Source organism: Nestor notabilis, unplaced genomic scaffold (assembly GCF_000696875.1).
Source record: "Nestor notabilis isolate BGI_N333 unplaced genomic scaffold, ASM69687v1 scaffold17129, whole genome shotgun sequence".
NCBI classification, from domain to species: Eukaryota; Metazoa; Chordata; class Aves; order Psittaciformes; family Psittacidae; genus Nestor; species Nestor notabilis.
In genome coordinates, this window is record NW_009942553.1 from 1227 (window position 1) to 54009 (window position 52783).

The following is a 52783-nucleotide window of genomic DNA, read 5'->3' on the forward strand; positions in this document are numbered from 1 at the left end:
AATGTGTTAATCACACATAGTCATGGAAAAAATGGCTTTTTAATGTTGATCTGGATGCAAATTCCACGTCTTCTAGGGGCAAGGATTGCTTTAGGGGATTTCTGGTACAGTTGGAACCAGAGGATGTATAGGATTGGAGACTGCTTTTAAGGTAGAAGGAGTCATAGAAATGCTATATAAAAAATTGTGGATGTTTTTCAGCTCTCTGTAGAGTCCAAATTGAAATGAATGAATTGTAATGGCCTGTCTTGCTGGACTGTGTCGAACAGTCAGCTGGTTATGTAAAACAGTATATAAATTGCGATCCTCTTTAAGAGATTCTGGATTTGTGTTCTTGTTGGAAAAACTGATGCATACTTGGCCTGTCAGTTTACCTTCTTGCTTGCTATATGGTAGAAGCTGGAAAACCTACTCTGATGTGGTAGGGAGGACTTAAAATCTTGTCTTAATCAGCATGAAAAGAGAGGGGAAGCACATTTTATCCAGCAATAAAATTAGTGCATGCTGGTTCCTTTACAGTTAGAGCAAATACAAAAGGAGAATGTGCTAAATACAGTGCAGGAGGCTTAGGATGACAGAAGTCTGTCTTCTACCCTGGTATGTTAATTGTTCAAAGACATAAAATAGAAAAAAATTGTGAAAGGAAAACTGATCCTGCTTGTGGAGTAGAATAGCAATGGTAATTTATACTAGTTAATGCAGCAAACTACTTTGTTAAAACAAAGCTTGACCAAGAAGTGCCTGCCCTCTACCACTTTTCTGCAGAATCTGTGAGATTTGCTCTTTCCAAGTAGGTAGTAACTAATGGGCAGTTAATGCTGTAGTTTTAAGTGGAGTGTTAGATTTCCAAATGTTTTGTTGTTTTAGTAATGATTCAGTTTCAAATGAACAGTTCATAGAAAGTTAGCTATGCAAACTGATTTTGTATGGTGAAGACTGGCTTTTCTGAAAGCTATTGCACACTCCTTATCCCATATAAGAAGTTGCTTGACTTGCTTATAACTATTCCCATTAAAGTTGAACTTTATAAAATTGGGAGCTTGTCTTTCTATCTCGTGTTACTCGGAACCGGAGTAACCAAGGAAAGGTTCTCCAGAGGCAGGCTGTTCTGGGAAGGCAAAGACTGCTGCACAGGAATAACTTCAAACATTGCTTTAATAGGTCTTTTAATGAAATGGTAAAGAACCCAAAACTTACTTGATGGGATGAGTGCAACTTCTTTTTTTTTTTTTTTTTTTTATATTATGAATTTGGGTTCCTAGCCTGAATCAGAAGCAAGTGGAAATGTTTGTTAGAATCTCATGCTGTCCTTGTCCTGATTATTTTTGCCTTGATCAAGAGAACATCCTTTGATAGGGTTGTTGGTAGAGTTCATCTTGTGGTTGAATTACATGTGTAAAGTTTTTGCATGTGAGTAATAAGTTGGTGTGATTGAAGAGTTTACTTGTTTCTTTAAAAACTGGCAGAAGTGAAAGTGTGCTCCCTTTTCTGTTGGTGCGTAAAGCTTGGTGTGTAAAACTTAAAGCGGGTGAGCCAGAAGTCCAAGATGGCTTCTGTCAAGTAAGCTGTGAGGGCACTGAAGTAGCAGTGTCTTAAAGTTACTGCAAGTCAGAGCCATTCATCCTGCAGAAACTGTCAAAACTAAAACTTCCTTGAATTTGAGATTTCAATAGTGCTTAATCAAAGTGGCAGTCATCTACAACTTTGAGAGTTTGGCGGAGAGGCAAGTTAGCATTAAGTACTAAGTGTTGCTTTACCCCTGGCCTCAACCTTTTCTTACTTCACAATTAAACAAAACCAAAGAACATTTGCCTAGTAGTATTCCCAAATAAAGGTGGAGAAAATAGTGCTGCATGAATTGAGTAGTATTTTATATTTAATTATGCCTGCAGGAAATATGTATGTAACTTCAACTTATGTTTCAGGATTAACTATAACTTGTTGATTTTTTTTTTTTTTCTTTAAGTTCTTAGTTTAGAAAATGTGAGATAATTATGTGGTGTCTTCAGTTTTGCTTAGTTTACCTTCCTCATTATGTGGAAGAAGGCTCTTGCTTTTCTGAACTTGATGTTGCTTTTTGTTTTGTCTTAATCTGCCATAAAGCTTCGTTTATTCACTGATGAGTGGTCCGTGTGTGTTATAGTTGCCATCCCTAAAGTTCATTAACATATAACTCTATGCCATCATCTTTTAGCATCTTGGTACCTCCCCCAGCTCCCCTTCCAACAATTACTGTACTTATGTAAACTCTTATTTTGAAGATGGCAGCCTATTTTTCTGCTATAGCTTATTTATTAAGAAACCGCCACTATGTACTCCCTTGATTACTGTTCATTGACTTTGTGTTAGTGAAAACCTCTTTGTCAAATAATAAAGGGGGTGGGAAGGAGATGTGATATTCTAGCTGTACAAATAAGCAGGAAGTACATCTCTTGTTGTAGCTGCCATAGCGTCAGTAGAATCCATGCTATGATTAGGGAAATTATCTGAAGAAAAAATAACATACAAGAATTAGAGGAATTAATTATAGTTGCAACTTACTGAGCTTTTTAGTCTTCTGGCTGCTTCCCTGCTGATTAGTGTACCAGGTACATCTTGCATATTGCATTGAGAAGAATCACAGCACCAAGAAGAGGCACCAGTGGAAGCAGAGGCAAAAGGTAGTTCTATTTAGAGAGAGTTCTTTCTCTCAGACCTCAGATAGCCATAGTTCTCTCTTACGCTTACACTTAAAATTGAGGTTGTAGTGGAATGCTTGGGAAAATGTCTCAGTCTTTCTCTTAACTTTTCTGTTTCTGTTCTCATTAGAAGCAAAGTAACTGAATGATAACTGAATGGGTCAAACTAATTTTTAGAGAATAAGGTAAGTATTTGGACTCAGTATAAATTCCAGCTGTTTAGCTATCAGGGCATTTTTTTATTGACATAGAATGTCTCTAATAAAAACCTACTGGAACTGTTTCTTGTGGAATGAGTGTTTCACTTCTGCTTTTTTTTTTTTTTTTTATTTTCAGAAGAAATCTGTTCACTCAGAAGATCCATTTAATGATGAACAGCGTGAGCGGCATGAAGTAGAAATGCTAGCCAAGAAGTTTGAGGCAAAATATGTGAGTTATTTACCTGAATTAAACATACAAGTAGTTAATAGTGATAACTTATGATGCTGTAGAGATATTCACACTTTTCTTTTTCTGAATATGGTTGCTAATGTAGTGTCAAGTGACTTCTGTATACTTCAGAGCTGACTGTCTCATGATATTTCATTTAAGCAGCTTGAAGCTGCTACAAGCTTATTAGACAAGTCTGCTAAATAGATTTGTCTGTAGGATGTTATAGCTTCAGAAGCTATTCTTGGAAGGGCTTCCTATAGAAACACAACTGAGTAATAGATGCAGGTTGATATTCATGGTAAATACTGTGCTGGAGGAAAGAAATTTTATGGAATGCTGTTCTGCACTCTTGAACAGCTCTTCTGTTTGGGCAAGATACTGATGGATCGTGATGAATTTCTCACTAGTTTGGAATGCTTCCATAGGAAGTTATTGTTGAATAATAAGTCATTGCTTGATGAGTTTATCTTGTAGCTTCCAGCTGCCTAAAAATACTCTGCTGACTCCTGAAAGTGTATCATGAATGACTTGAACAACACTAGGTAGTAACATAAAGAGGCTTTCACTAGTAAATGAAGGTAGAAATCAGAAAATGTTGACTGAAACCACACCCAAACAGGTCTTTAAGAATTCCTATGGGTAGGGTTGGGTGATTAATTCTGAGTTGGCAATCAAAACTCATCATCATGTTTAGGCATGTTGATATTCTGGATTACTAATAGAGTACCTCAATAATAAAGAAGGGAAACAAGAGCAGTCATTTGTATCTTTTGCTGTTAATATACATATTAAAATCTTGCTTGTCTGATTTATTCAGATTTTTTTTTTTCCTGGCAAAGGCAGATTTCTCTGAGTGCCCAGTCTGTACATTCTGTAGAAGTAATTACTGTGATACGTAACAAAAGAAACCCTTAAACTGAAAGGAATTATTTTCAGCTTTTGGAGGGATTGGTGGAACCCAATATACCCAGTGAATTGAGAAGGCAGTTCCAGAATACTCTTTGTTTTTCATTTGAAAGATGAATTATTTTTTTGAACCTGAGAGAAAAATGTTTCAACTGTACTTTTCAGGGAGACTCATTTCCATAATACAAGTTAAAGATTTTATAATGTCCTGAAACAAGTTGCTTAACTACAGCAGATGAAAGTTAGTGTAGAGCATGTAAAGCAATATAAATAGGAGGGAGTGGTAGTGGAAGCAGTTTAATTTTACATATGCATTTATGCATATATCAAAGCTAAACATGTACATTTATGGACAAAATGTTGTTATGCTTAGGAAAACTAGATTTAAATGCTCAGTAGTCATGAAAAGGGGCAAATAGGTACTTCTAACTATTAGGAAGCAGTAGGTAACAAAACTATAATTTTATAACAGTTTAAGTTCATAGTGCACTTGTATCTTGATTACTATTTGCACTTCCGATTTCTTGCCTTTCTTTCATTCTCTGCCATACCTTATGCCCTTCAGCCCCACAAAATTCCTGGAAGGGGAATGTCTTCTACAGAAAGAACAACTTACCTTAGGGCCGCTAAGCATGGAGGGTGGCGAGTGATTAATAGTTCTTGTGTTAGATACTCCCTGTCCTTTTTCTCTTTGAATAAGAGAACCATCAATCTATTTACCGTCCATGCTCAGAGGAATTCCGTCTTTGTACACTGACCCAGTACAATTGCTCATGTTCTGACAGCATCCAGCCATCTTTTGATTCTTGTGAGACATTAGCACCTTAGCTTAAACTAGAAAAAATACCCATTCTCTTCTCTTTAATAGTGCTTTAGTGTAAAAATAATCACTAGTTGTATGAGAGAGAAGTAGAAGTTTTGGGGGGTTTTTGTTCTTGGGGGGTGGGGTGTTTCAGATTTGCAAGAATTTGCAAGAATTACTATATCCTCAAACTAATTAGGTATTGCTTATCTATATCAATTTTTAAATGGAGTAAGAAAATCATAGCACATGTGGCAGTACTTCTGAAAAATTTGATGCATGAACAACAGTTGTCTTTGAAGACTTTTTCCTTCTTTTCAGATAAGTTCCCGTACTCATAATCAAATCAGTACAGTATTGGATATATCTTGCAGCTACTAAGAAAGCCTATGAATAAACACGTTTTTATAAAGATGTATAAAGTTAATGTACTGTTTGTTTACTTGATTATTCAGAACTTTTTTTGCAAAAATACATGTTTTAAACACCAGCATAAAACTTTGTTCTGAACGTTTCCCATTTTCATTCTTTTGATGACTGTTCTTTAGACAAAATCAAACACTGGTGTAAAACCATTTTGTTGAATCTCAGACAATATTGTACGTAATGTAAGAATTTTTATTGGATCAAAATAAAGGTCCATCTAATGGATGGTAGGATAATCCTCAGACACTAGTGGCATCTCATAGTTGAAAGTATAACAGAGAAAGTGCTATTACATCAATTAACAGAGTAATTGATGTTACTTCACTCTGCCTGTCTTGGAATCTGTGGCTTAGTTTCACCCAAAGTCAAAGGCTGCATGTTGAACTAACTTACAGTTCTCTGCCATAAATTTGCCAGATCATTCTGAGTTCACTGAATTTGTGTTCTGTGGCACTGACTACAATGATGATTGCTGTATGAAAATGTACTTTGTATTTAAACCTGATGAGTTTGCTTGGTGCTCCATAGTTCCTGTATTGTAAGAAACAGTGAAATATTTCCTCTTCTTCCACGTACTGCATGTGATTCTGATGCTACCACTTAAATTCAGTCCTTTCATTCCCCAGCTGAAGTGTCTTTAACATTGTTATTGTACAGAAGCAGTGTTTTTTACCTTTAAACATCCTTGTTGGCTTACTGTTCCCTTTTTCTGTTCCAGTTTCTGTTTCTAAATTAAAGGATATTAATGGTAGGATGCCCTGATTTAACAGTGATATAATGATGACTTCTGATTTTCTTCTTTGTCCCTTTTTTTATAAGTCCCAATTCTTTTCTTTTTTTTGTCCACAGTTGATAATTGAGCAAATGTCAGAGAACTGTGTGTAACAACTCCAGTGCTTCCTGAGCAGTATAAGAAACTGGGAGCACACCATATTTATTTTTGTTTGGGTTGTACTTCCTTTGTGTCAATTACCTTCCTTTTATTGATACTGAATTCAATTGATGATTTATCATACTAAGTTGAGAGCAACTGCAAGGTCTTTCTGTGATTATTCAGTTGTCTTTTTTTATATTTATTATGCTCAGTAATTTTGACATCTTGTATTCCTCCAACTCTTACCCCTCTCTGTTGCTGCTAAAGATGAATGAATACACATCCCTTGGTGACTTGACTGATTACTTTCTTTGCCAAAATGAAATACTTATTCATACCCTTTCTTACTTAGCCTTAAACCAGAGGTTAATTTGAGACCTTCCCTCTTACCACGTGATAGTTCCTTGACTTTACAGATATTTGGACCTTTTTTAAAGTATTTGAAGTACTGCTTTCTTCTGCCCAAATTCTTTCCTGTTATGGAATGTATATTTCTTGTGCTTGCTGGTTCTGTTCTTTATAACTTCTATTGACTTGCCCAGTATAGAGATCAGGTTTACTGGTTTATAGACTGTTTTTGTCCTTGGAAGATTCCTCAAAAATTTGCTTTGTAGTTGCCACCTTCTAGTCCTGTTGGGCAGAGGTTGCTTAAACCTTAGGTTACGTGCCACAGTTAATTTATTGAAGTCATACTGAGTTTCTTGAAAAACTTGCATGAGTACTATTTGCAGCCTTAGGAGCTAGACACCTTGATTCACTCTGGTATCATGACTGCTTATGACAAGGTTGCAGGACAAGGTTGGAGGAACTGTTTTGAGAAGTGTGAAAAGCTTTAGTGGTAAAACGTCCCTGAACTGCTGCAGTCGATGATGTAGTTGTTCTGCTGTGGTCTTGCAACCTTAACATCTTGATCACGCGGACTTTCAAAATGCTTCCATAAAAATAAGCTGAACCAGGACTGAAGAAAATTCTCTAAGTATACATAAAATGTTTCAGATATTTTCATATGTCTGAATATAGGTTACTATTTTAATTCTGCTTTTCTTCATTCAGCTATTATGAGACTTCCTTTTTATTAGCTTTGTTGTATATCCACACTATGTTTTTATTAATAACAGGTAGTTAGAATATATTGAGAGCTTTTTAATGTTTTTTGTAATGCCCATACACTGAAATCATTGAATAGCTGTTGCAACACGATTTTAGGCTGGTGAGCAAGGATATTGATGGTTACTTGATCTTAACAAGAGATGTGGTATGGAGGTGGATTGCATTACGCATTAGTGGTATCAGTATAGTTTACGTAGCATTCTTCAGACAACCTGCTAGTGCTTCAGTTAGAATCATGAGAATTACATAAGCTTTTGCATGGGTTAAACAGAATTCTTACGTGCTCTGTTTATTTTCCTAAGACTTTTTTTCTTCTCTCATCCAAATTCTTTTCTGTGGTGTGTTTTAGGAACATGCAGACGTTCAGCTGTGACATGAGTGAGTGCAGGGGGATGATAGGAAGTTAGGAATACTTAGCTTGGAAATCTGTGGCTTGAAATAAAGCTTGGAAACCTGAATTAAAAATGGCACTTGGTTTTGATTCTCCCCTCCCACTCCTCCCAGGGCTCTTCTGTTTATTTGTTATACCTGAGAGATTCCTGTTTGCTTGCAAGAGCACATGCTTTGCTTAGTTACAAACTTGAATTCTTGCAAAATATTGTTAAAATGGAGGTGTTCAGATGCTTACACTTCTCATGAGACCAAGGATGAAGCCTTCTTCGAACAGTGTTTGCACGCACATAGTAACAAGCAGGTTATGATATTTGGATGTCACAACTGAAAAGACTCAGATTTTAAAGGTGTTTCACTGTAGAGTACGGGCAGAGAAGCTTCAGGAGCAGTCTTTTTGAATTCGTGGAAGAACACTGGGTAGCATTTTAGTAAAGGTGGTGCCCTTTGGAGAATTTTATGTTTTAAGACTTTTACACTGACAGTTCTAACAATATGTGTGCGTCAGAAAAGTAGGTCCTATATCCTAAGTAGATTGCTGTCTGTATAACTGTAAGTTTAGATTCCCTGAATGTTTCAGCTGGGTGTGAGTTTTTACTTGATTTAGCAAGAAAACTTTCACATGAGAAAAGTACTTACACATTAAGTTGAAGTTTATTGTCTCCTGGAGATGAGTGAGCCCACAGTCTGTGATGCAGCTTCTGGCTTTGGGTTACTCAAGTAACCGTTTCATGTCTAGTCCTATCAACAGAGGTGATGGCTCTTCCATTTCAGAGGATTTTATCTTAATACGTTTTTCTTCAGTTATGTTGTATGATTGCTGTAATTTCTTGAAAACTCATAGACAGCATATCTGCAAGTACCAGATCAGTATTGTTTGATTTTTGACCCAGGCTTCACTCTTCTGTAGGGAAGCAATTTATTTTGTGTGGGGAAACACTTTACTGAATGCTAGGCTATTAGTATTTTCCTTTGTAACAACTCTGTAATATCCTGAAAAACTTCACACTTTCTAAATTATCCTAGCCCTTCTATCACTAACAGTCCTATCACTATGTTTTAAAAACATAGATCAGTGAAACATCTCTAAATAGGAAATGTTAGGAAAATTTCAGTAATGCAGAAATCAGGTGGCTAGCGGATACCTTTCAGGGGTGATTCTGGTAAGGCACGTTTAGCAGAGCTCATTCCTGTGTGAAAGTTTTTCTTAGTCATATAGACAATCTTCGAGAAAGCAAAACTAATAATTCCCTGAATGACCCTCCCTCAAATGTCTTATGTTCTGTAGACTTCAGTATGTTGCTTCCCTGTTTCCCAGATGATCTAACTCTTGTTTTGTTTTCAGGGTGGAAAGCCCCACAAACATCGGAAGGATCGCCTGCAGGATCTAATTGATATAGGTTATGGTTATGATGAAACGGACCCCTTCATTGATAATTCTGAAGCAGTAAGTAAGCCTCATCAAAGCAGCAAGATGAAACAAGACAATGCTTTATTTTTATTAATAAAGGCATGGGAAAATTTGTGCCTGTGCATAACTGGTAGATCCAAAAGGCACACTATTTGGGAATCCAACGAATGATTGTATTTGTAGTCTCATTCAAATATCATTATACACTGCAAGAATAAAGAAAACTATTGCTAGGTTGCATAATTTTCCACCTTTAGAAATTAAATTATTTTTCTTTGTGCCCTTCATTTACCCTGGTCTGAAATTACACTGGCTCTGTATAGTTTCTTGTACAGCTATCTGGATTATTAGTAGATTGCTGGTGTTAGATTTCCTGCATTAGATCAGGAAGGTATTCTGCTTTTAAAACCCGGTGAGAACAGCATGGCTATTCTGAACATTCACTAAGTGTCTGAAAAATTTGAGATAAAACAACTTGGTTAAACAGCACAATATTACAGCTTGTTTTGTCTGAATATTTTTCAGAAATGAAAGTACATCTCGAGGTAAAAGAAAAAGATACTAGGTTCAGGCAGTATCAGGGATATCAGGAGGTTTAGAAGAGGGCATTTGAGGATATGTTAGGAGTAGTATAAGAAATAGTGAAAATGAGGAAGAAGCTTGGAAGAGAGAATGGATGATATAAAATCTTGGAGACCTCCTGTAATTCTCCTTTATTAGATATCAGGAAGAAGGTATACTGTTTAGCCAAGTAAGAATGAACAAAAACCCGTAGGAAAAAACATCTGACACTTTACCCAGCCTTCAGTTTCCTCCATTGCTTGCAGATATGAGTTACACTGGACAAAACAGCAGTGATCTGCTGCTCTGAAGAGGAGGAGGCTGAAAGAATGAATGGAAATGGAAAGATGATGAAAAGGAGTTGTGAGAAAATAGGAAGAAAAGCACAGAAGTGAAGTGCATTGCTTAGCATCCACTGTGTTGTGCCTCCATTTGAATGTGGTAGTAGATTTAGGAGATTATAAAACTTTAAAGAGCTTCTGTGAACACTGAGCTGTGAGGTATCTAGCATATAGATGTAGCAATGTATATTGCTTTTAAGAACTGTGTGAGGTGCACAGAACATGTGCTGCAGAACTCATAACTTCTTAGCAAAAGAAGTTAGTGGATAGCAGGCTGAGCTTGTCTCTGTGTTAGTTTTTGAAGTAGGTCTTGAAGGCATGTGAACAAGTTTCATGAAAAGTGAGTTTGCTGTAGATGCTTATTGTAGCTTGTATTAATTTGTCCTTTGTCTATATTAAAATTTTAGTTGAACTTGCCAATATTAAACTGTCCTATTGTTATCCCTCAACTACTGTTGTGCTGCTGGAACAGTATTGGGGCATAAGCCTTGGTATGTCCTTTCCAAAGGTCAGATTCTGATCTTCAGCTCAGTATGAACGAATGTTCTTCACTCCTGCTGAGAAACAACTTGAACCTATAGGCTTATTGGGTGTCTCACTGTTCTTAAGTTAACCATCCTCGGTTTTGAAATTTTATCATACAGGACCCAAGTTCTATCTTGGTTTTTCTGGATTTATTGTGACCTATCACATCTGATATGTGATTTGGATGATTTTCAGTAGTCAATAGTATAGGTCTCCATCAAAGAAGTATGTGTGTCTAGCAGGGTTGAACACTTGCTAGTGTAGTAGTACTTCTCATGCTGTGCCTCCTTCCAGTGCTGCTGCTGTTAGCAGCAGCAGCAGATCCATTAGATTTGCAGGAGCATTTACTTCTGATATCTTTTGCCAGACTCCTTGCAGGAACATACAAAAGGCAGTTGTTAGGGGACCAGATGGTTGCATCATGTGGTAGCTGTGGAAGCGACTCGGGAGAATGGTGTATTCTCTAAAGATTGCTCTCCTGAACAAATCATTATGCCTTGTGTCTGCATTACAAATACAGACTAGAGAGAGGCCATCTCTGTTTTGCTTTCATCCCCAATTCTATATAGAAAAGAAGGGAAAAAAAAAAATGCACCGTGTGCCAGCTGCAGTTTAAGTTGCTGGTGCGGAGCTTAAGGATCCTGTAATGTAGGAGTTAAGTTCAACAAAACCTCTCATTCCATCTCAGATGCAAATAGGAAGTGTTCAGAAGGATCTACGTGTCTGGCTTGCTCATCTTCTGTGTGGCCAGCTATTAAATCACAGTGTACCCTGAGAAATGTCAGAGCCAGGCCCAGCCTGGACTTGCTTCCTTTTGGAAGATACTCTTTCTTACACATAAAAAGCTATAATATCCTGGCCACAAACACTTGAAAAATGAGTGTGAGTGCCTCTTGAATTCCTCCAGGATTGGCGTCCTGTTGTCTCCCTCTGTATCCCAGAAAAAATAACTGAAAGCTTCTTTAGAATTTTAGACCTTTTTCTTGTCGCAGGTGTGAAAGAAATACTGAGCTCTTTGGCACTGAAATAGATGCATTCCATAGCTTTAGAGAGAGTTTCCTTCTAGAGCCAGATTTTGAAGTAATGCCATCAAGTATTAGTCAAGAAATCAAACCAGTGAAATTCTCAGCATGTTTTTAGTAGGCATTGTATTTGAGTTAAGAAATTCTGCTTGCTTTGGATCAATTTCCAATTAAGCTATTTTGTACACCTATCATGGATGCATGTATAACAAATAGCATATGTAACAGTGTTTGAAGTCCTCCAAGGATCCAGGAAGGCAATTGTTCTGCTTGTTTTCCTGAGGGCAGGGATCAGGGTCAAGTGCAGGGAATTTGTTAATGGCTTGATCCTCAGATGGGGCTGGAGTGCAGACAGGTGCAGGACATGGCTGTCTGGAATAAGGTTTTTGGAAAGTGCTGACAAAAGGGAGCTTTTCCTAAGCAAAGAGACTTTTCCTGACAGGCTCCTCAAAGGTCACTGGTACCTGCCCTGATGAAGTAGGGTAATTTTTGGGGTGCTTAGTAAGCTAGGTTGCCACTGTTTACATTGCCTTCTTGTGTAGATGCAAACTGTGCACAAGATTCTTAAAGATTTGCTTTCATTGTTTACTTCACAAAGAATCAGTACTTCCTACAGTGCAGTAAAGACGTTAGCAGCATGGCTGCATTAAGACCCTCAATGTCCTGGTGGCTACTGAACACAGAAAAGTAAAGGGCTCTTGAAGAGCAATTCAGTGGACACAGACATAATGCCAGCTAAATGAAAGGGTTTTGGGTGCATATTACCCTAAGTGACACTATCAGTTTCTACCTCCCATCTTCATGTGTCTCCTCTTAAGGCGTGTGTAGTTACAGGTTGCTGTTTGCTTTGGATGCATCTGATATATATGCTGCTCAGGTTTTTCACCTTGCTCTCCTCCTTGGAAAATTTTTAGCTGGTCCTTTTTGGAAGAAGTGGCTTTTTCTTTCTGATTGCAATTGCAGGCTAGTGGGAAGTCCATGCTTCAGTCTGTATCTGGAAATTTTTGGGTTGAGCGTTTGACTGCAGCCAGTGGGTTGTGAACTCTTCATTTGAAAAAAATGTGAATCAGGACCATCTTACTGTTGTTGCTAACATGTAGCAGTTAGTCTGATGGCAAGTCCTAATCTTAGTTTATCTTAAAGGACCTCTGTTAATACACAAAATGTTCATAACTGGCAAAGAAAGCTGTCCCTCATCAGTCTTTCCACTGCTTTGAGGTTGAAAATAGGTTTTACTATAGTGTAAACTGCCAGGAACTATGTTGTGTAATGATATTCCTGTAGATTCTGCTTCCCCTTTATTCTTCGTGCATGCACATGTATGCATATGCATGCATATCAGCCTGGTTTGGCTGGACTACTTGATCTTGCGATGACCTCAGAATATTTACTTAGTTGAATACCTTCCAGGCAATGTCAGCTTCATATAGGTAGAGGTTCCAGGGGAATACAGTGCTCTCTGAGCTTTCTGCTATGTAATAGAGAACAAGGATCTGAAGTAATAAACAAAAAAAAGAGGTGAAAAAGTATGCTGTTTTCTGTCACTCAGAGGCAGTAAGACTTGCGCATCCAAAACAAAGACCAGCTAGTGCCTTCACCCATGCATGCTGTAGCTCCACTTCCTCCCCATGCAGAGGAAGAAGCATCTACCTAGAAATCTGTAACCAGTGAAAGCTGTCTTTTGAAGCAGCGGTACCAGGTGGCCATGCTGACAGGAACTGAAGCAATATATGAACAGCAAGAGCAATGGAAAGCATGCACTTCAGTACTTCAAATGCTCAGGGCCATATGACAGTATTTAACCCAGTGTACTATATTGATGGTTCCACAGCAGCCTCCTAAACACTGGTGTAAGAATCCTGTGATGCTAGATAGAGAAAACTAGCCTGCCAATTGTTTCTCATACATGGAAATTTTCTCCAAAATAGGTACTTCACCTTAAAGGGAGCTTGGTTTATCTACAGCAGTGTTGTTGCTTGAGAAAGATGAAATGTCTCTTAAAATGAAAAACCCCACCAATGTTAGAGGCATATGCAGAAAAATGCTACATAGGATCCATTAAACATACTTTCATGTTTGATTGAGAGACAAATTTAACATTGCTGCATTTTTCATATGGAAAGAGCTCACATTGTAGACCTCTATCACGAAACTTAATCCATTCTGAATACATGGGAGTGCATTAAAGCTTTTTTGAGGTTCAGCTGATTAGCTGTTTTGTTGGCTCTGGATTTCTCTGGTTATATTAGTGGTCTGTCTTGTTCATTGTCACTTTGCCCAGTCTTGGAAATTATGTGGTTGGAGAGTAGTGCTCACTTAGCTGAGTGCACCTTGTCACCTTTAATGGTCTTGGATGCTTCCCAGGTGTCTTCAGGGTAGATCTGCCAGCTGGCACCTGACATGTCATATGTGTTTGAGTAAATATAAGGGCAAATTTCAATTAGGAGATTATTTCTTTGCTTTTTATCCCTCCTCACCCCAAGATAAATAAAGGTGTGAAATGGAGTACCAAACAAATAAACCAGATATCTGTTCTGCATTCAGTAGAACAATATGTTTAAACTATATACTTAGCAGTAGTCCCCTAATCAAGAGCCATCATCATGGTTAGACAGACAGAGGTAGTTGCATTTGCAGAACAAGTCTGATGTTGGCTAAAGCAACAGTAGTGTTCTCTTGCTCCTTCTGCAAAATATCTTTTTCTTTTTTTTGGAAGGAATAAGTAATTTCTTAAATAGTTTTTGGGGTTTTTTTGTTTTTTTTTTTTTTTAATAAGCCCATCTTCTGGTCTAGGTTTCAGTCAGGTAGTTTAGGACTGCTCATGTGTTTAGTAACATCAGTGAGACAGGTAGGAAACTGAAAACTCAGCTTCTGCATAGGAACTTGAAAAAACCTGAGGCTTACATCTAACTTTTATAGTTCCATTGTTTAAATTTATCTACATCAAGAATGTAGGAGTAAGAAATAATTAAGAAATAGTAATGATAATGGGTGTAGCAACTTCTTGCTTTTTTCCTGAATTTCAATTTTGAAGAGCACCAAATCACTTTTCAGTCATCTGAGCTAGTAGACAGGGAGATCATGGCCTAGGATCAACTATTCTTCACAACTAGATGAATTTATTTAAGCAGCGCAAGGACCTTGTTTATGTATTTTTTTGAAAACACTATTATCATTAATATAAATCAAAGGGGGGTTATAACATGCCAAAATAAGAGATCTTTGATAAGAGCAAGTGTCATATATACTAAGTCTGCTCATGTTAAATGAATGGAAAAGGAAAGCATAACTTTCTTCTTTTCTACAGAATCTTCTAGTAGTACTGTAACAGGAAACCTGGAGAGGTTAAGTAATACATGGCATATTTATTTGTCGTAAAATCCCTGAACTGTATTTTCAGTGTAGGTCAGATCTTAATGTTTGAACAAATTGAGTTGAAAAGGTAAAGGTGGTCACATGAGTGGTGATACATGTTATATCCTGAACTAAAATATTTTAAAGGCAGTAAGAGTGTCATCCTGTTGCAGTGAAGGTCACTTAAGCTAATCGCTTAGTGACTCTGTGACTGGTGGAAGGGTATAAAGGATGGTAGTGATGGTGAGAACAAAACAGGACAATATTATGTACTGGTACTTCTCTCAAGGTGCTCTTGTAGGCTGATGGATTGCAATATCCTGACTACTAAACTAGGATTCTCCTAGGAGATTATCCTATCCTAGTCTAGATTACCCTCAGCCAGGTAGTATATATCTTGACTTGATAGTCTGTTATACTTCTTCCTGTTGTGCCTTGCTGGCTGTCCTCTGCCCCAGGCTTTAAAAACAAACAAACACACCACAAAACAACTTGCCTATGCATTTTGGAAGAGGAACCTTCCTTACTAATGGGAAAACTCTTTCTGCTTGTTTTTTAATGTCATCTTGGGTTAGAAAAGCAATGTGTTGTTTCCCCTTAGCCTTGTTCAGGATTTCATTGTATATTCAGTTATGCTATTTTTCAGAAAGATAGTTCTGTTTGTTTGAACACCTCTCCTTAAAGCAAAGCCAAAGGCTGCATTTCAGTTATTTGTGTCTTTAGGAAGCATAGAGATCCATCAACTACATATGTTTGAAGTAACTTGAAGTGTGTAGTGAACACAGTGTATGGATATTAAGTCCATTTGACTGAAGCAACTGTATTCAAAATAATTTCAGTAGCTTGACTTTATTCAGTAGGCTAATGATGAAAAATAAGCACCACACCACCCACTCCCAGCTGGTTAGTCATCTCAGAAATAAACTGAACAAGGAACAAAAGTGATCCCTGCTTATCTTTTATCCGAATAATACCAGTTTCACAACAAATAATGCACAGGGTACATGTCTTCGAGAACTCTTGGACGTGTTTGCATCAAATCTCATTTCCAGATCTCATTTTGAGAATTTAATGCAGAAGTGTTAAAAAGCCTTTTCACATGTGTTTTATAATGGAGGTTGTTGCCTGGAAGGGAGCTGAATGAGCTCACAGTCAAAATACCTGAAGATCACTGTCAAAATATCTGAACACAAGAGTAGACAGTATTAATATGATACTGCTATGTACTGTGGGTTTGGATTTCAGAACTGAATTGGTATAATCCATAAACTTTCACCATTCTTGATATAATGAAGTTGAAGCTGGTTAACATATTAAAAAAAAAAAAAAACAACCAAAAAACCAAACAAACCAAAACCCAAACAAACAAAATGACCCCAACAAACCACCAACAAGAAAACCCCAAACCCCGACTTGATTTCTTTCACACCTAAACATTTAATTAGACTAATGGCACTAGAAGCATAGCAATGTAGCTCAATTACAGTAGTTGAAAGTAACTTACATGCTGATCTGCTTTTAGATGATCAGACAGTACGTCAGTCTTACTTTGTTTTCTGCAGAATGATTCGATAATCTTTTGCTGGACAAATCTCTGTTCTCAGGAGTCTATCATATATAAAGTCCTGTGTATTTGGAGGTCTGAGAATATTTATTCTCAATCTTAGAATGTACAAGGAAGAACAGAACACTGTAAAGGGCTTTTACCCATTTTCTTTAATAGCATCAGTTCTGTAATTTCGTATGCAGAAAAGCTAGTGCAAAGCAAAAGTTTTGAAACCAATTAATCAGAAGATTTAGAAGTTGCAAGAGCCATATTCCCTTTAACTGAGAGTCCTGAAGAAACTTTAAAATTAAGTTTAATCTAGCTGTTGCCAGTATATTGTACAACTGTATTCAAATTCTCTGTTCAATTGAGGTGCTAGAAGAGAGTAAGTTTACCTCAAAGGAGAGGGTACTAAGTAAATTGTGGTCTTCAGGCCCCAATTTTAGCTAAGTTGAAAATAAAATTAAACATTTAGTTGTAAGTTATACCTTGTTCAGTAGGCTGAGGAAAAAACAATTTTGGTAGGGAAAAGTAAACTCAAGGGTTAGGAGAACTGAGTTTCAAAAGGCTCTTCAAAAGTGTGACTGAATTCATAGTCCTCAGCAGAAGCTGTTGAAACCTCGATTGGTAAGTTACATGCCCATGTGTTGCTGACCTTGTTTGCCTGCTGGCTGTTACGTGATAGATAGTTTGTTCCTCTGTATATTGAACAGATTCTGCTGTTCTGGTTGTCTTGTTGTTACGGATCTCTGCCACATAGCGTGTTGATCATTCTGTTTATCTGCTGTGATTTCTGGCTTCCTCAGTTGTGGAATGTCTTTAGTCCTTACTTTTTCTTGTGTGTTCTTCAGGGCTTCCTTAGTGCTCTGCAGCTGAGTCTTTACTGTGTTTCCCTTTACTTGTTCTTCACTTCTTATGTTAATGGACCCAGCTTTAACTGCATGCTTTCTCCTTCAAACTTGGCAATTACTGTATTCTTCTGTTTTGATCCCATTCTGCCTGCACTTCACCAATACAGTTCACACCCTGTCAGCTCAAAAGGAAATGCCTGCTCTGTCTATTAAGCACTGTGGATAGTAATTTATTTTCTTTTCCTTTCATCTTCCTTGTGCATAATAAAGCTGGTTCTGAGAGCTGTGGAAAAACATCAGATTTCTCTGAAATTCTTAGCCAGCCTCCACTCAAATTTACTTTGCACCTCCTACTTTGCATGATCGTCCTAGTCTCTTAAGATGAATGACAAGCCCACTTTGCTTTTATTTTGTCCAATTAATAGATTCTCCTGCTTTCTTGTGCTAGTCTTTCATATGATCTTAGGGTATTTCATAGGTCTTGTCACCACTTTTTCTTTCCCTTTCTGCCTTTCTGTACTGCTTGTTAAGCCTTCCATTTCAGGAAGATAAAAGGTGATGACTCATTGAAATTTCTGACTACTTATTCAGATTAAATCCACATGGGTCTCCAGTTCAGGCTCTTTCACCAGCTTCAAAGTATATATTCTGTGTTTTCCTCTTCTGGTTAGTTTTTCTTCCTGTCTTAATACTTCTGGTAGCCCAGACTTCTTGGTTCTGAAACAATTCTGTCTTCATGGTAAGGAGGGGGAAATGAAATAAGTTGGTAGCTGACACCACACTTTGCACTGTGTGTGTTCCCTTCATGTAGGTGATCTCAAATCTTCAGTTGATGTTGTGGCAGTTAAAACAGCCTACTGATTTATTCAGCATGTTGATTTCTGTCTTAAGACACGCAGTGGAAAGCCTGCCGATTCAGACTTCAAAATAACAAACACATTGTTTCTTCTCAAGTATCTTACTTAATTCTTAATCATTTGGCTGAGCTACCAAACATGTATTGCTTGCAGGTGTAACTTAAAATCATCTTTTTCCTTTGCCAGAGCGCACACCTCTGAATTGTGTCCAAATACTACCCTTTCAGATGGGCAGAAATTGATTCTTAGTTACTGTTAGACATTGAGCTGTCTTTCTGGTGCCTTTGTAACACTTTATAGGTCCTGGAAATGCTTCCTCCTTATCTTTATTGGCAGGTGTATATCTCAGGCATTCTGTTTTTATGCTTCCAGGCAGACTGTAGCTTCCAGAATTGTATTTGTTGCTTATATGCACCATCCTAAAGTTTTCTGAATTTGAAAACTAAAACTGGTAGTTTGAATTTGGAGTGGTTCAGGACAACATTGTCTTTCTGCACAGTGATAACAGCATTGTCAAGACAACCCTCCCTCAGCTCTCTTGTAAACACTTCTGTGGCTTTGCTACTTACGCATGAAGCTGGAATGAATCTGTTCATCCTCCCAGCCTTTCTAAGAATTTGCTGTTAACAAGATATTTCCTAGAGTTTCCTGGTAACACCTGGGGGGAGAATGTCATTCTGAGGAGGCTGCTGGTCATGAAATAATAAAATTCATGTCCTACCCTGTACTTCAGTATTGACCACTTTTCCTGTGTCTTCGGAGTCAACGTTTTTGAGATACAGCTTTGTACTTCTAACTGGAAAATTCCTTCATAAATACTAAGTACTTTTCAAAATAAAGTGTGTATAAGAGTTTGAAACTTCCTGTGGTTTTAAAACTCTCTAAACAGAGTGAGAGTATATCTGACGTTCAATGAAACAAGTTCTGGCAATGTGGTGTTTGTATAAGAGGCACATGAAATTGGAAATAAGCTAACAGATACTGTACCGAAATATATCATGGCTGGGATAGCATTTTTAATAAAAGAAAATTTCAGGGTACTTTTGTAAGAGAAGTAAGATTTTGAGCAGAGTACTGTGGTTAGAGTTGGTACTAAATGTAGCATGTGTTGAAATGTCTGAATGTGTTCATGCGCTGCAGAGACTGGTATTAATGAAAACTGTGGCAGTCTTAATGAAACAGCATATACTCTGACAAGTTCTTATGCTTAATTTACAGAAACATCTCTACGATCTTCAGTCCTATTCCTGAATATAACATCCAATTCTGTAAAATTCTGATATAGATTAGGCTTCTTCCAGTGAAGTATAGTGATTGTTCAGACTGTCATCTTTTCTGAAAATATGGAAGAATTAGGTTCTGGAAATAACTGTAGCTGTCACAGATAACTTAAAGGGCCTTTGATAAAAGCGTATGACAAACAAAGTAATTTGAGCCACACATTGTCTCATAAAATTGAAGAGCATTCAGTAGAAGTATTAAACTTCAAATTTAAAATCAATACAGGCAGGGTTGTGGTGTATTTTTTTGTTTCTTTGTTTTTATGGAATTTGTTGTAGCCAGTGATGTTGGTGGCATGCCTGTAAGGCTGTCCTAGATAAAACCAAATAATTCACTATGTGCCTGCTTATTTCCTGGACAAAAGCAACCAGTGAACAATCAAGTGAACTTGCTTGTATGCAGGTGGTGTATCTTCAGTCATATGATTTATGTATCTTGAGATTTAACATAATGTAACATGCCCTCAGAGACAGAATATTCGGGGGAAAAAAGGTAGAAAGTTTGGCGGGGGTGAGGCTTTTTTTGGGGAGGAAGGCCTCTGTGCCCATCCTAATTTCCTTCACAAAGCAGTACTTTTAATGCCATAATCCTGTCTTTTTCCAAAAAAAGGCGTTGTTTGAAAGTAGAGAAGTTATTCTGTGATATCAATGTTCTGTGCTGTGGCCAGTACCTTTTCAATAGTAATACTACTGTCCTGTTTCTATTCTAACAAGCTGTGATGTGTACTTGTATAGAATTTTTTATGTATAGGGACTGGTAAATGAACTATGTATTTATTTTATTAAGAAATGCTGATAAGCTCATCTTTTCTCCTGCCCAGTATGATGAATTAGTTCCTGCATCCCTCACAACCAAATATGGAGGGTTTTATATCAACACTGGTACATTGCAGTTCCGCCAGGCATCTGACTCAGAGGATGAAGACTTTGCAGAAGACAAAAAGCATAGGCCACCTAAAGTGAGTGATCTTACTATGCTTTTTATACACAGCCTATGCTAGGTGGACACTGGGAAGTATTTGATATGCTTAGTATGGCTCAGATGAAGAGGTTGAAACCAGAGTGATGCACAGCACTGTGTTACTGCGGTTTCTGGTTTGTGGCTCAAGTACTAGCTTTCAGGAAATAAGTCAGGATGTCCACAGGCTGTCCAGTCTTGTAAGACTAACAATTAGGCAAGCTAAGAAGTGTCCATCCATCTCGAAGTGACAGATGATTCTGTAATTTTATTGGGATTTTATTATGAGATGAGAAATTTTCCAATACTGCTTTTATGATTTTGCACAACTATTGCATAATTTGAAATTGTTCCTAGTATTCAAAATAACACTAAAATATCTGTTAAAATAAACTTCACACATAAGAATAGCTATATTAAAAAGTATATATACAGTCTTTCCCAAACAGTGTGCTGCTCTGTGTACATTGACAATGTTATGATCAATGTGAACATAACTGTTTGTATAGGACATTCACAAGTTCCATGCCATTCCAAGAGCTTCCCGCTTTCTGACGTCCTTTCCTGCTCTATAATTCTTCAAGTTTGACATAATCTTAAGGTTCTTATATTGGATCTGATTGGGATGGAGTTAACTCTTTTCATAGCAGCCCTTATGGTGCTATGATTTGGATTTATGACTAAAATAGCATTGATAACACACCAGACACCAGAGTTTTGTCTGTTGCTGTACAATGTTTGCACAATGTGAAGGCTTGCTTTTTCCCTGCTCTGCACCAGCAGGAAAGCTGGGGATCAGCAAGAACTTGGGAGGGAGACAGCTGATTTGAATTGGCCAAAAAGATGTTCCATACTGTGTAACTTCATATTCAGCAGTGAAACTGTGGTAGCAGGAGAAGGTGGGGGAGTTCAGTCTTCCAAGGCTATTTGGCCATTGCTTATGAGCATCAGTCTACGTGTGCCTCTCAGTATTTTTCTTGTTGAAAACTTGCTGAATTCAGTAACTGTTTAAGAACCAGTAATGGTTGAGACTTGTCAGCAGCTGCACTGCTGATAGCAATCCAGTGGTACTGTTTGCTTTTACACACATTGAGGTGTTTTTCCTGGCTCTGAATTGGAAAGTGTAAGGAAAACTAAATGTTTCTCACTGTGAAAGTCCTTAGCGTGGAAGAATCATTGTCCTTTATTTGATCTAATTTCTAGATAGCAAAGTTAAAAGAAAGTGAAGATCGTGGAATGAAGAAGCGCAAGCGGAAAGATGAAGGGACAGAAAAGGAGAAGAAGCCTCGGAAAATGAAACCTCCTAAGCAGTTGGGGTAGGATTTTCTTTCAATAACCCTTGAATTGTATGTGAGGTTTGGTTTTAAGATTGAGTGCCATAGCCAGACTATCACAGCAGTTCAGAATATTTTTTAAACTATAAGTAATAGCTAGTAGATTTTGGGTTTAGAATTTGTGAGGGGTTTTTTCATAAGTAATTCCTACAGGCTAATTTTTTTGTCCCCCTAAATTTTGAACAACCAGTAACAAAACAAGGGAAAAAAGCATTACGGAAAAGAGGTTTTAAGTGTGAATAGCATTATCCATCACTGTTCTATCCAAAGACTTATACAGCACTAAGAATTACATCTTCTAATGAAAAATAATTTCTTCCATATCCCTTGGTTTCTAATCTGGAAAACTACAAACATAGCTTAATTATTCTACATATTTCATAGCAACTTTATGTGCTTTCCTGAGCTCTGAGGCTAGCATGGAAAGATAAAGGTTGTGTGTTTTTAATTGGCTTTTACAAAACTGTTGCTGAGTGAAAGTTTCTTTCATTGTGAATAGTTAAGTTGGTATTGTAAATTTATTGATAGTTCTTTTTCATCAAGGTGATGAATTGGCAAAAAATGCTCAGTTTAAGCAGCATATAGATGTTGAGCCTGCATGTCAAAATTCTTAACAATGAGAATTTTTTTTAATGTACATGGTGTGCCTAGTCTTAAAGCAACCTGTCACCATTCACAAGCCTCGAGAGGCAAGTTGAAGTATTTTGGTAGCATAGATCAGCCATGAGTTTAACAACTGTGCCACCTTCTCCATAATTAAATTGAGAAGTCAAAAAGTAAATAACCTTTGCCTCAATGCGTGCATAACCTAACAAAACAAATCAGCTGGAGAGTATGAAATCACATGACCAGCAATGCTTTATGGTAGATAATAGAATAGTCTGAAGATGGAAGCACAAAACACTTGCTTCTTTACCCCAATCATTTTTTGATTGTACTAAACTCCCAGATTTTTGTAAGAGTTACTAAGGCCTCAAAAGTCACGTGCATTCTAATGAAAGATTTCTTTCCTCTGCAGAGTAATGGCCTTAAATTCACACAAGTCTGAAAAGAAGAAAAAGAAACTGTATAAAGACTCTCTCTCTCTGGCTGCCATGATCCGTAAATTTCAAAAGGAGAAGGAAGCCATGAGGAAGAAGGAATCAAGTCCAAAACCGCCAGTGACTGTTGCAACCTCTACCCCTAGTAAAACTCCTTCCTCCTCTCTCAGTGCAGGAAATGATATTTCTGACTTGAACCTTAGGATCAGTGATCCTGTCCTCTCCATTTTTGGTAGCACAAATGAACGTGAGCTCATGCAAGAAGCTGAAAGTGCCCTGGAGATGTTGGGAGACATTGACTTTGACAAGTTGCTTGATGGCACTTCTGATGGCAGCCCAGTATCTGAGCTGTCGGGAGAAAATGGAAATGTCACTCAGGCAACCTACACCTCTCAGGTCATGACACCTAAGCAGGTGCCTGCCCTCCCAGAAGGTCTGCCTATGCTACTTGAAAAGCGCATTGGAGACCTTCGAACAGTAAGTATGAATTCACTGGTGAAGGATTCCATTCAAGAATCTTAAAGAACAGGGAATAATAATTAGGGCCCAAGTTGTCATCCTTGAATTGCTGGCTGAAACTCTAAAAAATCTGGAATTGATCTTAATGTCAATCTGTATTTATACTCCGATGAAACAGACACAGAGAAGACGCAGGCCAGTTGTTAAAGGAGTGCTTGTTTCATAGTAGAGACAAGGTTTTCCAAAGCTTCTGTGTATAGTAACTTGTAATGTTTGTTTGAGTTTTTTCCATAATGGAAATATCAGTGTTACTTTAACTTGAATTATTAGTTGGCGAAATGGATGGATGTTTTCTTTCTTTGGAGGAAGAAGCCTGAAATCTGACAGCAGCTTACAAATGTCTTGAATTTTTGGCTTTGTAACATAACTGCTAACTTGCCACTTTAAAAGAACAACAAAACAAACAAACAAACCCCATACCACAACCCAAAACCCCACCAAAACTCACCAGCCAGCTACAACAAGAACAAATGCCAAAACAACCACCACCAATACAGAGTATTTGCTGTTGGAAAGTTAGCATGCAGTCCAAACTTGTTTAAAACGTTAATGAAAAGTATTAAATCCACAAGTTACAAATATCTCAATAGCTTATTGAAAGGGATCAGAGCTATTAAGGTATGATACGCTCCCTGTTTCAGTTGCGGATGTTATCCTAAGTTGAGAAGAGATTTGTTGTTTGATTGTCCAGATTCTGATACAAGCTTTTCCTTATTCAGAACAAAGTGCAGCTTTTCCTTACTCAGAGCAAATTTTGAAAAAGCGGCTCAAGTTACTATCTTTCTTGAAAAATATAATTTGAACAGTAGCAGAGCTTGCTTTGTTACAGGTAATGATAAAACATAGTATTTCTCACCTGTATGTAAATGTCTTATGATGTTCTTAGTTATTTTTGAATGTACCAAGCTAACTACAGCCAAGAGGTTAGTATTTATTGAAGTGAGAGAGATTATTTTGTCTATCCTTGACTATTCAGGTTAATTTTGCTGTGAATTAATAATAAGCTTTTAGCAAAACTGCAGAAGAACTGGATTAGGCCAGAAGTCAGGAAGTGTTAGTGGCCTGCCCCAAATTCATGCTGCTTCACTGTATAACAAGCTCCACACAGCTGGAAGAAAGCTTCAATTCGGTGGATCTTGGAAAAACCTAATTCTTCCACCTTCTGCTTTTGATCATGTCTTCTGGAAGTTTGGTGCTGGCAGAACGAGTCTACCCATACACTTGGGGAAAAACTAGACTCTCTTGATACGAAGATTCCAACTTCCTCACCTTCTGCAAATTGAAGTCAACTGACAAAACTGGGGGGAAAATGTCTTCTAAAAGGCAGGAAAAAAGAAATGGGTCTTGTCAGATATTTCAGATGCTCACTGCTTTAGTGCTCTTTAGTGCGAAGAAAGCTAAAAAGTTTATAGAGCTGTAGGAAAAAGCCTATGTTCCAGGAATATGATGTTTCTAGATTAATAACAGTGAAAAAAAGTGCCACTGACTAAATACAACAAAAACTTCCTGACCTCCTTTTGTAGATGAGTGTGTTCTAGTGGCCTAAGGGCAAGTCTGAACTACCATGACAGCAGGCAGTATTGTACACATGCAGGAAAATAATAAAATGCCTTTTTTACTATTGGGAAAGTAACTGTCAAGATAATCTGTGGGGAGAAGAAAAAACAAAAAAACCCCCAAAAAACTCCCCCCCAAAAAAACCCAAACCAAACAAAACAAAAACAAACACCCTCCCCCCAAAAAAACCCAACTAAACCACCAAACCAACAGAAACACCCCCAAACAAAAAACCAAAACCAACCAACCAACAAAACCCAACCACAGGTCAGTGATAGTGATGCAGTTTTTGAATCGGCGGATTCAGCCAGCAGCACTGTCCGGTGTGATAGTATAATGTTGAAGTTATTTCTACCTGGGACCAAAATGTCAAAACATTCCTTTCCTTCCACGTCGTATAAATCAGAAGATGATAATAATACTTGTATTAATTATGCTTAAAGATACTGGATTTAAGACTTTCAAACTTGTCTTTCTGGTATCCTATCACTTGCAAACACCTATAATCTTTCTAAATTTTTTTAGCAGGACAAATGCTTCAATATTTTAAAAGGGATAGTACCATCCCTTCAGCAGCTGAATTTGCAGTAGAAAGTAGTGAGCAGAACACAGTCCTTCCAGGAACTTAAACTCTGGTATCAGTGTTCATGACTGAAGTGGTATAGCATTCGGACAATGGACTACCTTATGCTTTCTGATAGAGTATCAGACTCCTGTTTTCCTGTGTAGTGTAGAGTTCACAGTTCCAGTAAATATTTTTCTTCTGAACTTAAATGGGTCTGTTTACAAATAGCAAGAACAGGAAGTATTTCATAGTAATAAAGGAATGTTATCAAGCTAACACTTGCATTTATTTGTAGTTTTTACCTAATTTGTCACAAGTCATTGAAACTTCTTAAAAGGCAGTATTGGAGATTTTTGATTACTTGAATATTCAGCCTTGTTGGATGTTGGCTGCCTCTAATACCTGTCAGTCAGTATGATGATACCATACATGCTTACAATTCTACATGCATATTCTTTCCTAGCTTGCTGTCTGGTCCCAGTGCCAAAATACAAGATGACAATAAGCCTGTAAAAGTAGGGCTTTTTTTCCTCTTCTATAAATCTGCAGGCACTAGAGAGAAGAACCTTACTGATTTTTGTAGAATGGTGCAGGGAATTGGATTTCTTTGATAAGGTAGTATTGTTTGTGAAAATAAGAATCTAGGTGATAGGAATAAAGATACAGTAATTCCCATGAAGAATCCTTTTGAGATCAGTAAAATCTTCTAGTAAAAGGAAGTATGCATAGGAATAAGACTGAGATTTTTTCCTACCCCAGACAGACTCAGGAAGAGACCAGACAAAAATATTAGAGAGATGTTCTAAAGATGGTGAGAATGCTGCACAGCACCAGAAAAGAGGGACAAGGTATTCCTCTAGCATACATAATCCCTTTGTGGAAACACTAGCGAAGGATTAAAATGTATCTAAGAAGTTGTAGCTGGGTGAAGCAGATAATAAAGGTAGGAAAGGAGCCTTTCACAGATTGAGAGTAGAAATGTGTTGATGTTGCCTGCTTGACTTGTCCTCCTTTTAAAGCAAGCAGTGGTAGTGGAATGTTGCTGGTGGTGTGGTAATAAGACATCTTTACCAGTTTCTTTCTTCATAGCTTTTGAAGAGATGAATGTGTTAACATCAGTGATCCAGGCAGATTCTAAATGTAATGACTATTTGCCCTAGACCAGAGTAGTTTTATTTGAGTATAACAACAACAATCATCACCTTTTTTTCTAAACAGCTGAGTATAGTTTGATTTTGGTTTTTTGTTTTTGTTTTGTTTTTTTAGTAATGCTGTTTTCTGGGAAATAAGAATATGATACAGCTGTAAAAGTAAAGATGCAAAGGTTGTTGGGATGAAATGCTCTCTGAACTTTTGGATGTTCTTTGTTGCTGTATTTTCAGGCCGCCAAGATGTTTGATGAAGAAGGCAGGAAGAAGTTTTTCACGCAAGACATGAATAATATTCTGCTGGAGTAAGTGCTTATCTGTACAACCTTCCCTTTTTGGAAAGGGGGTGAAAGGAAAAGTACAGAAGAGGAAATATTATTGAGGTTGTTCCAACAAAGCCCTTAAAAGTCAATGAAGGTAGATCAGTCTAAGCTAGTTATTAGCTAAAGAGATTTATATATGACTACAATTCCTGTCATGACTGTCTGTCTTTATCCAGTGTAAAGTGTTTTGTAGTGCCCTTTGTCCTTGACTTCATGTGTAAAATTCAACAAAACTGCCATTATTTCTTCCTGTCCACCACTTTTATAACTCGAAACACCTTCAGGTTGCATGAAGGAAAATTCCAGCTCTTTTTACTCTGTAATGCTTCAACTAAGTATTTAATATAGAAGGTTCTATGTTTGTGTTCTAAGAAACAAAAAGTAATCTCTAGAAGACTGTAGAAGTCAAAATTGTTATCAAGATTGATGTGCCATGGTGGGAGTAAATGCAATTTGAATAATGTTCAACATTGCTGCGAGGTATGCATTTGAATGGTTTCTTGCCATTGATTAAGACTTCTTCCTTTTGTAGAAAAAAGTCTATCTGAAAATGTTCCAAGCTGATATTTTTAGTGTGCGTAGCTAGAATATATTATGCATACAAAGCCTCCTTAGGTTTTTGTTCAGCTGTCATTTTCATCTCGGGGTGCCTCGCTGATTGACTGCCTCTTGTTTGTTTGTCAGTATTGAGCTACAGTTACAGGAGATAAATCCTGCCGTCCGCAATGGAGTGTACTCTCACCTTGAGGCTTTTGTGCCATGCAATAAGGACACACTGATAAAGCGTCTGAAAAAGTTACACCTCAATGTCCAGGTAACAACAGGGAGATTAGCTCCAGCGTGGATCGGTTATGTAATGGCGATGAGGACAGGATGCAGGAAAGTAGTGCAGCAGCCGCACAGTCTCCAGGAAAGCAAAAGATTTTGTGCGAGTCAGTTGCTAGATGAGCTTAAAAGCATTTGGGTTTTTTTTTGTGTATGTGTACCTGCTATTGTCACTACAAATATTCTCAAGTATTTCATACCCTTTATTTGAGAATGAAGTGCTTTCATCTTGAAAGCTAGGTACAAGGTACATATCAAAGTAGCAGAACTAGAAAGCCACAATAATCACGGTTATGACAGGCTAAAAAAAAACCCCAAAACTATTATGTGCACTTTTGTGTCAATAAGAAAGAAAGGCTAGATGGATAGTAGATGACACAGCCTGTGCTGTTTGTGCAAAATAGCCTTTGTGGCTAGGTCTTACAAATAACTTTATATGTCATTTGCAGTTGCTCTTCTCTTAGAATATGTTTTCCTATTGAATAAAAAGGTTATCTGTGATCTGAAGTATCCTGACCTGATTCTTTAGACGAAATCCAGGACTAAATCTTGCAGAGGATCTGAGAATCATGACTGCAGAGTCTCAAACTTGCTAAGAAGACAAACAGATTCATATGCTATTTTTAAGCAGTAAGACAATAGCACATAGTTTTCTAGTTCTTCTCGATAAGCAGTTATGATTAAGACTGTGAAGTCAGGAGATGTAGGAAGAGAATTTAAAACATGTAGGGAAGTATATACTGTATTACTTTAATGGTTGAAGTTCTTAATTTGGAGATCATTCTAAATACATGGTCTTCACCTTTGAAGTACATAAATTACATATAATAATAAATAGTCAGATAATCTAATACATACATATTGTTCGTTAGCTAGGATGTGTTTATACCACAGCATTTTTTGGGAAACTTACATTAATTTTATACTATTTGCAAGTGTCATCTTGCTCTTCTCCTCTGGTTTTCTTCCCTAGTTGGGTTATAACAATTGTCGAATGAGATAATGCCATAATGTTTTGGGTTATTCATGATAATTTTCCTTGTGACTATCTTTCATTGTTTCTGATCTCAAGACTTAAAAAAACTTTGTATGAAAAATTTCAAGGACATAGATTTCTATAATGCTGTTGCACCTAACAGGATTCAAGTGCCATGTAGGAAATGGCTGTTGCTGTCAGTAGTTAGTGATGGGAATATTGCCTTAGGCATGAGTGGGAAGTAATTTTTGTGAAACTATCCGAAACACTCTTTACATTGCATCTAATAGGACTGATTCGGCGTTTCTCTTCTCACAGGATGACCGCTTGAGGGAACCACTGCAAAAGCTGAAACTGGCTGTCAGTAATGTCATGCCTGAACAGTTATGCAAGTATCAAGAGGACTGCCAGGCCCGCAATCAAGCCAAGAATGCCAAGTAGGTATTTTTGGAATCTGTGCATGTCCATTCTAGAGTCCAGCTGGAAGTCTGTCTCCATGTTGTTCATTCCCTGAGCTCAGCAGAGTACTCAGGTCCAGTTTACAGGTGTCTGTAAATTTTGAACTGTACAAAATACTTAGTTTTGGGTAAGTGATGTTATCACACCTGGTTCTAGAAAGAAATTCCATTAACTGAGGTCTTAATAGAAAGAAATTGTAAACTGAGAAGGGTGCTGGAGATTCTCAAAATAGCAGATTAATGGAGGAGGATGGTGTGTTCAGGGTCTTGATGCATCTTGCCCTTGTTCTTTGCAATAGTTTCACTCATAGTTAACTAATTTTAGACTTGGAGAAGCATTAATAAATTGATAAGCTTCCTGCCATTTCTCAGTAGAGACACTACATGAAGTTTATACCTAGAAACCTTGATAGCATCCATACAGTGTGTCCTTTTCACTTGTCTCTGAGGACTGTGAAGCAGTGGGGAGATGAACTTCAGGGAGGGGTGCAATGAGAGTCTGAAGACAGGTTTTCCATTTTTTTATTTTTTATTCCCTTCCCCCCCCCCCCCCCCCAGCACCTAAACACACACTCCTTACTCAAGGAAACATTTTGTCTCTATTGTGTACCTATGAAGAAAATAATTGTTCTATCTGTAGGTTGCAAGCAGAAGATGAACGAGAGAAAAATGGATCAGAGGAAGATGATGATGAGAAACCTGGAAAGCGGGTTGTGGGACCCAGAAAGAAGTTTCATTGGGATGATACAGTGAGGTGAGACAAAACCACCTTTTCCACTGAGAATTATCACTGACTTCATAAAGGGCTCTCTGAGGGGATGTTGTTATGTGGTATTTCTCAGAAATACACCTCAGAAATTTTAGAGTGTTGCAGCTAAACAGGCAAGCTAGAATGTTGCCTTTCTTTAACATGAAGGGCAATATCATCCTGTGTCCAAACCTTTTTTTGCTGCTTGTTTATCTGCGTTATCCAAAGACATGAAAATTTTCCTGATCCTAGGACTTTAAGCTTCTTTAAGCAAATAACACATGTGTAAGCAGAGTTATACCTGCTTCCCACCATCCTAGGAATAGGTCACAAAACACTGTCAACTAATGAGCAGTAAAGATTTCTGCCACAATAGGGGAGACTTTCAAAATTGATGGTGCTAGTTTGACAAGCTTCCCAGTCTTTGGGCAAGCCAGCATCCAGAATGCATGAATCTTAACCCCTCCCATCCCCTCTGAAACAGATTCTGTGTTACCTCTTAAGAGCAACACAGGTTCTTATCTGAAATGATGAATTCTCACTTTTTACTAGAATAGATTTTTACTGAAAACTGAGATTACTGTTATTTAAATAACCTGGATAGGTTTTTAAGCAAGCAAATCCTTCTAAATCAGACATTTCCCATGCAAGATATAAGCTAATTTTAATACAAATGTACATATTCGTAAAAAGGCTGATGGACTTCTCACAGTGAGTCCTTTTTTAGTATGTTAAGACAACAGGGAAGCAAGCTTCACAGAGTATGTGAAACTAGCATAGCTTAGACTGACCTGGAGGGAGCCATACTTAACAAGAGATGTTTAAATCTGTTTTTCATTGAAAAGGCTCTGAAAGGCCAGTGTTACTTAACTGTGTACACTTCTTTTATTTTTAAGGACAGTAAAAGGCAACGTCCCTGTCAGGAAGAATTTTCTGTTGAAATATTGAGTGTAAAACGGATTTCACTTGATTTTAGACATTCTCCATCTTAAGTGCAATAGAGGTCACTGTGAGCAACATGAGAGGAGATGTTTCAGCTATGAGGAAGCCACAAAAATAAAAAGTACAACCAAGTACAACATTGTAGTAAGGATGGCAAAAAGTGAGCCATATAGTCTGTTGGAAATTGAGGAAAAGTGGTAGTGGCAAGTCATACCAGTTGTAGTAGCAAACTACCAAAAATTGCAATTGGAAACTGAGCTCTTCCTACAGCTGGTGGTGGACAGCAACTGTATAATACTATCAGTCCTTCCATTTCTTAGCCTTTTTCTGCTGAGCTTTTGAAAGGATTGTTTCTTTCAGTATATTTATTGTATGTCTTTCTGCAGGTCTCTGTTGTGTAATCTTGTCAAGATCAAGCTGGGATGCTATGAGCTAGAGCCAAATAGAAGTCAATCTGCTGAAGATTACCTCAAAACCTTTATGGAAACAGAAGTGAAGCCACTTTGGCCTAAAGGCTGGATGCAAGCAAGGTAAGATACCTGCTTTGTATATCTGTTAATCTTGGTGTTAAGTATTTCTTGGATCTTACTTATTGCCATAACATTTGACTGAACTACGTACTATTAATTTTGCTTAAAACTTCAAAATACTTCAGTGGAACTGGAGTATTTTAGAAGATAGAAAATTCACTTCTGAAAAACATGCAATCTTGTTTGCAAGCCTGTGAGCTAAAAGCCCAGTGTTTCCTTTGGAGAACTCTTTGCTGTTGTCATCTGCTGGAGACTGACTTCACTAGAGTTTGTAACACAGTGGGTGATGCTTCATTTGAGAGAGAGGTATGAGGAGGGGGAGTAAGTGCTTGGGAAGCTCTTCCTGTGGTATAGAAAGAGATAATGATATAGAAAGCAGTTGTGCTTATGTAACTTGTAAGCAGTCTAATAGTGCAGTGTGACATAGACTTTAAGATTATAAACTGGATTTCAACACCAGAGTTCACAAAATACTAAGGCTTGTGCTTTTTATTTCGTGTATGTGATTGGGATGCTCTGTGATGCTGCAGTTAAAAATACACCAGTTTCTTGATGAAAACTTACACTTGCTTCCTCCTGACTTAAGAGGAAACAAGCACACAAAGGAGGGAAAATGAGAGCAATAGTAATCATTGTGAACTAGAAATTTGACAGTTTTCAAACACTTCAAAGTGGGAGAAGCAAAGATGGGTGTTCTTTCCTTCTGTACACCTGATGCAAAAGACATTTTCCCATCAAATCTTGACTGTAAAAACTTAATGATATATACGATAAATGCTCCATCCCTGGCAGTGTTCAAGGCCAGGCTGGACGGAGTCTTGGGTGACGTGGTCGAGTGTGAGGTCTCCCTGCCCATGGCAGAGGGGATGGAACTAGATGATCTTAAGGTCCTTTCCAACCGTAACCACTCTATGATATATCAATACTAATCAGTGAGATTGCCCTGATTGTAAATTAGTCATATCGGTATCAAGCTGTAAAAATAACTGTACTGATTGTTTCCTAGAATACTCAGTGTAGAAAATGAGGCTGTAACAAGCTGCTTGTGAAATAGTAATAAAAGGAACAAATTAAGCTTTACACTTCTTGGCATACAGCTGACTTATTTCTGTTCAAGGATCTAGTATTGTATAGTAAGTATGCTGATGAGTGAGATGTTATCTCATATGAAGATTTTATTGAAGTAGACAAGATGAGGAATCCCACTTTAGCTTAAAAATACTTACGGAGATCGCTGATAGTGGCAAAACAGTCAAGTGATAATGTGAGGCCATCCAAGAATACATGGAATACATGTAAGTGAAGCATGTTAAAACTTTGCGTTCGAAAGCCATATAACATACAGTTCTTTCCCTTCCATATGATAAGCACACTGAAAACTTTTCATAAGCTTTTAAACTACTTATAAAAGGAGTTTCAACACAAAAGGACAAAAAACCTAAAACAAAACCCCAAAACAACCTATCCCTCCAAAACAAATCCAAGCAAACAAAAAAACCTTTACCCACCAACAGACCAAATAAACACCAAGAGCTGCCTGAGCATAACTTTCTGTGGACCAGCAAGACTTTTTTTACCAACTAGGCAGCTTTGGTACCATACAAGTTGTTCTGTATTTACAGGGAGGCGCTTCCCTGCTTTCTCTTTAGGAAGTGGTGTATTGTAATTTGCAGGCAAACTCTCCAAGTTACACATGGAGAGAGGAAAAGCAAGAGTTTCTGGGAGCTTGATAGTGGTAGCTCCTAATTTTATTCATACGCTGGATGGTCAGTCTTGTTGGGTGGGAAGTGAGGGTAGGGATTATCATGCTGAAGGATTCATGTTTATATGTGGTCTCAGAAGGAGCTCTGTAAGCTGGGAAAAAAAAGTGAAGGCTTTTAATGTTAAAAATGGCCTAATGACTGTATTTCATAAGAAATACTAATCAGAGTAGGTCTGTAGGTACCTGAACTTTGTGGGTTCAGCCTAGAGGAAAAACTTCTGCTCTTTCAAAGTTAACTGCATATAATGTTCATCACAGGTCAGTATAGAAGCATGAGGATATGTATCAATCAAAATTTTAAACTGCACCTTGTTCATTTGTCCATGTGTATCACAACTACCTTTGTCACATGAATTTTCAATGTGTATAACTTCCATACTCTGCCCCAGGAGATTGTTTTATTAATATCCATGGATTTAGAGAAATATTTTTGTCCTAAAGGATCCCAAAGCCTTTCAAATAATGTAACCCATTTTTTTTATGTAACTGGGTTGCATATTAATTCCATATGTGTTAGAAAAAACCCTGCAACCTAAATACGTGTATGTTCAAAAAATAAGTGTAAGGAGCAGGAAGTCTGTTTCCTTTAATTCCAAGAGTTTAATCATCTTCGGAGGTCATCATGCAAGTAGGCTTGGAGCACATTTATTTTGTGCAGGTCAAGCAGCATACTTGAAATCGTGATCAGAGAGAAATGATCTCATACTGATCTCTCTCATCAACTTTTAAATCTAAATATATTTATGCAATGCTGGGATTATTTTCCAAGTGTGTTCTTACTTTGGAGCACACACTGCACTGTCCTTTCTTTGTATTGTATCTTTGATTTCTGCTGCCGTAGTAGGACAGTTTTGTCTTGAACCATTAAGGGTGATACTACAAATTACCAGGGCCTGGATTTATTCTGGGTTTTCATTCCCAAATTAAAAAGTTGAAGGAATAGACAAAGCACCAGGGAGGAGGCGTGGAGAAAAATATTCTCAGGAAGTTTCTGTGTAGGACAGAAAGTGGCACATTGAACTTGTAGCTAAAGGAACATACCTCATGACATTATGTTCTTTATGGGCATTCTGTAGCTTCTGATGGGAAGCATTGTAATACAGATTTGGAAGTTAGCATGGTGAAGAAAATGGAGCTGAAAGTGGAATCTGAGAATTAAGGCACTGAAATGTAGCAAAAGGATGTCGATGTTTTCTTGCCAGATTACATGAGATTTTGGATGCATGGATTTGTCGTTAACTATTGCAGCTCTAAGGATGTATTATCAGTGGTGAAAAGCTCTTGTTTAGACAGCTGTTTATGATGTGATCACTGTTAGTGTGATGGCAGTGGTGTAGGAAAATCTTGTCCGTTCTCATTTACCTACCTTGGAAACAGGGAAGAGGACCAAGTTTTCATTAGCAGTCTATTTATAGCTGCATTTGAGTAGCAAGCTGCAAGATGGGTGCAGATCAAGAATCATTTTCACTTCCCATTTGTCAGCTCAGGGGTTGATAACATGGAAATAAAAGCATGTGAACTGCTGAGATTTGTCATACCAACTCTTGTCATTCATTGGCTCTGTAGCAAGATGCATGTGTAAGTCCAGTGTAACTGAAGTCACAGAAATGGTACTCAACGGCCTGTATAAAATAGTAAAGAAAATTAAAAGCAGGCATGGCTACTGTATTCTGACTTTTTTTCCTCTGTTTTAAAAAACAAAAAAACCCCAAACAAAAGTAATGCCAAAGCACAACAGGTTAACTGCAAAATTCAAACCTGTGATCGGTGTCTGACTACACAGTGTGAAGAGTTTATCGTAATCCTTAATTCAACATATCTCATTGGTATTTGAGGAGAGAGAATTCAAAATGTTTCTTGTGTCCAGCTGAAGGAGGGAATATTCCATTACATTTACTTCTGCTTGGCTGTTCACTGAGGTATTTTGAATGAAAACTTGAATTTATGGTTTGGGTTGGTTTTTTTTGGTTTTTTGGTTTTTGGTTTTTTGTTTTGTTTGTGTGTTTTGGGTTTTTTTGTTTGTGGTTTTTTTTTTTAGCATTCTTCTGTTTATGGCTGCCTGGAGCTACATGGTGTTAGCAATACAGACAAACTACCTACTAGCTGCTTTGGGGACAGATGATCAAAGTGTTCTGAAAATTCAAGGATATTTGCATATTTGGTCATATGCTGATTGACCCTGTAGAATCACCTTCTTGTTTCTTTACTTGCCGCTCTTTTAGGATGCTTTTTAAAGAAAGCCGAAGTGTTCACAATCACCTCACTTCTGCTCCGTGAGTATAACATTGACAACTGCTATCTTTAGCTTGTTCATAGTATCTTTATCCATCTTCATGCTACTTTTGTTTTGGACAGAGGGAAGAAAAGGGAGAGATTTGGGGATTTGTTTGAAGAGACTTACAATGTTAGTAATAACTAATGTTCTTGTGGCATGATATTTCAGTTCAGTTATGAAGTGGCTGGATAAATCAAGTGGATATTCATTCTTGGATTAATGCCTTTAACTCACAGTATTTCAAAGTGCTGTATCCTGTCTGAATTTTGCTGTACAGCATATTAAATTGAACTCGGAGGCTGCAGTACTTTCTGCTTTTTTCTTCGTAAATATCTCTGTAACCACAGAAGGCTGGGTATCTTGGTGGAGTTTTACCTTCTTGATTTTCAACAATGCTATGTCCCTCCTGGGTGCTGTCTGCATTCAGCCAGAATTCAGATAAACGATTTTGACTTTGAATAACACCCAAATTGCAATCTTTGTGATAAATGATTGACATAGGATATTTTTATACATGATAACAAAACTGAGTCATGGTCCACCTCCAGTAAGGTGGTCTTTTAACCAGACATCTTGGGAAACATTAGTTGCTTGGGAAAGGAGAGAAAATGACCTATAAAATGCTATTGATCCTCTTGAAGAACTAGAAATGAGAAAACGATGTGTGAACTGCCTAACTTAAAAATTGAAGCTGATGACTAATAATCCTTAATGCTTGCGTAACTACAGTTGGTGCTGTGGTGTTCACTTACACTGCAAAAGAACCTGGAAGCTTGTTAAATGGTTCTTGTAACAAACAGAACAGTGAAACAGTTGTTAAGCAACAAAACACTTTTTTTTTTTGGGGGGGGGGGGGGGGGGAGGGAGGAAGCAACTGATTTTATGTGGTTTGAAATATAAACGAGAACACAAAGTATACTCAGTGACAAAAACATCAATGTAAAGTGAAATTAATTTATTTGGAGTTTCTCTAAATTGGACAAGTAGAAAATGGCTCTCTTGATACATACCAGATTATATCAGCAATTCAGTGAATTTTGCATCTAAATTACTTAGAGATATATCACCCAAAAAATGGATTAAAGGTGTGCTTTTCTCTCCCCCTCTATATTTTCATTCATTTTCTATTTCAAAGATGTTTTATTATTAAAGCTGGACTTCAGTAGTCATCTTTCTGGCATATTGGGACAGGGTAACACTTAAAACTGAAGTGACTTGCCTTTCTATTGTCTTCTGATGCACATCTGTATCCTCTGTTTTAGGGCAAAGAAGAAGGTGATTCTGGCCCCTAAACCCAAAGCGAAGGTAAATGCCTATTTAGATACCTGAATTTTATATGACCACTTGATACAAGCTGTTTCCTGCCTCTGATTCAGAAAAATTCTGGCAGAAGAATTCCATCAGGAAATACTGTAAGAGCTTATTGACTTGGTGCTATATTACTTCAAAGAAAGTAGTTCAAAAGACTTCTGTATAGCTTTGTAACTTTAGGCTATATTAGTTCTTTAAAAATTGACTATAAAGAGGTACTAGTTCCAGTAAAATTTCACATCTTTTTAATGTACTTTGTGTTTTTTCTCAGCTGTATTAAATTTGGTAAGACTGGAAAAATACACGGTTGGGAGAATAGCATAATAAGTTGATAGAGGTTCTCGTTAGACATGACCAGGTGTTATCTTAGTTCAGTAGCAATTTTACCTAGCAGTCAGATTAGCTACCCTGTGCTTCACAGATTATTCTTAACTGTGTGGGACACTTTTATGTCCCACATAAAAGTGGGACATGATGTGGAGCAACAGCACTAGGTTTTAAAACACAAATACTGAATTAGCATGGAGGACTAAAAGATCTAGGTATCATAGGTAATACAAAAATTTCAATAGTAGACCTTCTTCAGTTCATCTGAATATACAGAATAAGAGAATTGCACTAAAGAAGACTTCAGATCTACTCCAGAAAGGGTATTAAAACCTGTCTTACCTCTCTGTTCTCAGGACTCCAGTCCAAAGAAAGAACAGAAAACCTGTATGTCTTCAGTCAGTTCAAGTTGCGCTACTGTACTGAGTTCCAGCACGCCTGTCTGCACCCCAGCCAGCTCTAGCTGCACACCAGCTCCAGAGACCATCTGTTTGGATGACTCATTGGATGAAGACCTCTCTTTCCACCCACCTTCACTGGACTCTATTTCTGATGCTCTGGCAGTTATCAATAATGGTGCCAAGGGATCACCTCTTGGGTCCACCATAGACACAACAACATCCAGACCTCGCCCTGGACTGAGGGAAGAGAAACTAGCAAGCATTATGAGCAAGTTGCCCCTGGCAACTTCGAAGAAAGTAGAGCCCACTCAGACACCCCATTCATCAAGTCTTATTGCTGGTCACACAGGGCCAGTACCAAAGAAACCCCAGGACCTAGTTCACACTGGTATCTCTTCAGGCCTTATTGCTGGATCTTCAATTCAAAATCCTAAGGTTTCCTTAGAGCCTTTGCCAGCCAAACTACTTCAGCAAGGACTACAGAGGTCAAGCCAGATCCAAGCCGCTTCCTCCTCTTCACAGACTCATGTTTCTTCCTCTAAGACCCAAGCAGCTATTTCCACCTCTCAAAGAACTAAGGATGCTAATATCTTGGTATCATCTTCTGAGGCTCAAAGTGGTTCTTCCTCAACATCACAAGTGACAAAGGTGCACCAGCATTCAGCTGTACAGCAGAAATATGTATCTCCTTTACAAGCAACTATTAGTAAATCACAGACCAATCCAGTGGTGAAATTGAGTAGTAATCCCAAACCGTCTTGCTCATCAGCAGTCATCAAGGCTCAAGATAAGCCTGTAGTATATCGCCTGCCTTTGTCTAATCCCTCACCTGGAAGTGGCTCTCAAGTGTCTCACCCACTGGTATCTCGGACAACATCCAGCACCTCTACCTCTAGTAACTATTTAGCCAAGGCTATGGTGTCACAAGTTTCTTCCCAGGGTTTCAAGCCTCCCTTCTCCATGGCTGCCTCTCCCAAACCTGCTGCCTCTCCCAAGCCCACTGCATCTAAACCCTCTGTCACACCCAAGCCCAATGCATCACCTAAATTTTCATCCAAGTCCACCTCATCCCCCAGGCCTGCAACAACACCCAGTTCTTCCAGTTCAAGTGCACTAGTTTCCCAGAGTAGTCACTCCAGCAACAACCCCCTTCATAAACAGACCAGTGGTGTAAATATCAGCAGGCAGTCTCCCACAGTGAATTTGCTGCCCTCTAATCGCACCTCAGGCCTTCAGCCTGCAAAGAACCCTCAGGCTTCTTCAAAATTGCCCAACTCTTCTCCTTCTGGAACTGTTGGTAAAAATAATCTGGGTGGAGTTGGAATGAATGTACCTGCCAGCAGAGGCAGTAACCTTAACTCAAGTGGAGCTAGTAGGACTAGTCTGTCTGGGGGAGCAGGAAGTGGAACACAGGGTGCTACTAAACAATTGTCAACTCCACACAGACCATCTTCTGCCTCAGGGTCTCCAGTTGTAGCAGCCAGTGTGCAGGTATGCATCTAACAAGGTTACATTTAAACCTTACATTAATATTTATCACACTTATTTTGTAAACATTCTTTCTTACAATATTTTGATTTGAAAATGTGTCATAAATATAATGTTGATACTTTGCTAAGCATAAATGTTAATACTAATGAAACTATTTCTCACTAGTAAATAGGTATTTCCAGCTAATGTGAAATTCAAGGATCAGTGTGGAATGATTCTCACTGTAAAATGTTGGTCTATTCTGTGAAACAGAATACACTTTTGTTTGTTAGTTTGTTTTATGAGCAATAGAAAAGGTAAGCCTTCTGTGGCCGTATTTCCAGGGGATGTGGTGTTTTCTTGCATTATTGGGTATTCTTTCGTGTTTACCTATTTGTATGGTGGTGGTCACACAAAAAGGTGTATTGGTACATTTGTTGCTAAGCTTCATGATTAACTTGTAAAACTTGAGTTCAGTTGCTTGTGGTTTGAGTATAAAACAAGATGTGTATTTAAAATTAACACATGCAGGGCTCTTACTTAGTATCTGTGATTAAATATGTATCTTATTTTGTAGGGTCTAGTCAAACTGCATGAGACATCTCTAATATATAAATATCCTAGAAATTGTTTGAGAGCTATGCAGAACTTTAGCACTGGAGATAAAACAGTAGTACAAAACAAACACTTTGAAAATACTGTTGTTCTAAACTCCATGCAAACCTATGATTTACTCAGAAGACAACTTGCTTTTCCAAGTTCTTCCTGGGCACTATTTAATTACTGAGCCGATGTGAGGTTTTGCTCTCTCTTTATTGGTCTCTCTATTCTGGGGTCTTCACTACTTAAGGAGACTTAAGAAAAGCAGTATCACTGTAAATCAGAGTCTTGGTGTACAGCAAATGGAAGGCTTTGTGTTTTTCTGAACAATGGGCGTAGCTATTGTATGGAAGTGATGTATATTCAGCCTTTAGCGATGGTTTGTAATTTTTAGCTTGCTATCAAATTTTTCTTAATGCAGCTGAATAACAGGAGGAAGATGATTTTTTTAATTTTTTTTTTTTTAAAGACAATTCTATGGTCTTTCATCCTGCTGTACCTTAAGTCTGTTACAGTAAACAAGAAATGTCTGGGAGGCTCTGACACAGCCTTCTCATTATTTTGGGTACTTTGAATGAAAAAAACCCCACAACCCAACCCGCATGCTGCGCAAGGGCCACTGTGGTACTACTTAGAGTCTAGAGAAAAGATGAGCCAGATACGGTCTAGTTTGGGTACTCTGGAAGGTGCCTGGTGGAGACAAAAAAGGCAACAATGAATGGACTGGGAATGGAGTTGTTTCTCCCTGGTGCAGTCAACAGAATCCATTGGATACAATTGCTGTGATGTAGAAGAAAATGTGAAATGGGTGTGGTAGTGCTTAAAGATGAAAGATGGGGGAAATCAGTAGTATTGTGTTGGATGATGAGATGAATTCTGGCAAACCTTCCTGTAGTTAAAGGCAAGTGATTTTTTTGGGGGGGGGTCTGTTTTGTTTTGGGGTTTTTTTGTTTTGTTTTTGTGGTGTTTTGGTTTGGTTTGGTTTTTGTTTTAAACTGATGACCTGGGGAATTAAGTATATTTTGGCATACACTGATGTTGAAGAGGACTTGAGGGCGGTGTGGTGGATAATCAAGTAACATGAGTGCGTACTGTAATACAGCAAAATAAGGTTGGTTGTGTACAGAAGGGGGAAATCAGCTATAGATACTGAGCAGCAGAGAGTATCACTAAAATAATTATTGTGACTTTACAGGTGGGTGTATACCTACGTATGTATGCATTTTGGTAACCTGACTTCTCTTTAAGTCTGGGGTTCTTGTATTTGAATCTTAATTTCCAGAAATCATTGCTTCTAAGCAGCCACTTTAGAAATAAAGTTAGTGTTCTGTTAAGATCCAGATTTGGAGAGGGGAGAGTGATACTGTACTTCTAAAGAACTTCAGATCTACATCTGACAATTTCATAGTATTCATCCATAGAAGATGCTGCGTTAGGTTCTGACTGTAGACCCAGTGCATAATTAGAAAGGAGATAGAGGGAATGACCTGAGAAAAACGTGAGAGATGAACCATACTTGTACCATCTTAGTAGATGAACAGTGCGAAGATGTCCTGGGTAGATAAGTGGATATTTATTAATAGTTTAATACCCTTCTTAATAAGGCCACAGTTAACAGAAAATAGTTGATTCTTATCTCCTTAAAGAATACAACTAAAAGCTTTAAAATCTTGAAGTACTCCTTTTCTTTGTACAGTCAACAGCAGGAGCATCATTACTGGCTAACGCCTCACCTCTGACTCTCATGGCATCACCCCTGTCTGTAACCAGTCAGAACGTGACATCTGCACCATTAACTCCTTTTGGGATGCTGGGTGGCCTTGTACCTGTGACCGTGCCCTTCCAGTTTCCCTTGGAGCTGCTTGGCTTTGGGACAGACACAGCTGGAGTGACAACCACCTCGGGATCTACCTCAGCGGCTTTCCACCACAGCCTAACTCAGAGTGAGTGGAATAAGTTACCACACTGTGCTATAAGGAAAGATGCATCCTGAAAATGGAATTTAAGAAGAGAAGCAATAAAGTTGTGGGAGACTCCCATTTGGTGTATGAAAATCCCTACAGGAGTGTAAATGTGATTTCTTCACTGGTAGAATTTTGTCATTACCCAAATGAAGATAATTACGAGCCATCTTTGATAAAAGCTTAACTTCATTGTTACGTTTACAGCATATGTTTAGTTTTGAACATGCTTTTTTGGGTTAACTTTTAATCCTCTGTCTTTAGAAAAGAATAGAGCTTAAAAGTCTCCAAGTGTCACAACACAAATAAGAGACTTAATATGGTGAGTCCTTAAAATATCCTTAGCTTAGTAATCTTGGATATCAAACTGTTCTCTTAGAGGAAGTATCAACCTAGATGGCATTTGTTTTTTTTCTTCCAATTGCTTGAAAAGAAATTCTTTGGGGTTTTAACCTATATTAATTTTTGGCCTTTCTGCTGAAGGACATCACATGAAGAGTTGCATCCCAGTAGCAAGGCACGGTCCTTGCTCTGACTTTTGATTAACTATATCTGAATAGGTCTGTTTCCGTTGACTTATTCCAGCCATCAGAATGCTGATCCATTTTCAGAAATCCATACAAATTTGCATGCTACCGTAGCTACGCTATAAAATGAAAACTTCCTATCTCGTAAAGGCTGCCTCTTGTTTTTAAGCTTTATTTTTGTTGCTCTCCTTCTTTCCCCAGACTTACTGAAGGGTTTACAGCCAGGTGCTCAGCACACAGCAACACTGTCTCACTCACCTTTGCCTGCTCACTTGCAGCAAGCTTACACAGGTAAAGACACTGTGTTTTTCTTATTACTTACTTTTAACTTAAAAGTTAGATTTCTGCCCTAGACTGAAATAAAATGTACACCAGAACTGAAGTTGGTTTAAAGAAGACATGACAGAGGGACAAGCTTTCATAGCAGCTTTGGTAGCAGCTGACAGTACACATTCTATCACAGCAGTATTTAAGGAAGCTAAACTTCCTTCTTTTTTTTTTCCTTTCCTTTCTTTTCTTCAATGTCAGGAGCAAAAAAAGCTCAAAAACATCAATAATTTATTGTAGCAGTTCTAGAAACCAAAGTGTATAAATTCAATTAGTGGGTAAAAAAAGGAATACTGCTTACTGGACACTAACATGATTATTTACAGGCTGCATAAAGTTTGTATTGGTGAGATTATTTTTTCCACTTAGTTATAATTTCTCCATTGGAGGAGAAACTGACCTTCCAGCTGGAAGCTTCTTCATGCTGCTTCTAAGAGTATATACCTGTGTGTAAAGTGTGATGATTCCCTAATGGAATATTTGCCTCCCTGAGAATTTTATCCTTGATAAGAGTTGCATATTTTAGTAGAGAAGAGAAGCTTGAAGTAGAACATAACTTCTTCTATTTGTAAGACTTGATGCTGAAAACTATCATAAAGCTTTAGAGAGTGCAATTTATTTAGACTCCACTCTTTGCCACCTGTAGGTTTTTTGTTTGGGTGGGTTAGGAGCAGGAAGGGTGGCAGTGGCTTGGGTGGGAGTTTTTCATCCTGTTCTCAGAGTCCTCAGCACCAAAAAAACTGAGCAGTGTTGCTCTAAGAGCCTGTGGAAACAAACCAATTGGCTTTTATTGAGTACAACCATGATTTTGGGGTTTTTGTTTTTTGTATCCCAAGCTGCAACTTAATCTTTAGAAAGACGGTATCTTTTGATCTGAAGCCTGATATCTCACGTTTCAACAGTGCTATTTCTAATGAATGAACTATAGAAAAGATGCGGTCTTCCACCCTATAATGTACGTTTTGGTAATGCTAAAGCTGAATGTGCCAAATTCCTGTCTCTTTTGCTGGTAAGTTATAAAAATAAAAGGTCACTCATGTTTTTATTCTCCCCTTTCTTTTTCTGTCTCTAAACTACAGATGGAGGCCAAAGTAAAGGGGACACTAAGTTACAGCGAAAAAACCAGTGACTTCTGGACAAGCAAGGGAGCTGAAGCAGTTCTGGTTGGCTGACAGAATCTGCCCAGTTGGGAAAGTGCTTATTGTCACAGGGCTGCTGTTTCTGTCGATGTTTACATATTCTGATCCCAAGCACTGTGGTGAGAGGAAGAAGAAAAAGAAAACAATACTTGATCAAAGAGAGAAGGAAAAGGAGGACTGGTCCTCCTGGTCATGCAGACTGGTCATAGTTTGATCTTGCCTAACGAAACAAGCTTTTTTTTATCTGTTCTGATTGGCTTTTAAAAGAAATTGATCGTCAAACCCACAGCAGCACAAACGTGTTTTGTTTTGTTTTTTTTCTTTCTGGGTGATGTCCAGTGAAGAGTTGAAAGTGTGAGAGGAGCTAGAATTGGTTTCTCCATCCATGGTGTAAGGTGGAATCATCCCCTTCATTAGTGCCCAAAGTGCCCAGTATAAGATGATGTGTATGTCCTGAGTGTACTATACGGTTGTGGACCGAAAGTTATGTAGAATAGAGGTGGTGCTGGGATCCTTTGCATTATAATTAAACCCTTACACAAATTCAGTTTCCCATACGGGCATGTTTTCCAGCGTTACAAGGCTGTTTTGGCTTTAGGGAGCCTACAGATGGATGCGCTCTAATTAGAGAGTTGTCTTCAAAAACAGATCTCCTGGCATATTGAGACATGGGAAAACTTCTTGCTCCTTACTTGATTGGGTTTTAAAATATAAATATGTAAGGGAGGAAAGGGTTGGAAATTTTTCCATGTACATGAAAAGGAAACCCACATTTTATTGGTCAGACTAGCATTTCTTGCCCACATCATTTTTTTTAAAGGCACACACTGATTTTTCAGGCCTTCCATTTGATAAGCTTTGTTTTCCTTTGCCTTGTGCTTATCTGCTACTGAAATTAAGTAATGTTCTACTCATTTATTTTATAAAACAACCAGTTCTTTACTCATTCTAGATCTTCCTCATCTTTCATCTAACTCCTCCCAAAAGCCATGCATTGTACTGATTTCTAGATAAAGAAAGCTGTTTGTGATCTATTCCAGAGCCAGATTAATACTGCTTCAGGCATTAGCCAAAGAGGAGTCGTTCAAAAGCGACCAGAGGTGCCTTCTCTTCTGGGGGCTGAATGGGTTGTCTCCAGCATGTCCAGCCCCTGCTGGCCTGGGGAGTTCCTGACCTGAACTCTTTCTTGCATGGTAGCACAAGACTGCAAAGCTGGCATTTCTGTTTGGGTTGGTTTTTTTATAGCAATATATTGACTGGTTCATTTGTAAGGCTAGGAAGTATCCAGCGTATGTTGCACTTTCGACACTAGGACAGAACTTCGCTGTTGAGTCCCTTGTGCTGTCAGATGAACAGCAAGAATGGCAGGAAGTGAAATAAGTCATAGGGGAAAGGAGCAAATTAAGTAGTATGATGCCCTTCTCCTTGAACTCAGAAACATTCCCTTGATCAGAGATGCTGAAATTCCTAGTAACTAGTCTTTCCAGTAGTTTGATTTGAGAATGAACCAGTGACTACTCGTTATCTCACACCTTCCAGAGAGACTTTGACCCTTGGATAACGAATCTTCAATGTTTTTTTCTAGATTAACTTATAGCTTTCAGGTTTCTTTTACATGTGATTTATTTTTCTTAGACCAGACAACAATTTCTTTTCTATTTAGAGCTCATTTTAATTTTATATAAATATATATACGTGAATTTAAAATAATATATATTGTGTATTTAGTATAAAATGTTGGGTTGAGCTCAGCAATAAATGTTTTTGCACAACACTTCTGTGAAAGACAGATTGAATTAAAATAAGATGCATTAGTTCATTAATTTCACTCCACAGCATCTGCCAATTAAATGCTTTTTAGCTAGTGCTAATGTTTTGTATGTGGCATGTTAATTAGATAAGCTTGCATCTCCATCATCAAGGTTAATTTAGAGTTGAAACATACAGCTACGTAGACCCTGATATTCTAAGTACTGTGCAAATTCTGTCAGAATATCATATATTCAGAAGGCAAGCTTTATCTGATTTTTATGTTTTTTGGTTTTGGTTTTCCCCCCCCCCCCTTTTCTCCAGTCAGGGTTGAAGGAAGATAACTTTCAGGTTTTGGGACCTAACAGTTCTGGCAAGATGCTAATTCTCTGAACTGTGTCAAACCTCATACCTTTTAACAATGTATGTAGCTGAGGGAGTTGCAGCAGTGAGCATCAGACAGCAATATATTTAAAGACCCTGTCCTAAGAGAGTTCTACCTCTTCTATGTTCTCTTCATCAAGGCATCTCATTCAAATTGCTATCTCTTGTCTTCATACTTTAAGAAATTTTAGACTGGGAGACTTGGAGCCCTTTATACAGCACAAATTTCCTTTTAACATCCCTCCCTTCCTGGAAGTATGCCTCATCTTCAGTTAGGGAGTATCCTCTCTAAATCTTAAGAAGGGTAAGAGTTATGTCCTGTCTGTGTGGCCTATTGAGCTTCTCAGTCTTGGGAAACAAGTAAACTAATACTAATACTTACTGTGGAGATAAGCAGTAGGATGAGGAGGATAAAGATGACCATACATTGTTGGTGAAGCTAGTTCAGACAGCCCCCCAGAGGGTAAAGTTCAGTCATTACACTCCTGAGCTTCTTTGGAATCGACAACATAGAACTGAAAGGGTCTACATCCCCTGTTCCCTGGTCTCCCTAGTTAAACCTAGCAAGGCCAAGTTAAAGGAAATAATAGAGTGGCTCCCAGAGACCTTTGTGGGTAGCATAAACAGGGTGGGGAAGTGAAAGATCTCTGCAACATCCAAATGCAAAATTAGGTTAATGTTTTACTATTTTCTGCACAGCAGCTCTTCTGAAGACATTTTCCCCAAAGTTTTTACTGTTTATTAAGGGCCGTTGTTAATAAATAAACTGTAGTTGTACATACTAAATAACCCTCAGTATTCACAAGCAATAAGAAAGCCAAGTAGAGCTGTCTTTTCCAGACAGCAGGGCTGAACTTGGTTTGGGGACTGTATATGAGCTAATACGTCAAGCTCACTGAAAGCTCCAAACAAATGCAAGCAATAATTTCAAACACAGGTTTTAGATGTTAAAACCGTCTGGGTAATACTTTCTGCTACATGATCCAAAGTCCCAAAAGTCATAGTAGCTATTTTAAATCCTTTCAAGAGACTTGCAAAGAAAGAAGGCAGGCTAGATGAAAAACAGGCTGCAAAGTTTCCTAATACCTTGGACTGTAACTGCAGTGTTCTCCCACTACAAGATGCAAATGGCCTAACTCACTTTGTCTGGCCTTCCCTCTTGATACAAGAAACATGACTAATACTGATCAACTAAGTCACAAGTGTGGATGCTGTGGGTTTCACATCTGTTTTCTGCTAATCAGAAGTAACTTTTAATTATCTGGGTTCTGCTTCTTGTTTGAATCCGATCAAAGTTGTCTGATGCACAGATTTGGGGGTGGGACAGGTGCCAAGAGCCTGTTTCCTTCCTGCAGTCCCATCACCTGACCCTTCCTCCACACTCCTTCTCCACTTGGTGCAAGACCCTTGAGGACATGAAAACAGAAATCCTGCAACTCTCCCAAGCTGTCATCAGTTGTGTGAACCATTAACCCTCTGGGAGTCATCTTGAACTCCAACTAACTTTATCACATTTGCTGCTACATTCGTAAAATGAACTTTTGGGTGTATTTATTAGCAAATTTTAATCTAGTTTACAGTTTTTTGTTTCCTTTTGAGTAGTTTTTGCCCACAGATGGATTAGAAGTGTTGGGGTGTTTGGGTTGGTTTTGGTTTGGGGTTTGGTTTTGTTTTTGTTGGAGTGATTTGGTGAAGGCACAGTGGTTCCTCTTCTGCTTTTGTTTGGGATTTATTTGAAGATGGTGTTGCAGGGAAAACCTGCAGCCAAGCTGTGGAAGGCTTCCTCCCACACCTAACTTTCATCTTTTGCTGAATCAGGGAGGGGGAATCATTAAAGGGACACTTGCTTTTTGTTTGGGTTTGTGATTTTTTTTTTTTACCATGAAAAGAACCAGTAGGGTGAAAGCAGTAGGTAAACGACTGATTAACACTTTATGCAATTTTAATTTTATAGACATTAAAAAAAGATTGGTAGATTTTGATTGGTCCTAGCTCTGGTGAAATGGCTGTTACCCTCCATGACTTACTTGATTCAGGCCTTTGTCCTTTGTTTAAGTGCCTTTTTTTTTTTTTTTTATTATTATTATTTTAAAATTTTATTTCCCTGCCCTCTTTAAACTGTTCTCAGAGATCCTGAAGTGCTGGAAGGCATTTTGGAGGAAAATCTTAAGCTTGCCAAGATGGCTTTATGCTGTTACACTATTTTTTCCCTTTTGTAAAGCAAACAAAAAAGCGTGTAATGTGTGTAACTTCATAGCTGCTGTACCATGGTGTTGGTCCCGCGTGCTTGTGCAGTCTTCTCTCTCACACTCACACATATGCACACACACACATATACAGCAATATTCCCGAGAAACCTGTTCATCCTTGTGCATCCTGCTGGCCCTGTTAAACACTTGAAAGGTGAACGTTTGTGCAAAGATGGCAGTACAATAAAGAGTGTGTGTGTGAGTGTGCGTATATGTGCATGAGAGAAAAGAAATGGCTAAGGGGAATGAAACTTCTGGCATTTTTTCTGAAGGTTTTAAATTTGGATCTTAATTAGGTCCCAAGTAAAACATCGTGGGCCCTGTCGGGCAACGTTATTAAATGCTGGACCACTTCACACAATTGCTGAGGCAAAGAAGTGTGCCTGCCAGCCCAAGGAGGGGGGAAAGAAAGAAGGTTAAAATAGCAGCTTGCAACAAGTTAGAGTTGAGATGAATCGCAAGGAATCTTGCGTGTCCCATCTAGTTGACACCAGTTACTGCAAGGATTCTCACATTTACCAAAGTTGCTGCTTTCTACTATACATCATATGTAAGAAGGAATTTGGTAAAGCCTGCAAGAGTGCAGCTGCTAATTGAAGTTAGACCTGGCCTAAAACGTTCACCATGAAGCACATTTCTTGTTGTACTCTTTCTCTGTTTGTTGAGTTTTCGTTAATGGTTTGTTTTCTTAATACACTGAACAGGAAGTTCCTGTGTTGTTAGCTGCAAGTGAACCTTCATAATAGTGTCGGTGCTTGTTTCCTTGTTCTCTGACAAAATTAGCAGATCTGCAGTAGATCATCTAGTGATTTTAATAATTCTGTGCCAAGAATCTATCTTAATTTATAATTATTATAAATGTGTACCTGAAATTGTCAGTTCACTTGTTGACCAAGTGCTAAACTTAAGGTAACACAGGTACGCATCACTAGATTGTGCTAGTTCTGTGATGTGCTTTTCCTGGGAAGATCTAATTTTGAGTTGCAATATGAAAAGGAAGCATTTACTTTCCAGAACGGGAATGGAATGAAGAATCCTTCATAAGTGGAGTAGAAAATAAGATACTAAATACAACATGTTCCTGTGGCAGAGAATAGCCTATCTGCTGTATCAGTTCTTAGCTTGTCTTCGCGTGTTTGAGTGAGCCTGTTTATGTAAACTAGGCCATAGACAGATTACTTCTACCAATCTAACGGTGCCAGTCAAAGATAGGACTGTTGCTGGTAGGTCAGCTAGTTGGAGTGATAGTGAGTGAGAGGGCTTCTTAATCTGCCTTAGGTATGTCAGTGGAGTTACTTCAGTGGAGTTTGCCACATCCACCGGTTGCAGTAAACTGAGCTAACCTGGGTCCTGTGTTGCTGTTTCATTTGCTTTGAGCATGTGCTCTTTATCCTAGGCTGATCTGTGAGATGGGGAATCTGCAGCTGGTGATGGTTGACTGTTACAGTCGTCTTTCACAAATGCAGCTGCTGTGAAAAATCTGTGTCTGTCTACTGCTTAAGAAATCGCTGCCAAAATAAGCAGCCAGAAGTATGCTTTACTGGGCCACTGGAAAGATAACTGTTGTGTAGGGGAATGCTTTGTTTGTGGAAACTTCTGGTGCAGCTTCATCATCCTTTTTCTATGACCCGGTGATCCCTTGCTGCTGTAATAGCCTTTTGGGGCCATAGAAAGCCCTGCTGCTGCTATGAGTTATGCTGAGAGATCAGCATGGCCTGGAACTGGCCCAAAACTGGGGAAGTACAGAGATTCCCTACAGCTGTTTTTGCACACTCCTCATAAATTAAACTGTGCTGATCTTGTCAGTAGTCAAGGATATAGGTCTGTATTTTGTAGCCATTTTGACAGCTATAATTCTACAGAGAAATGCTAGAAAAAACAAACCCATGTTTTGTATCTAGAAGTGAATTTCATTCTCTTCCCTTGCCATCATCTCCTGCTTAAATAATAACTGTTAACTAGTAAGTTTTTCCTTTATGGTGAAGTAATCCAAAGCAAGCGGTGCCCACTGTTTGATTCCTGTCATGCGCAATACTACGGGGTTTTGGTTTGGTTGTGGTTTTTTTGTTTCTGCCCAGCAGCGTGTGCAGATGTATTTTATCAATAGATAGTTACGTTTATTACTGTCTAGTACCGAGAGAAGAAGGGAGAGAGAGAATCAACCAAAACCAGTCAGGAGATACCATCGCAGGCCAGAACAAGTAGCTGCTGAGGCAGCCAGAGCTTGAGACTTGCCAGATTTCACCAGAGAAGTGGGGGAAGAAACTTTTCTTGTGTTCTCAGCTTTTTCCAGATAAGGCCTTAGTTTGATTAGTAGTCACTAATATCAACTATGCAGATAAGTATTTACGTGTTTCAGTGTTACATGCATTCCTTCCCCCAGCTACCCCTCTTAACACATGTTGAAGTTTTACCCAAAGAAAATGGAGTATTTTTTTGAATGTCTGTACTGCAGAAGTCTTTTTTGCTAACGTGAAGAAAGAAATTTGTATTTTAAAAGAGAAACCCTTTCACTGGTGCAACACCTATGTCAAGTGTCACGAAGTTGCTTTGAGAGGGAAGCTAAAATTGCCTCTTGTGACAGGTTTTAGTCTGAGAGTTTTTTAAGATACTCAGCTCTCAAAATTGGTTTAAGAAGCTACAGCACTGTTTAATGTACAGATTGGATTTGGGGAGAAACTGAGACATCCCAGGTTTCCTTCCAGTATCAGAAGTGAATTAAATTAATTTCTCACTTTAATGAAGTTGCTTCTAAACAAGGGGAGTTACCGGCTACACAGTGGCTGGATCTTTAAATAAAAGCTAAATTGCAATCCCCGGGTATTTCTCACTGATCTTTTAGTCTTGTTGTATGTAATTACAAATAACAATTTAGCTCAGAGGTGAGAACTGTAGTGTGTGTTTTATTGCCGGTGATCCCATTCATGTAGCAATTAGTTCCATGTTCTTGCATAGTTCTCAAGATCCATACTGGAAATAGATGGAGAAATTTTATTTTTGGACTACTGTTAAAAAAAAAAAAATAATTGCAAAATTACTACTTTTTACCCTGAAAAGTCTACTGAGCCGCATTATATTTTAGCAGTTAAACTAGTACCCTTGTTACGTGATTTGTCTCTTGTAGTCTTCTTTTACTGAGAGTTAGAAGCATTTCATCAGTAATCCTTAAAATGTTGGTGTTCTCTAGCTTGAAGTCAGGTGCTTATAATAAAAGGGCATCTGTGATGATAACTTCTGATGATACAAAATCACTATGTTCAGAATATTTCATTGAGGAAAAAAAACCCAGGTGTGGGTGGAAGTCCCTCTAGTTCTGCCTGATAGAGGCTCTGTAAAGAACAGTGCGTCCAAATACCTGCCTACACAACTAATGGTAGCGGGGATCATCTCCTCGACAGAGTTTGGCCTCAATATCCTTTGTTTGATGTCATTTTAGTATGTGTATATATATGTTTTAGCAAGTTTGGTTATTGCTCACTTAACGTGCTGACTTGCTGTGGTCCCCAAGACAAGGAAAGGCTGAGAAACAGATGAACAAAGTGTTTTCCTGTCTTTCACTGGGGAGCACAGAACAAGCAGCTGGCCAAGTGTTTTGTTCTAAACTAATGTTAAATCACAGCTAGAATTCTTTGCATTCCTCAGCTTCAAACGAAAGAATGCAGTGACTATGAGATGGCAAACCTGTTTGAGTTGGTGATTCCTGTGATGCTTTATTCAGTCCAGCATAGATTTGTACAAGGTTACCCTCCCCCTCTTAGTAATCACGTATTTTTGGATGATAGGGCTTAAAGGATCCAAACAGCCGTGTGCTGCTTACCTGATGAGCTCTCCAGGGAAACTCCCCTGTGAAATGCTCCCCTCTTGTGACAAGAAGCCTGAACAACCAAATGCAGCTACATTTGTGTGGTTAGCACCACTTCCATTTGGATTTTTAGGGAGATGTGTTCCAATAACTTCACGGGGTACTGTGTTTAAAACGTGTGATTTCTTTCCTCTCTCCTTTATAAAACTGGACCTGGACGCAAGTTTTGAGTTGTTGGGTTTTTTTGTAATAATCTCAGGACCTGAAAGATTGTAGCATTTAGTGTGTCTTAAAAATGATGTACTGTACCAGCCATGGATTTTGTAAATACACCTGTCTCCCTTTTTTGTATTTTAATTTTTTAAAAGTGTGTAAGGCTCTTTGCCGGAGGAACTGGTGCCTGCTTAATTTCCATCCTGAACTGAAGCAGGAAAAGGAAGAAGCTGCTGCCACAAAAAGCCCGCATCAGTTCCAAATGTGTATATTGTTCTAGTCAGTTTAATGGCTGTTAGTCTTTCGTTACTTGGGAAGCTGGTTTGTTCCCTTGCACGTTCCCAGTTGTGGCTAGTGGAGCTCTATCAGGGAGACTAATTTTAACTCTCTTCTGTGTGACTACTTCATGTTTTCACTGCTTCCAGATACTCAGGTTTGCTATCCCTGAGAAGCCTGGTGTGTTCGGAGGTCAGGACTAGAGGACCTCTGCAAGCACAGCTGGAGAGCATTTCTCATTCTGCCAGTGCTTTGGTCCAGACACAGAAGTAGGGTTTGTATCTGCGAACCTTGCAGATGATGCCGCCTCCACCTGTTCTAAAGCGGACTTGCCCGTTTGTGTTCTGCTTTCCTGAAGGGAGTGCAGAGATTTGTTGGTACTTTTGTGTTTCGGCAGCAGACTTAGCTCTGGGATCCAGCCTTGCCGGCAGACGCCTGTTCTGCAGGAGGAGCCTTACCCAATTCGGCGTTGCTGTTCCCTGTCCCTGATGGTGACAGGCTTTTTTCATGAGTGTACTTTTTATTTTCCTTTTTTAAATGTGTCATGTGTCCGTGCTGTATTAAATAAAGAGGAATGTACATATTAGCGCTGTCTCTGTGATTTATCACAAAAACGGTGTAAAAAGGTTTCACTTGGGAGGGCGGGCGCCTGGGGGGGGTTGTGTTTGCTGGGTTTTTCACTGCTGGCTGCTTTTCTCTGGGGTGGGTGCCAGCTTTCTCC

At 38.4% G+C, this 52783-nt stretch overlaps 1 protein-coding gene across 1 annotated transcript; it reads left to right on the forward strand.

Moving 5' to 3' along the window:
- Window positions 1–3014: 3014 nt before the first annotated feature.
- UBN2 (ubinuclein 2) lies at window positions 3015–43852 on the forward strand (the record flags this gene model as incomplete). Its single annotated transcript, XM_010021463.1, has 16 exons — window positions 3015–3107; window positions 8964–9065; window positions 20188–20325; window positions 21528–21640; window positions 22677–23175; window positions 26722–26792; window positions 27495–27624; window positions 28930–29048; window positions 29710–29823; window positions 31146–31289; window positions 35274–35324; window positions 36589–36631; window positions 37321–38856; window positions 41132–41378; window positions 42125–42214; window positions 43330–43852. Coding segments are annotated over 16 exons (3540 nt in total), but the record flags the coding sequence as incomplete, so codon positions are not given.
- Between the last annotated feature and the right edge of the window lie 8931 nt (window positions 43853–52783).